A 61,512-nucleotide genomic window follows, 5' to 3' on the forward strand; every position below is an offset into this window, starting at 1 on the left:
GATCTGAGTTTTGTTTGTTATATTCAGCGCTGCACGAGCGGGGGTTTTATGTGAGGTGATCTCTGCTTTAGGTGTGAAAGCAGTATTTGCGCTGGGTTAATTTGTATTAAATCCTGCCAAGTGTTTTCATCACCGTGCCGAACTACGGCGCACTTCGAATAAAAAAGCCGTGCCGCTGACTAGCAGGGATATCCCGCATGCGTTGTTTGTTTTCCCACCTCAATTCAGGAAAGGTACCGCCCCCTCGGTCTGGGATTGGCTAGTAGAATCCTGCACTCTGCGCTGGGATTGGCTATCAGTTCACGTTTCAGAGAAGAACAGCGGGCCAATGTTTGGAGTACGCCTGAGTTCGAGCCACAAGCCAATCAGAGCGAAGGAGGCCGGACTTGTGTGAATACAGGTGGGGAAAAATCACCCAACGCTATTAGCATTGACAGTACAGGCTAAGCTACGGATACGCGAATGCTACAGTAAACGTTACCGCTTTGTGTAGAGACAGAGGCGACCATGTAGTGAAACAATGGGCGTGAAATTGGCCATGAAACCGTATTCGTGACAGATATTTCACTACTTTGTGCCAAAAAAGAGGGAAGAAGCGACTTAAGATGAAGAGCCATCGAGCGGGTGTTATCCTAACGTTATGGGTGCTCGTAGAGGTGAGTCGCCCGTCAACGGCTCAGTCATTTCAGAAGTGTCATGTTTGGGGACTGCGCTGTAGCTAGCGCACAGTTACAGCTCGGACATTGTTTGGCTCGTGTTTGTCACTTTTATGTCCTTTTTTAATTATTCTGAGTGCCGCATATGTCCGTAGCCTACAGTTTTTGTTTTAATGTGCGTTGTTTGTCGCAATTATGAATAAGCCTTTGTCTTTCTGTCCGTCCACTCCACCACCACAAGAAAATGCCACAACTGCTACGACTTACCGACTCACGAGTTCAGTGAAACATGCCTTCATGACATCGTAGGCGGCTCCGTTTTGTTGCTCAGGTTTAGTTGTTCAGGTTTAGTTGTTCAGGTTTAGTTTTACAGCTGTGAACTCAGCCAGGACTAACTTTATTATTGTTTATGGAGAAGACAGACACAATGCGTCTGTGGGTCCACGAGTGTGAACTCAAATATATGACATATAGAAGCACATATGGATTTCCCTTATATTACATTTGTATTAGTCACATATGGACAAATATGTAACCTAAATGGCAAATGATTTAAGAAATAGGCCATTTTAAAGTATGAGACATCTTTAGGGTGTACAAATATTGGACATATTTAAGGTATACACATGTGATAGAAAGCATTAAACATATATGGATTGCATATATTGCTCATATGTTTCCTTCATGTATATTTTTTTAATTTAATCTATGTTGCTGGTGTGTGTGTGTATATATATATATATATATATATATATATATATATATATATATATAGGTCTGATATGTCTGATACATGGGTCACTAATATACTATATATTAATATATACAAATATATAGACATGTATTTATGTATTGATACTTATATACTTTATTTTTGTCTAATGGAACTGATCTAGATATCTAGACAGTGATGAAAGGACTTGGCTTGTTCCTTGGCTTATTGAGGAACAGCCTTCAAGTCGGTTTATTGAAGCTAAAGAAATGTAAGTGCTTATGTGGCAGTTCAATGTAATAGTCTCCAAAGCAAATCACTCTACTCCTGCTACTGTAGTTCATTAGGCACTGCATCTCCTTTGCTGTGTTTGGGTGCGCATGACTAAACGTCCAGTAATAGGCCCAAAAGAAACTCTGCACAACAGTGGAAGGAAATAGAGGTTATTCAGTAAAGCTGGACATTACATTAGTGAAGTAGTTACACAGTCTTCAGTGTGACATTACATAGTTTAAAAAGAGACGGTAAAATTGAAAAATAGACTCTAGAAGAGGAACACCTGCTGAGCTTGGTGCATAGGCTGCTATTTTATAACTGTTGTACAGTGAGGAGTGTGTTATGTAGGGTATTATTACCTTCTCATCTCATATGATGACTAATATGTTGTAAACTGTTTGTCTTGTGTTGCAGGAAAAACATTTAGGAGATAGGGGTGTAAGATCCACAGAATCAGAATTCAGTATGATTCGATATGATGTAGTAGTGTTTCAATTCAGTCCATTTTGCAGTACAGCGTAAAAGGTGCCTTAATGCCAAGTGTTACTGTTTTTATTTTCTGCTTAATAGAGCATTCAATGTTGTAAAAATGCAATATTTTAAACAAAACCTGTGGTTTATAATAGGGATGCACCAGACCTCTGGCCTCCCAAAAATGATCGAAAATAGTTCTTTTAGTTTTTGGCTAGAAAAGAAAAACTTTGATTGAAAACAGATATTAAATAGTGCAAACAACAGTGCCAAAGTGCAATATCCAAGTGAAAATAATGGAATCTTATTGCCTTGGACGACCAACCATTCTCTGTTGACGACATTTCATGGCACATTCTGTAGTCTACGCACTAATCAGTATTAGAAAGTTTATTATACATAAATTGTTTTTATATATCAGTTTTCAGCCCAGTTTGCCCTGAATTATGGTTTTGGTCAAGGGTTTACATTTCGGTACATGATTAGTCCTTATGTAATACTCTGGCCTCAAGCTAGTTTATTAGCCCCTAGCTAACGCTAACCACTAGTTAATATCATTGCTGGTTTCTACAAACAGGAAAAGACAAAAACACCTTTTTCATCATTTTGTCATCAAAAACGACCTTTCAGTGTAAATCAATGTAAAGAGATTTTATTCCAAGTGATTTTGGAGTATTTCTATTGGTCCATTCATTCTGGAGCAAAAATGGAGATACATGGTTTTCTTTGAACAGTGACCATATGCTAGTTACAGTACAATGATACAGTTCGATACCGTATGATGGGCTGTATAATTACATCCCTAGTAGGAGAGATTTTCTTTATGATCAGTTGTATGGTGGCTAAATGAAATTCAGTTTAATTTCCTATAAAGGATCATGGCTATGACTGTTTTGCTTTGGATGTGACTCTTATGACACCCTTAGAAACACATACCTGGCCCATAGAATTCTCTATTATTCCGGCTCCTGGTGAACGGATGTGCTCTTGAAGATATGTGCTTTATTTATCATCCGATCCGCTGACTAAAGCTGGTGGCATCACGGCCCCTATTTGCCTACTGGCCTGCCACTCTTAAAAGCCATTATAGCCATGTGTACTGAATATCTGTATTCCATTTGCTTGGACTCACTTGTGATTTCATGATTTTTTCATAACCTTCTCACGTGCCCTGGAGCAACCAGCAGAACGGCATAATCTGCAAGCACAATGAGTAGGACAAAGAAACGAATATACACAAATTTGTCTTGAGTAAAGAATGATGCTCAATAAGTAGACCTCTTCACCTGCAGAATCCTGCTTAGGCCCAGCTTTGATTTACTTTCCCAAAATTCCCATCAGAGAACCTCCCAGGCTGGTGGAGGCAGGCACAAAAGCAGCATTTGCTTAGTTTTTATAGCTATCCAGGTAAATGTAAAACCCATTTCACACTGGTTTTTGGAGGTGGGAATTACATGTGAATTGATGATGTCCTACTCAATCTATATCAATAAATGTAGGATTAGAAAGTAGGAGCTCAGAATCATCTCCTGGATGAATAGCCTAATTCTAAAAATTGTTCAGAGAAAATACATAAGAGAATTCTTATCTATTTTGAGTGAAATGAAAACATTAGGCTTTAAAATAATACAGAGATAATTTTTATCTGTTGATTTGCTTCCCAACTTGGAAAGCACTGTTTCAGTGCCTGTTCTTATTGTAACAGTCACATGCACAGGCATCCTCTGAAATATTAATATTAAATTAACCCAGGTTTGTTATTGTAAAATGCAGGTGGAAGTTTCCTCACCATATAGACTCAGAATTTTCTTTCTGCTGGATTGAGAAAATACATTTGCCATTGATTGTGAGATCAGACAGGAGCTAACATAAAGCAGCTCTGAGGTTGATTTCTTATTGGGCATGTCTTGTAGCATTGATATGGGGATTTGCTCGGCCTGATCTGTGAATCTATATTTACCAAAGACATAGGCATTAGCCTAATGCCTCAGGTTAATGCTCAGTTAACTCCATTTCTGCCTTCCCAGATTACCTCACTGCTTCTGCAGACCTCTTTGAACAGCAGCCAGCATTTAACAAGGCCTCATTTTAAACAAAGGACAGGGTGCCACAGAATGGCATGCTCTTCAGGATTTATGTTTGGATTAGCATGTTCTGTTGATCATAATTATAATAACAGGTTCAGGAGACCAATTATGACCGCCGCCCACTAAACTAATATTAAAGTTCAGTTGGCCAGTAAATGGCCCTCTCAGGGTAGTGTTTGTGAATATGGTTTGTGGGAGTGCAACGATAATTTTCATTATATAGAGGTCATTATTTTATTAGGAATGGGCCAATATGGGAATTTGGGGCCAACACATTCCCCAGGCTTTCAGCTGTCATCTGCCATTTCTTTATCACCATTTTTTATTTTTATGCTTTTTTTTTAGCTTTTTGGTATGCAGTGGCCATAAGCATTCACTATAACTCGGTTTGGTGGCTTTACAGCAAATGACAGACTGTAAGCGTTTTTGTACACTCATTTGTTTGCAATTTGATGATAGTGTTTTGAAATTGTCACACCTTTAATGTTTTGTTAACAGCTACACACGTTTTTCAAATTTGAAGGTGGTAAAGGTTATACTGGTGTCACACAGCCATTCTTTGGTTCAGTAAACCATTAAATGATAGTCTGTACCTTTTTTGGATGCATCCCTCTGTCCCAGTTGTGCAATAATCATATTCGTATGCAAGATGTATTCCACAATGCATTTTACTTTCTCTCTTTGATGAATAATTGACATTCTCAAATTAAAACCTGCACCTCTGATTGATTTGATAATTAAATTTTGGGCCATCTGCAATAGAAATCATTTCTTTTATCCATAGTAATATGTCCAGTTTAACTTGCAGAAAGAAAGGACTGTCAAAACACACAAAATCCCCACCATATAAACCCATATTAGCTTTTGTCCTTTGGGCAAAACCTACTTACTGAATTTCATTGTGCTGTGAAATATGACTAACCTTCATGTTAAGTGTGACACTTTGACTGGTCCAGCTAGTCTTTGTGGTTTGCTAAATAGGATTTATGTTCTGTCCTCGACCGTTTGTCTTTGAGCTAAAGTGGTCATGGCTTTGAGCATAGCACAGTGATGCTGTGGACAGAGAGCACTAATCTGTGGAGAAATTCTTTTGAGGGATTAGCCACAACTCTTTCAGTCATCTGCTGCTGCTGGGCACGAGGAAATTGTCCTCTTTGGTCTGTTTGTGTTCACTAATGGAATCAACACTGGAACTGCTGGAGAGTGATCGATTTCCTTGTTGCACAGTGATGGGGGTGTTGAAAACAAAAAAATTAAAGGTGCAACATATAAATTCTCTTAATCATATCTACTCATCTGCAGAGATCTCAATGGAGTGCTTGTAAGGGAGCATGTTCACTAAGGCTAGGTAAAGCATAACGTCCTTTAGGTTACCGTCATCAGCTTGCACAACCAGAGAGAAGAAAGAGCATTCGAAGAGGTTTATGAAGACCCAGGGAATTCTGGATTTATAGCTCCATATTTTTCGGCTGCCAGATGACTATCCTAGTTCAGCTTTGCTTACTACACATCAAAGGTTTGAGCCATGACTGGGCATGCTTTATCAGTGTGCCATTATTCTTTACCTATTAAAATACTGCTTGGTGGTTCCTGTATCTGATGAGTCGTGGGTATGTTAGCTTTAAAATAACAACCATACACCATGAGACTTTGCACAGAATATACTTTACCTTGCGCTGATGGTTTGTTCCAAGTAGTCTTGATAGATGCTTAGTAATTTTACCTTGTGCTGTCACTAGACACATGCACAGATAGACCCCAAGAGGGGCCGTGCCCTTTTGCCTTCAGACTGGGCAAGTGCCCTCTTAGTCCATGTGTATGATAATTGTGCTTTATATGGCCATTTTTCAAGATTTATTTCAGTGAAGCGCTGCTGGGTCGGTTTGGTTTCCATGAGATCGATGTACTTGGATGCAGTACAGACTGCCTAGAGAGAGTTTACCTCGGTAACTCTGCCCTGACCACCACAGCGCTGGAAATCCTGCCAATAAAACATTGATAGTTTCTTTTAGAAAGTGTTACATTCCATAATGTGGTTATTTTGAACAACAACCGAACATAATGTTGGCAGTAAAGGCACTAATAACTCACTAAACCACTTTTTTGTTATTGTAAAGAACATGAAAGTATGCAAGGCTTTATGGAGCTCTGAAGTAGAGTTATAACTTGCCAGTGTTGTAACCTTACAGTCTTGTACGCTTGAGATTGGAGTTCAAATCCCTGTTTTAGGAGTAAGGCTAGTATTTTTGTCTGCCTGGGGAGCCCCTGCGCTCCAAAATGTCTGTGCATCTATCCATCATAATTCATTGATTAAAAACATCATCAATTAATTTTTTTCAGTGAGTAGATTTTATGCAGTTTGCAGTGATGTCTATATTAAAATCTATATCTATATCTATATTAAAACACAAAGTAGGATGGACACACCAATTTCTGTGTATGTATTGCTATTTCATGTGCATTTTTTATGAAGACTTCTTTTTCTAGTTCTTTTTCCAATTTTGACACCCTTGAAAGACTGTGCATGGTCTGTTACTGTTCAGTTGACAGCCGAGTCCATTTTTATTGTTTTTTCCTTTTTTTTTTGGTTTGCAACCAAGCTACGTAGATGAAGGCTAGCACATACTTTTTAAAAAACATGTGGAGTGCCACCACATCTTTTCAAACCAGCATTAATGCAGCATCACTGGACACCCGCATTGGCAAGCACTGCACTGAGTGATGGGTGGGAGAGGGAGGGCTATGCACAGAACAAGGCCAATTATTCTGTTTTGGACTCCCAGCCAGGGATAGCTCTTGCATAGCCAGGGGTTCAACTTCTCTCCCAGTGATAGTCAATGCTTAGAGGGTTGCACCACATGGAAGACCCTTTTATTGTTTTAAAAATGATTAATTAGTAAATTGTCAAAATAATCAGCGGATTGCTTAATTACTTGTTAAAATTAGGCCTGTCACTATCAAATATACATCATAACTGCATAAATTTCATCATGAAACAGTAATTAATGGCATTCATCACTGATTTCAAATGAAGAACATCCTAGATGCCTGCATGAGACAGCCACTGTATCACACACTGGGACTGCTCTTTTTGATGAGCTTGTGGGAAGGTTGCCGTACTAAAAGGAGGTTGTTTAAACCAATAACAAACATTCTGCCTTGGTCAGCCTCCCCTGAAATGAGTTTCCATATGAGCTCTGTCAGTACAGCCTCTGCAGATGCAAAGTAGCAGACAAAGTGCATGAAGCATCAAAGACTAGGATACAATTAGAGCATTTGCAATTCCTTGCATGTGTAATGCCTTTCAGAGCTAGCCTATTAGTTTGCTTGGCATCCTTCCACTTTCTGGTTGTGACGTTGGTCTAGTGTTGTTGCTTTTCCAGATACATGGCAACCAAGCAGCTGGGGTTGGCTCAGTTTTGCTGGCCGTGTCTGGTCATCCTCTGCCAGAACCTTTCTGCTGTCGTTGCCTGTTGCTGATCATTCTCTCTGAGCCTAACATGGTGACAAAAAACCATTGTGTGGGGTCCCATTTCTTTCAGCCTGTTTACCCCAGTGATGAACGCCTGTACTCTGGTTGAATTTTGTTAAATCTGACACTATTGTGTTACTAATAGATAAAACTTGTGGGAAAAAACTTGTTGGAGGTACCACAGTAATCTTTTCCAGTGTTACTAGTCACCACAGTAGAAGTGCTGTAGACAAACACATGTACTGATATCCACAATACAACTAAATTGTCTACGTGTATTGGGGTAGGCATTGGTTTAAAACCTTGAAACACATTTCTTGGGGGTAATCATGCAGATCAATTAATAATTTTTTCATCATCAGTTATTACTTATGAGATGCAGCATTGGACGTTTCCAAAAAACTAAAGCTGAAATTGATTCTCTATTGTTGAGCTACAGCCATACAGATAAGCCATTGTTTGATTGTAACAAGTGAGCACAAACTCACTGAAACTAATGATTCAGCCCTCAGTTGCAAGTTTATACATCAGCTTCATCCATAAATTATTTCTAGCAATGAAGCAGAAGGCATGATTCCCTCCTAGTCCTTAATGGCAATAAGAGCTGCTTTTCTACTGTAAGCTTTTTGTTGTGCTGTATAACTGCAGCGGGCGGGGGTATTATCCTAGGCATGCAGAGTAATCTAAACACACTGACTTTCAACTCAAGGACCTAAGCAAACCTTGAAAGTTTCAGGGATAGAAAATGATACCATCTTTGCAGAGTGCTTAGAAAATTGCTAAGCATAATGCAGATTGCTTTTTTTGAAATCTAGAGATTACAGTTAGTTTGCTTGCAGTAGTCCTTTGCCCCTTTGCTCTCCACATCAGTTAACTCAGTAGAAAGTGGGACTTTAAAAAACAGAAAAAGACATCAATTCACCTTCTTATTTAATCACTTAATTCACATTTCACCCGACTTTACTGCAGAGCAAACACTTGTATGTGCAGCAACACTCTGAAAGAACTGCAGTGCACCTTTCAGTATCTGACTTTAATGAGTTTCTGTTTAAACTACTGGTTGATTTTGACAGAAAACTCTCCCACAACTTAGAAGTGCCATATTTCAATAGATTCATCTGTCTTCTCAAACTCCTCAGTTAGAAATAACCAAGGACAATGAGCAAAAATGCTACCATGCTCAACATGTTTGCCCCATGAAACACAAATATGGAAGCAAAAATGCTATGAGCGTAATAAATCAATATAAATAAATTTATATATGTACACCTGAATGTTATTAACACATCACTCTCTCATGTTTATCTGACAGCATAAAGCACACTCATACACAATGGACACAAAAATTACTGCAAAGTCGATGTCTCCTTCTAAGACCACTTGCTACCACCGCAACCATAAATTGCTAATGTTCAGCAACTCAGTTTATCTACCACTGAGAAATGGAAGTTAGACGGCAACTCCTGATTAGACTGTCACTCAGCCTTTGCCTTCTCCTACTATATGGTCAGACTGTGCCAATGTATGCCAGAGCTATTCAATACAGTTACATTAACATTAACTGCTTTTAAATATTAAAAATGTTTGTATGATACTAAATTGGAATGTTATATTAAACAACCAGCAAAGCTTGAATAAAAACATAAGATATAAATGTGATAAAACCCAATCTGAACGTGACAGATTACCCAAGGCTACGATAGTTCAGTTTACATTGAGAGAAGTAAGTAAAATATATCTGTCATTTATTCATCAGAACATTATTTAAAGGTTTTACATAGTACATGTTTACTATTTGTGTGCAAGAACAAAGTTAACCTAATTAGAAAGGAAACAGATTTAGGTTCCCTGGGTCTTCAAAGCTTCAGTAGTTAAGGCTTTATCCACTAAAGCACCTGGCTGGCCCCCTTGCCCAGGTCATATTTATGGTGAGCAGTACAGAATGATGGGTGTGTTTAGGAGTGTCATCAACAATTTTTATCCTCTCCTAGCCAGACGTGTCAGTGACCTGGCCAGGATCTTAAGGGATTGACTTAGTTATCCACACAAACATGTTTTTCCCCTGTTGGTTTCTACTTCTGCATTTGAAACGTTTGCTTTCTGTTAATGTATCTCATGAAATAGCAGATTAACATGGCTTTGCACAGATAAAGCAATTTTTTTTTCAGCATCAGTGAATCCTAAAACCAGGTGATTCTGAAAGTAGCATCTGTTATTCTATGGTACATAGGATAAAGCAGTGGGTGCTGGAATTTAAAGACTGTGATGTGAATATACTCAAAATGTTTCATCTGTCCACTTTATTTTTTTATCATCAGCTCTTGTTACTATTTAAGCTGGGACTTGTAAATGAACTAAAAACGTCTCTTAAAGCAGACTTCACACAACAGCAAAACCAGGCCAAAAAAGCAATAGACCTGCATCTCTGATTAATAATGCACTTCATTTTGCAGGTGCAAAGGATTACTTCTTACCCTCTCTTCCTCACTACTAACATGAGTACAGGGCATAACAGTAGAAACAAATAGATGGCAAATGTGCCATCTAAACACTTGTACACAAAACAGCATGTTCTTTAATGTTTTCTAGCTCTTTATCTCCTCTGCTTTTCAGTCTTTTCAAATAGCTTCAGGTCAGGCATTTTGAGAACAACAACACGCATGCTATTTTGGAACACTTTGCTATATTGGCTTCAAGGGCTTTTTTTATTATTATTTCTCTCAATTTCTTTACACTACCTTTTCTCTTTTTCTGTTCTTATAAACCTTGGGCATATGAGGATAGCATGTGCCCGGTGACAGTAAACTAAGCCTCCTATTATGGTAAAAATGAATTTACTTTTGATTTATTTATCAATTTCATGCAAAGCCTAGGAAGACATTAACATTCCCACACAAGAACATAACTTTAAAACATGAAAGCTAATGTGATACCCTGTGTTAACATCACGTTTTATTTACATACACTCTTAGCAGAAAGGGTCCTATATAGTACCAAAAAATGTGTTCTTTGGCTTGTAACAATAGATAGGTTGTTTTTTTGTTGGTTTGTTTTGTTTTGCCATTATTTTTTTCTTCCCTGTAGTTAACTTGATTTCTGTTCATGAGCTTTCAGTTATTCAAATGTCAGAATGAATGTATACACATCCCTAGTACAAAAGGCAGTCTGTAGTACGGAGTACATAATATGGCACTGTCAGACCATAGCATCAGATTTCACACATCAGACAAAACAGCTTAAGGTCTCAGGAAAAACACTTATGTCTTGTAAAATCAGATCTAAGTGGTTATAGACACCACAGCTTTTGATGGTTCATTTGGTATGACATTTGCAACTCTGTACTTTATTACTAGATTACTTTAACTTTGGTTGTCACAATAATGATGACAGTCTACTACAACCACAGCCTTTTCTGAACTGCACTGTTCTTTTATTTCACAAAGATCAAAAGATTAAGCCTTTACACTATCACTGTGTTTGCACCCACATCCACTTTAGAGTTATAGACGATCTCAGAATTACTCATAAAAGAAGTGTTGCTATTATTATTAGTTGTAGTATCTCTGTGAGTAGATCTGCTGATGCTTTTGGACACAATCAGTGATGTTCCAGGCAGCATCAGTAGATATATACTTAAGCAAATGGTAATAATAATGGCAACCTTATTTCTTTCAGTTAATTTGAGAGTGTCTAACTGTAAAGTATACATGAGAGGAAACACAACAATAGCATGTTAGTTGAAGCTTATTATAATTAAGCAAAGGAAAAAATAAAATGTGGTTATTTTCAACATGGATATTTGAATAAAAGGGTTCTGATCTGCCGGAACTTACGGAACCCTCTGTTACCAGCACATTAGGCTAGAAACAGGGTTATGTGATGGTAGTTTACTGGTCAAAAAGTTGTTCAAAGCACTGTCAATTGTTAAATATCACAAACAGCTTTATATGAAGTTTTATATGAAATTAAAAGCACAGTTTATATATTTTTACATATCTGTTAGTAACATAGGTTGAGAATTGAATGGCTCTCTCTTTCAATCTGGCAGTCAACCACTTTGCCTTTGCTTCTTCTGTGTTTACTTCACCATTGGTTTCCTTGTTTTTTTTCTCTACGTCTGTCTACGTCTGTGTTTCCAAAATAACAAGGTTGAGAAAGAAAATTAGTCCAAACTCTAGCCTACACTTCCAACCCACCATTTCTGTGATTGCAGTGAGCAAATCTGATCGCTCTTTGTGGGAGTTGGTCTTGCTGTCATATTGTCTGCAAAGTGTTTGCTTGTGGCCCATTAAGGGTTTCTTCCCAGCACCCTGAGCTCTGAGGCCAGACTAGATTCTCACGAGTGCTTCCCAGAGTGATGAGCTCTGACAGATGGTTGGACTCCACAGACATGGACATTACTGCTCATCCCCAATTCCTTTGCTGTCAGAGTCTGCTGCATGAGGGGCAAAATCGTCTTTATACATAACGTAGACTAGAACTGACTTTCTTTGTGTGGGTGTTTGTAGCTTGAATGTGTCATACAGTTTAATGGCTTGAATTTTATTTGGTAGTGTATGCAGTGGACAAATTTCTATTTTAATCATAATTAGCATAGTGCCTAAAACAGGACAGTTAAAAAGTAATTAATTGCTGGATCTGAGGCAGTAGCACAATTTTGGAAATAAACAGCTACTATTTTCACAACCCACTCTTAAAAAGCATTGTGCTTTCTTCAATTTTAGCTCATTAAAAGTGCACAGATGAAACTTCTCTCTAAATTGAAACCTGTTTTTTTTTCCATTTACAGTGTATAGAGGCTAAGAAGTACTGCTGGTATTTTCAGGAAGGATACCCCACTTACTTCATGTGAGTACCTCATGTTTTTTTGCACCTTTTGGACCTTTCTTGGATCATATAAAGACATTGCACTTATTCTTTGCCATTGCAGCTTTCAAATGTACATTAGCTTAACTAGCCCCTCCAGAGACTTTTAACCAGCCCTTTAGCTTTAATATAATCTGGAATTGGCAGGAAATGTGACACTAGTATTAATTCAGAGCCAGTCCGCATCCCCTTAGTTTAAGGCTGCCATCTCTCACTGGCTGGTTCCTCAGGTGTCAGAGTTTGTTCATTAACACTGGAGCATATCTGTGAATGAAAAGAGATCTCCCAGATAATGAGATAACACTAGATCTCTGTGGCTACAGGAGGCAGACCTGGCTCTGCTGCGCTGTCTGCCTACACACCACAAAGGAAGATTAGACTGGCCTTATGTGTGAAATAGTCTACCCTCTCAACAAAGAAGCCGTTATGGACAGTCCAATTAGCTGAGTTAAACCAAATGTTCTATGGAAAATAGTTACTCCTATTCATCACCAAACATATTTACACATAATATCTTCAGTAGTGCAAGCTACATATTAAATGAAGGGGGCAACTCAGGTGAAAATCATTATTCACAAATTGTTTGGGAAAGTGTGACTAGTTTGGTTTGGTTTTGTGGGAGGCAGGCATCACAAATGAAATGAAAATCATCTGCAAATATGAGCTTTCAGACCTGTTCTCAGAAATTCTGTCAAAACATAATAAAAAAAGAAGAATAGTGATTGCTGATAGAGCCTACTCATTTCAGTGGCACAAAGCAAATTATCCTGCCTTTCGCCCAATGACAGCTGAGATAGGCTCCAGCACCCCTGCGACCCAGAAGGAGGATCAGCTTAGAAGATGTGTGTGTGTGTGTGTGTGTGTGTGTGTGTGTGTGTGTGTCTCACTGATCTTCAGAAAAATCCTTTATCACTCAAAACAAAGAAGTAGTTTTTTTGTATAAGTAGATTTGATAATACAGATTTGATATAAACATGATTAAAAAATCATTGAATGTTGCTTTATTGTAGTAGACAGAATGGTTGGCCTTTTGCCATAGGACCAGATGCTTATTAACACCTACTCATGTAAATGGCTTGAGTCAACCGTTTTTAAGTGTTACACATCTGATTTAAATTAATTGTAAAACTCTTCTTGTGTTGGGCTGGTAGAGATGGGATTGGGACTTTGACAACATTAACGTAGTCTTAGCTGAATGAAGCTTGTCCCAGGCATATGTTACCTATCTGCTGCATATGTTTTAGACAGATTTGGGAGCAGCTTCTTCAAAACTTAAAGAGCCCATATTATACAAAAATATCAAACCAGCAAGGTTTTCCATAACAGTTTTATGTAGGATGTAAACATTGTTAAAGTTGTAAAATGTAACATTTGCTCCCTGGTACATATATATCTATATATAGCAGTTAGCTACTAATTTACCTAGTACGGGGCAGTATGGCCAAAAATTTATATAACAGTATAATTAAAATTTCTGACTGTTTCAGGACATGTCTTGCTATATATATTTTTAGCCCTATTTTGTAGGTTAACCGTGGCTTATTATTCTGGGATGTCACTTTACTTTTAATAAGAACCATTTGAAACAATCAAAAAACAATCTTTTTGTTCAGAAAAATAGTAAAACCAAAACTGAACAATAAATAGATAAAAATATGTTAATACTGTCAGTGTGAGAAAGGTGCGGCATGTTGCTATACATCTTAATTTCTACAAAGCTAAAGTTTTTTTTTTGGTGTTGTTTTTTATTCTTCCTTAAATGGAGCAGTTACATTCTGGCATCTGTACAGGTGTCGCATGTAACTGCTGCACCATTTAAGGCAGAAGCAGAACAGGAATTTTAAATAAGCAGCTCAGCTAACTTCAGCTTCAAGTTTCTCAAGTTGTATGTCTCATATCTCACACACTCGCACTTCCAACCATCAGACACTGATGGAATTCAGGAAATATTAGTTATTCATGCTTCAGTACCAGCTGGTCTGCGGCTTGTCTAGTGCTCAAGGCCCTGACTGTGGCCTCGTCTGATACAGCTGAACGAGTCAGGTGGCTTCTTGTGTGGTATGAGAAGAAGTGCAACAGTCAATTTGATGTCATTGATAGACTAAGGCAAAACCCAAAAGACTGAACATTCCTTTATGTTCTCAAAAATTAAATAGACTAGCTCAGATGCAACAGACTACCCAGTAGGAGGTGATCGACAGTCTGTTGCTTTTTTATTTTTATATTTTAAATGTGCCTGAAACATCCCTGGCTCAGACACTTCACTAAACATTTCTTGTACTCGTACAGTATTTCGTATTTCAGTACATTGTGAGCATACAAACCATAGACCACCGTGTATGGACAAAGCCTATTCAAATGTGCTGTGTGAGTTGTCACTAAGGAGCAAAATTTCTAAAATTGCACAGTGTATGCAGAAAACATTCAACTACATCTCAACCAGTCAGTCAGCCAAAAAGACTCCAAGAGCACAAAAATTGACCTTTTCTGCTACATTAGCCTCGGACGTGACTCCTGTGCTACAGAGACTGTAGATGAATGAAGCAGATGAGGAGCAGATGATTAAAACCATTAAGCAATACCCACTTTTCACCACTGCAACACTACTTGATCCAAAGTAACTAATGTAACACAGCTGGCTAATGCACAGCTAGATTTGAATGATTTAATGGTTTAAAATATGTTAAGGGACATTGCAGTCATTTACTGTAACAACTACTTAATTCTAAGTAGGTTACTGTTAGGTTACTCTGGGTTTGTCCTTATTTATGACAAAACCCATAACTGAGGAAGAATTTATAGTATACTAGATGAACCAACATACCATCCACTACTACATTTACATATTTTTATAAGTTGGAAAATGGTAATGTCAAAATGACTAATACATTATTTTAGCAATCACATAAATATCATTGCAATCACATAAATATCACAACCAGTTATGATATGTATGCGATATTTAAGTGATTGCTATGAAATTTAGGAGAAAAATAAAATACAAGAAAAATGTAGAATATAGACGCTATAAGAATCAGGCTAATTATAAGAGAAACACCAGAGAAACCTGTCAGTTAGGCTAAGCCTAGAGTATCTGCTTTTTGTATGCATTGTATGTTATTAGGGTTTGGATTTAGCCTCCTCAGAGTGCCCATCAAACATCCATCAGAAGGGCATCTGAATAGAAAGCAAGTCATTTTTTTTCTAGATTTCAAAAGCTAGCATTTGTGCTTGAGTACTGAGTGGATTTTATGTATAATATATACACACATGCCTACAGCTAGTTTTTGTCATGGTTTTTACAAGAAGAATCACAAGTATTGCCTCTGTTTCTGTTGTATTCAGTTACAACACAAGTGTACTTACTGACAGTATTCAGTCTTGCACCCACCAATATGTAGCTAGGTTACTGGCTGTTTCCATGGACGACTAGGAAACATATGGCAGTAGTTTTAATCTGGCAGGCAGCGAGAAAAGCGCACTGAGCAAAGCTCTTTATTTTTGATGATTCAACACTCTGCCCATGTCTCTCTCTCACAGTCCATTTCCAGCCCTCCTTGTCTGAAAGACTAAACATTAGCATTATGAGACCAAAAAACTCTCCTCAAAACCTCTCTGAGATGATTAGAGGTGACCCCAGCCATATCTGGCACTGGACCATACTGTGCATTTCTACATGCCTGTATTTGATTCTGATATAGACACAGCACAGCATTGGTGAGATGAAAGGGATTACTGATTTGACTCTCATGGACAGGTGCGTGTGTAGAATCATTGCCAAAGGGTTTGAGTTACAGCACCAATTTACAGCTCTATTTATCAACCCCCTGAATGTGTCTTTTGAAAAGCTCAGCTCATCAGTTTTTGGTATGCATTAATGGAGTGATGTATGCTGCACAGTGGAAGCCTCCCGGCAAATCACATCATGAAGCAAAGGTGGTCTGGGGAACAGTAAGCAATGTAAGATATTCAGCAGTATATATTAATATAAATGTTTTGACCTTACTCATTTTTAGGTCAGTAGATGTCATGCCACTAAAATATGCACTGCACTATATCATAATCAAGGCCAAGGTTATTTTAGTGTTTAGTTGACAAAGAATAAGTATATGATTATTTATGCATATAGTACTGTGCTGTTTATTTATTTAATTTACAGTCAAAATGGTTATTTCATTGCAAATTATTCATTTTTAGTGTCACAAAAATTCCTACTAAGAGATCTGAAGCTGTCTATAAACAGCTGTGGTCAGACACAGGCTGCATTGAAAATGTAGGTGCAGCTGCCACATTGTGAGAGCAAACGCTGCATTTACAGCATGTTGTATTTGTAAGTGTTTCACAGGGAAACTATCAGAAGACTCAGCAACAAAACATCATACTTTTTTACAACCCCAATTCCAATGAAGTTGGGACGTTGTGTAAAACATAAATAAAAACAGAATACTTTTCAGCCTATATTCAATTGAATACACTATAAAGACAAGATATTTAATATTCAAATGGACAAACTTTGTGTTAGTGCCCATGGCATGGGTAACTTGCACATCTGTGAAGGCACCATTAATGCTGAAAGGATTAATTAAAGGTTGATGTAACACAGTGGTAAACATGCCGCTGTCCCAACTTCTTTGGAACGTGTTGCATCAAATTCAAAATGACTGAATATTTGCAAAAAACAATAAAGTTTATCCGTTTGAACATTAAATATCTTGTAGTGTATTCAGTTGAATATAGGTTGAAAAGGATTTGCAAATCATCGTATTCTGTTTTTATTTATGTTTTACACAACGCCCCAACTTCATTGGAAATGGGGGTGTAGTAGTTAAGTCTGTTCAACCTCTGTTTTCATTATAGCTTCCATTCTCTTTGGGAGACTTGCATTATTTTTTCAAAGAAATCTGCAGGGATATTTTCCCCACTACTTCAGTCTTAGAAGTCGGTTGCATTTTCTTCTGCTCATGATCCAAGTAATCCCAACCACATTTACTGATGAGCTCTGGGGTGGCCAGCCCATTGTTTTGAGAACACCAGCAGCTTCTTTAATTTGCAAATGTTCTTCATTTTTGGCTATTTTCTTTTCTCAGTAACAGCTTCTTGACAGCTACACATCCCCTCAGACTCATAGTGCTGAGTTGTCCTTTCACAGTGGAAGGAATGACAGAAATACTGTACCTGTGGATTTTTTCAGATCTGAGAGAGGAGCTTGATTTTTTTTCTGTCTCTCTCTCAAGGATGAGAGCTTTAAGTACTGTTTAATATTTGAATTCCAATTTTGAAAAACTTTTTTTTCCCGCTTATTTTTTACTTTCTCCTTCTTTATACTATTGTATTTTATATCGGATTTCCTCAGAAATGTCTTCTAAAAAATTAATAACTTATTGGCCACTGTGACTAGAAATTAAATATATCTGATTCTCTAAAGTGTGGTATAACAATATCTGTATCAAATTATATATTGCAGATGAGAAGTGATTATTAATAAAGATAATGAACCCATGCTTCCTGAGTACTGGTGCTGTATGGGAAAAATATCTTACCTCTTGCACAGTGTTGTAAATGTTAATCAGACAGAAATCAGATTTGCAGAAAAGAAACATGCAGTTTATTTAGTGTTTTGCTTTTTAACTGTCTGAAGCACCTCGCAAGTGACATACTGTAGATGATTGACTGGTATAGAAATAAAATCAGCAATCACTACGAGACGGTATGCAAAGAAAGTTATACGCCTCTCTACCTCTGAGGCATATAGACACTATTCAGGGAAACTATCTTGTTCAGTTAAGTCACTTGTGTGGTGTTGTGCAAAACTGCACTACTGACATCACTGAGAGAACACTGACCTTTGCCTTATCTGAGCTGCCAAAGCAGGCAGGCTGTCCTTGAGGTGAAGCAAGCCTGTCCCTGCATGAGTTATTAGAAGCTGAGGAAATGAAGTGCCATTCTAGGCACTTGATCTGCTCCACTGAGTCTGTTCGTGCATTGAAGAGAGGAATACGCTAGTGTGGGAGTCTTTCTCCTACCCCTCCTTCACTATGAGCTCTCACCTTCAGGTCTATGAGATGTGCTCTGTGTTTGGTCAGAAAACATCTATTTCAATAAATTTTTTTTTGTTTTTGTGCAGAAATAAATCAAGCCTTCCTTCAAGATTTACGCTCTACACAGTAGATTGCAGGTTTTTCTCCGCTTTCGATGGATATATGAGGCTGGTATAGAACTGTCATAGAAAGTGATGGAAGAAAGTCAAGTGTTGTGAGACCATAGACCTTTAAAAATAACTACACAGTATGGGTTTGAAGCAAAACTGCCAAAGACATTTATTCATTCCTTTCTTTTTCCATTAAAACTCTGCTGAAAATGTCCTTGAAAAGTCTTTTTTTTTCAAGCCAAACATGAAATACTAAAGAGCTTCAGTGTTATAAGTGCTTATATCTATTATGGATTCTTTCGCTGATCTTTTCAGTGCAGTTCAGAAAGAAGCAAGTAGTGGGTGTTTTCTGGATGAAGTCCCAAGCTCAAGTGTAGGAGTGTGGTTCTTCAGGCAGAGATCCCTCATACCTGACTGAGCCAAGACTTACCGTAAATATCAGATTTTCAAAGCATGTTGTGCTGTTCTTTAAACAAAAAACAGCTATTATTTTCGAAAGTGTAGCAATTGGACTCCTCATTTAGAGACGTTCTCTGGAAAGGTTATTATCAACGGGTAATTATCCACTTCAGTCCCCTCAGTGGAAGCAGAGATCCTCCAGAAAATTGCCTTAGTGGCACATATGCAAAAAGGCATTAAGACTTTTGGCTCCTTACAAGGTTCAACATTTTATAAGATGTAGGTGAATTAGGTACAGAGTACTTCCAGCTTTTTCATTAGCCTTCGTAGCAGTGTTTAACATGTTGCTAACAGCAAGGGTATAATCTTATTTCACTCCGAGTTAAGTGAGATAGTTAGAGGGCTGAAATAACAGAATATCCATCTCGTTCACTGTCACACCACTCCAGGGAGCAAAAGCTGGAGAGAGCAGCATATGCCTCACACTAACACAAGTGACAGCTGTTGCAAACCAAGCAACCAACAGAGAATCTGATGATGATCTCTGCAGTAAAGGCTAAATAGGCATTTCTGGTGATCGTTCTTTCATTTTCTTAGTGGATTGTCTTAGTGGCCTTGCTAGTCCCTAAGATATAATCATTGTTATTGGGAAAAGTGAATAATTTACGTAAATTATCCTTCAGCTGATGGGTTTCATGTGTTGCAGCAAATTTTACTTGTGGGTGTTTTGTGTTTCACCCTGAAGCATATGTTGATTTATTTGCATTTCATAAACACTGGGTTCTGTAAACACATAATAAATAATAAAATGTAAATTAGTATAAGTATAATTAATAAATAAGTATAATTTGTATATGAGGCTGGAGAGTAAAAACACTTGGATTAAAACATTTGGGCCAGGCTGGTGTATCTAAAACATCTGTTGTTCCTGTGATTTTTAATGGGGATTTGGTTAATTGTTCTATAGCTGACTAAAATGAATCAGACCATTAGATTTATATCCTTATGAGAAGATTATAGATGCAAGTCTTACAAGACATTATTTATATAACTTTATATGAGCATGTGTAAAGTTTTTCGAGCCTATAGCTGGTCTGGTGTTTTCATTTGATGGTGGTCCACAGTCAAGCGAAGGTATCCTTCCATCAGTTAGTCTCCACAGGATCGCATTGTCTTGACATCTTGACACTTATTCAAAGTCAGTCATCTCTTTCAGAGAAAGGATGCTGCAGAGCAAGACTTTCTACCAGCTGCTCTGAAAAGTGCCTTTAGTCAAAGTTGTCTTCACTTGACCTTAAGCTGAGTTAAATACAAGTAGCAGAATAGTCTGACTTGCATGTCACACCATCATTGTCCTGGAAAAATATATACCCCTAAAATAATTTAATTATATGATTGTGTAAATGTATGATCTGTGGTCTATGTTGAAAGTTAAAATGAACTCTATATTTAAGGCCCTGGTGGCTTTGGTAAATCTGCCTGAAAAAAGAAGTCTGGCTACTTTATTGTTTTGATACATGCATGTTGTTGCACATAAACTTCTACTTTATAATAAGATTCAAGTCATATCAATGCTTTAATCACTGGTTACTAGTTACCTTAAATATGCTGGAGATAAAAAATATATATTTGTAGATATATTTGTAAAAAAAAAATGTTTTGAAATATATTTCCGTATGCAGCAGATACTGTAATGTTGGGTCAAACTAATGTTCAGACTAACTAATGTTGGAACAAATTAGACTCTCAATAAAATACACTGGGAAGTTTTTTTGAAAAAAGGATTGATACAAACTGCATGATTAATAGACCAGATCAAAATCCAGAGAAAAACACAATACATGGGAGCAGGCAAAATCATAGTCATAAACAACCAAGGGTCAAAACCAACAGATCTAACTAACGTAAACAAAGCCAAGTGGGGATAATCCGAAAGATGAAAAAAAGATACAAAGCAAGGTCAAACACAGGGTAAGCAGTAAACAAGAAAATGGCCCGGCATGCACTGACAGAACAGGAGCAATACTTTGCAAAGTAACAGTGAACCAGACAGGCTTAAATACTGATTGTGATTGGTGGGCAGAGTCACATGACTTACTAAGCGATGTTGAGAGTTGGCGCCTGTAATGAGGTGACAGTCTGACTGAGTACCAAGAGGAGTGACAGATATATGTAAATAAATGGTCTCAAAGTTATTATGTTAACAACACAAATTATTAACACCACAAGATTATTTAATATTTGTGTAGTTTGGCCCTTTAAATCATTCTTAATCCCACCTTGAAAACCAGCTGCTCTGGTTTGACTGAATCTGTGACTATATCTTCTCATTCAAAGGATTTAAGTGTTAAGTTCTATCTCTTCTGGTAAAACTAAAGTTAAATGTCATAAAAGTATAAAAACAAAATGTCCTAAAAATAATTGTATTAAATTATTGAAAGTAATAAATAGATTCGGATACTTATTTCATCTACTTGTATAATTATAGCAAATTACACTGCTTTTACGATGGTAAAATCTTTCTCCAGGCTCAAATTAGAAAAAATAATACAAATGCAATTCATTGCAATTAAGCTTTACTAAGAAGACTGTCTCTGCAGCTATTCTGCTGGGCTGGGATCTATTTGGGATATTTCTGTTGTTCACATGCTGTCCCCTGTTTTTCCACACCACTGGAAATAAGCATTGATTAAAAACATTGCCCAGGTTTCACGCTGTATTGATTGTGTAACTGTGATGATCAGTCCAATGTCTGATCAAGGCAAAGTGCCTGTTGTAGTTCAGCCAAAGCTTTTGTGGGTACTGCACAAATGGTAAATATTTACATTTATTTAAATGTCACTTTTTTTTCTCCCATTGAATGCTTACTACAGAGACATAATCTTTCCAGGATGCACACAATATTATCCAGTTATATGCATAATGGATTTAAATGTCAGGAGTAGCCAGATGTGGGCAGTCTGCACCAGCTAACATTATACAACATTATACAACATATACCTTACAACTTATGCAAATTATGACATGGAGAGGTGACAACGTAAATGACTATATCCAACTATATCTCCTCACCAATCATAGACACTGGTATCTTAGGTCCCCAGCCTCAACTCATTGGGAATAGGATAATTTTGTTCCTATTCCCTGTAATATCTTGCAGAAAAATTGGAAGTGAAACTTTTAACCACAGTGCATATTTTAATCAGAGCTGTGATTTACACATAGTACTGTGCAAAGGTTTTAGGAGGCACTTAACTGGTTTTAAATAATGTACTTTTCTTGATAGTAGGTGCTTGTAAAAACATTTGCTTGTAAAAAAAATCACATATCCTTATATCTTTTTAAACATGCCAATAAACATAAATACAGAGAACTACTTGTTTTTTTTATTTTATTTGATTTCATTCTAATATTAGTGTAGCAAATAAGTGCATACTGCAATTTCTCAGTTACCTAAAAAATTTTTTTCGCCAGTGTTGTGTATATAGTATTATATAATCAGAAGCTGAACAGTGACACCCAACTGTGGCAGCAGGAGTGGCATTGAATATGCCCACAAGAGACAAACTTGAGCCAGCATTAAGATTAAGGGACCCATATTAGTCCTACAATGGGGAGATTTCACCTCTGCAATCTAACCCATCTGTGCAGTGAAACACCACATACACACTAGTTAGTGAGGATGCATACTAGGGGGCAGTGAGCACATGTGCCTGGAGCAGGGGGCAGCCCTATCCACAGCGCCCCGGGAGCACTTGGGGGTAAGTTGCCTTGCTCAAGGGCACCTCAGTCATGTTATATCGGCTCAGGGGATCAAACCAGCAACCTTCCGAGGTCTTGCAAGGCTGGTTCCCCAACCTCCAGCCCACGACTACCCCCAGTTAGTGATTTGTCATAATGTGGACGTACAGTTAAGGGGATTTTAAAACAGCCATATATAGCTAAGTGTTACATTGAGGTTGCCTGGTTATTCAGGGAGTGGGGCAATTCCACTTACTGCCTATTTTGGGTTTTGTTGCTATGACGGAGTTCCACTTGTCTAAAGTGGCCCTCTAGTACTTGCATGCTGTTTGCTCTCCTAATGGCAACAATAATGACCCCCCAAGCTTTCCCTCTTATATGGCCCATTAAGTGTGCTAATATTGTCAAGTATTACTAATGGAACTCATTTTTTCCCTGAGACCTCTCTTTTTCTTTTTCAAATGTGAAACTGTTCTGCAGAGGCTGTGAGACTTTGGTGTTTGAAGATTGAAAAGATATGGTTGTCACCTTCACAAAGTGTGACCATTGCAGTCTGTCTATAGCAGCTTTTTTTGAAAGAGAACAGTTTTCACACTTAAAGACCTGTGTTCTGCACTTGTCTGTGGGAAAATAAATTGTTTTTTCTTATGTTGCTCATATCTGCATTGAAATTAAATTTTCTTTCCTGTGATTTTCTCCCTTCGCGTTCCACTTTGATTACTGTGTCACAGTCTTTAGCAAGCTGCTGTTGAGGTGTAAAGCCCTTTTGCAGAACGGCCTTTGATATTGCTTCCCTTTCGTTTTGTTGAGCTGAAGAGCTAACCCAAGTGGCACTGACTTGCTGTTGCTTAATCCTCGTTTCATCCTTGAGCTTGTGCTTGTCTGCTCAATGCTGTCACTATACTGAATACAGAATTATGAAATGTTCATTAATTAAAAATGAAATCACTACATAGCAAAGAATATGAAGGATCCTTGTTTTTCTGGCCTCATCCCTTCATGGAGTCTCTCTATCCCCCATATAAACAAATGTATGTTTAGCATAGATTTGAGCATGTCCTGCACAGTTTGAGCTTAAGTGGTTTGAGCTTAATCTCTTTGTTTAGTTTATGATTATTTAGAAACAGTTCAGTGCATCTGATATTTCAGCATGATTCAGTTTGCTAATTTTGGCATGATTCAAAATTCTAAAACAAAACACAGCAATCCCTGGAAGATACAATAGTAGGGTATAGACAAAAACAGGCTTTTCAATTTTTACAGTTAAATTGCTAAAATTGCAGTTTTGTTTTGGCAATAAAATTGAGCATATTTTATTGAATATTATTATAATGGAATTGATTCTGATGTTCCAAAATTGATGCAACTGAATCAGCATGATACACTGATGTATTTTCACACCTTTATCACAGCATGTTTAGGCCTCTGCAGGAGACTGCAGTAATGTTTCAGTGCCTGGAGGGGGAGGGGAGGGGAGGAATTTTAGGAAAAGTGATGTGTGTTCTTTAGGGCTGTAATCAGTCAACTGTAGCTGGCTGATCACATTTTAAAGCTTGATTGTTTTGTCATGTGTAGTTGAAGTGAGATGGAGCCCCTGTACTAAGCTTCATTCTAACCAGCTGTACTGACTCTTACTTCTTTTAAGCAGCCATGCTGTGTCACAATCAAGTAGTAGTAGATGTGCACTATAATCTATTGAATGCGACAGGAGCACATTGTACAGCAAGACAAATGCACAAATGCTGTGAGTCTATCTATCTGTCTATCTATCTATCTATCTATCTATCTATCTATCTATCTATCTATCTATCTGCCTATAATTCTTTGTTCGTTTTTGTCTTTTTTTGTCTTTTTTTTTTTTTTTTGCATGCATATAGCAGGCTGCACATAGATCCGACATCTTACAACATGCAAAATTCATAACACACACAGCAGCGAGTTGCCTTGTGAGTGAGAGTCACACTAGTGTACTAGCTGCCAAACAAGGAAAATTTCATTTGAAGCAGGGATGCACTGATATGGAAATGATATGGATATGACTAAGGCTTTCTTGTCCCCATTTATCACAAATTAAAACCTTAGTTCTTATTAAAACTTTATACTTATTTTAGAAGAAATATTGGATCAGTATCTGTATGGATTGACTTTTGGATATTGTTGAAAAAAGAAAATGTGATATTGCATCATATTTAGCGTAAATAAAAATACCTATATGTATTGATAATTTTGTTTTTAAATTTCTTGTTGTCCCAAATAACATTTGTACTATTTGTACTGTTTCTGATAATCACTGCAGGAAATAATGGGCAATAACAGATGTATCATTGGACACTTGAGCTATGATAGATCACCATCACTGGAGCACTTAAGTCCAATATGTATCAGAACGAGAAAGCCGAAGTGTTTTGCAGTCTAAGCCTTTGCAGCCAAAACATAGTGGATTATTTAAAAGCATTATGCAGTCTGTCAGGTTGATCATGCATAGCTGATTCATGAATAGAAAGTCTCTGCACTGCAAGCTGAATGTGGACATGAAGGGTGTCTGTCTATCTGACCTATGGCCACTGCTTGACCCTTATGCCACGGCTGGATGCTCACTGGGCTGGCTGTCACAGACCAGGTGACCTGTCTCCAGCATTTATACCGAGAGGCCTTGACGAGGCCAGTGTGTCGCAGCCACTTTAGAATACCAAAAGAATTACAACAGGCTACTGTGCCTGCAGCTCCATGGCTAATCTGATCAGCTGTCTGGGCAGTTTGTGTTTGTTAACAGATGTTTATATGTTATATTCTAATTTCCTTCAATTAAAAGTTTTGTATTTTGTATACCTTGCACATGTAGTACTGCAGGTGCTCTCTTACTTTACTGTCTGTGCAATATTGCCATAAGTCTGCCAGAAGTCTGTTCTTCAAAGAACCTGCTCATGTACATTTTCATGTATTTATCTTTATCTTTTTTTGGGGTCTTTTTATATCTACTTTCTCTCTCTTGTGGAAATTTGTTAGCAGTATTACAAACAGTACACTGTAAAAAGTGGCTCCTCAAATGTACCTAAAAAAAAAAATCCTTCATGTGGTAACATGTAAATTAACGTTTTCTTCAACCTAAATACTTTGAATAAATTTTCAATCAATGTAGTTTTTAAGTTGAATAAAACTAGTTCAATTGCTTGTTACCACATAAAGTATTTTTTTATGTCGATCTGATGACACTTATTACAATGTACTGTGTACAAGTCAAGGCCAGTATTCATTTCATTTCCATTCAAGAAGTCATTAAGTACAAGACAATTCATTTTTCAGCATCTAAAGAAGACAAGAAAATATATATTTAACAGAAAATTACACAGAACCTTTAACAACTAAATATAGTATTATTTTTTTCCAGTATTTAGTGAGTCCACCCATTTCCTTTACTACCGCTTCCATTCTATTCTAGTCTTGCTTTCAGTTTTTCAGAGAAATCTGCAGGGATATTTTTACAAAGTGCAGCATTAGAAGTAGGTTACATTTTTGCTTCTCATGTTTTAAATAATCCTAAACACATTCAGTGATGCTGAGGTCTGGACTCTGGACTGCACTGTAAAAAGATTACTGCATATAGTAATAAGCGATTGAACTGGTTCTATTCAATTCAGAAAGATCAGGTCTTGCACAGTTGTTTTTCACTTATTTTCCTTTCTTGTGCAAGTGGATTATTTTATCTAATCTTCAGAAAAATCTCCTGAAAAATTTATATTTGATTTTTTAAAAATAATAATTAATAATTATGGCAAACCCATGGCAAACTGGTCCTAGGTGACAGGCCAGACAAAGTGTGATCCATAATCACCCCTATGAAACCAAAAAGGAAGGACTTGTGTACCCTGCCCGGATGAGGGTTACCGGGGCCCCACCCTGGTGCCAGGCCTGGGGGAAGGGCTCGCCAGGGAGCGTCTCGTGGCCGGGCCCAGCCCGAAGGAGCTACATGAGTCCCCCCTCCCGTGACGACGCCGACATGTCACTCCAGCGAAATGAAACTAAATACCGGACGTTTGTGATATTCCGCCCGAACATTTTTTTAAGTCTCAAAAATAATATATGTTAATTAAATTAATTATTTTCGTCTCCGGAGCCACGGGTTGCCGACCCCTGGCCTAGTGATCTCACCATAGGATCTGACACTTCTCTTGATCTGACATGCGCAGGTTTCACTGTAACCAACACCTTAATGGCCTACTAGCCATTAAGCCAGTCAGAAACAGGGTGGGGCGGGACTTGCTTTGACCAAACAAATTGATTCAGTAGGAAACAGAAGATTCAGTAGGAAATCCTGGGAAATACACGTGCAAATTTTTTTCCACTGTCAACGCGAAACGTATAAACTCAGCCATGGAACACAACTATATTATGCCTAGGGAAAATGGAACTGAATAGTAATTTTAGGGCTGTAGTATTATTTATGAGTTTGTTGCACTGTAACTTTTTCAAAATATTTAAAATAAATGGTGCATAGTTTGCTATTATATTTTTAAAAGAAATGAATGTGTCCTTGTTCATGTCATTTAGTCAATGGTTAGGCTACTAATCAATTCCTAGTTTACTTTGGAGTATTGTTATTGCCTAAGGGTGGCACGGTGGCATGGTGGGTAGCACTGTCACCTCACAGCAAGGAGGGCCTGGGTTTGATTCCCCGGCCGGGCAGCCAGGGTCCTCTCTGTGTGGAGTTTGCATGTTCTCCCTGTGTCTGCGTGGGTTTCCTCCCACAGTCCAAAGACTTGCAGTCAGGCCAATTGGATGTGTTACATTGCCCCTAGGTGTGAGTGACTGTCTGTCTGTCTGCCCTGCGATGGACTGGCAACCTGTCCAGGGTGTATCCTGCCTTCTGCCTGAAGACTGCTGGGATAGGCTCCAGCACCCTGACGGGGATGGATTGATGGATTGATGGATGGATGGATGGATGGATGGATGGATGGATGGATGGATGGATGGATGGATGGATATTGTTATTGCCACCTGCTGACCGTTCTTGGTATGGCTGTAGTATCTGTAGTCTCCTATGCTATAGAAGCAATAAGGTATGTGACTAGTTAAAAACAGGTATGGATTCCTGAACAGGCCTGCTAGTCCCAAGAGTTCTGGTAATCTGCACAAGCTTCTGAAATATAGGCTTATATTGGGTTTGTTTATCTCATGTCTGAATGTTGTTCACGTATTTCAACAAAATTCAACACAATCTATCATTGAAGGGACTAATTCAAAAGCAAAAATTCTTTGACAGTAATGAAGATCAGGGTTATACATACACATATATCTGCACCCAGGGGCCAACAAGTTATGTCTTAAGTGTGTCGCATACATAGCACCCCCACCCTGCTCACCTCCCGAGCAGAGAAAAAAAGTTCAGGCTCAGGAATTTTTCCCACTATCACCCCTGCTGTTGTCTGTGCTTATGCATCGAACAGCAGTTCAGAATACCCAGCCTTCATAGAGTCCTTGGGAGGGGTGCTTGAAAGTGCTCCTCCTGGAGACTCGATTGTCCTACTGGGGGACTTCAACGCTCACGTGGGCAACGACAGTAAGACCTGGAGGGGTGTGATTGGGAGGAATGGCCTCTCTGATCTGAACCCGAGTGGTGTTCAGTTTTTGGACTTCTGTGCAAACCACAGTTTGTCCATAACGAACACCATGTTTGAACACAAGGATGTCCATAAGTGCACATGGCACCAGGACACCCTAGGCCGCAGTTCAATGATTGACTTTGTAGTCGTGTCAGCGGACTTGCGGCCATGTTTATTGGACACTCGGGTAAAGAGAGGAGCTGAGCTGTCAACTGATCACCACCTGGTGGTGAGTTGGATCAGGTGGTGGGGGAAGATGCCGGTCAGACCAGGCAAACCCAAACGTATAGTGAGGGTTTGCTGGGAACATCTGGCAGAAGAACCTGTCAGATTGATCTTCAACTCACACCTCCGTCAGAACTTTGACCAGATATCGGGGGAGGTGGGGGACATTGACTCAGAATGGGCCATGTTCCGCTCCTCCATTGTTGAAGCGGCTGACTGTAGCTGTGGTCACAAGGTAGTTGGTGCCTGTTGGGGCGGTAATCCTCGAACCCGGTCGTGGACACCCCAGGTGAGAGATGCCGTCAAGCTGAAGAAGGAGTCCTACCGGACATGGTTGGCCTGTAGGACACCAGAGGCAGCTGGCAGGTATCGACAGGCCAAGCGATCTGCGGCTTCAGTCGTTGCTAAAGCAAAAACCCGGGTGTGGGAAGAGTTCGGTAAGGCCTTGGAAAGTGACTTTAAGTCGGCTCCGAAAAGATTCTGGCAAACCGTCAGGCGACTCAGAAGGGGAAAGCAGTGTGCCACTAGCACTGTTTACATTGGAGATGGTGTGCTGCTGACTTCGACTGAAGACGTCATTGGGCGGTGGAAGGAATACTTTGAGGACCTTCTCAATCCCACCAACACGTCCTCCAGTGAGGAGGCAGAGTCTGGGGACACGGGAATAGGCTTGTCCATTACCGAGGCCGAAGTCGCTAAGGTAGTTAAAAAGCTCCTTGGCGGCAGGGCTCCAGGGGTGGATGAGATCCGTCCCGAATTCCTCAAGGCTCTGGATGTTGTGGGGCTGTCTTGGCTGACACGCCTTTTCAACATTGCGTGGACATCGGGGGTGGTGCCACTGGATTGGCAGACTGGGGTGGTGGTGCCTCTTTTTAAAAAAGCGGACCGGAGGGTGTGTTCCAATTACAGGGGAATCACACTCCTCAGCCTCCCTGGCAAGGTCTATGCAGGGGTACTGGAGAAGAGAGTCCGACTCATAGTCGAACCTCGGATTCAGGAGGAGCAGTGCGGGTTCCGCCCTGGTCGTGGAACACTGGACCAACTCTTTACCCTCTCCAGGATTCTGGAGGGTTCATGGGAGTTTGCCCAACCAGTCCACATGTGCTTTGTGGATTTGGAGAAGGCATTCGACTGTGTTCCCCGGGGTATTCTGTGGGAGGTGCTTCGGGAGTACGGGGTACATGGCTCTTTGCTACGAGCCATTCAGGCCCTGTACAAACAAAGCAGGAGTTTGGTTCGCATGGCCAGCAGTAAGTCAGACTTTTTTCCAGTGAGAGTTGGACTCCGCCAGGGCTGCCCTTTGTCACCGATCCTATTCATAATTTTTATGGATAGAATTTCTAGGCGCAGTCAGGGGATGGAGGGTGTCCGGTTTGGTGACCTCAGGGTCACATCGCTGCTGTTTGCAGATGATGTGGTCCTATTGGGGACATCAGGCCGTGAACTTCAGCTTTCACTGGAGCCGAGTGTGAAACGGCCGGGATGAGGATCAGTACCTCCAAATCCGAGGCCATGGTTCTCACGCGGGAAAGGGTGGAAAGCCCTCTCTGGGTCGGGGATGAGCTCTTGCCTCAAGTGGAGGAGTTCAAGTATCTCGGGGTCTTGTTCACGAGTGATGGTACAAGGGAGCGGGAGATTGACAGACGGATTGGTGCTGGGTCAGCACTGATGCGGGCTCTTTACCGGTCTGTTGTGGTAAAGAAAGAGCTGAGCCATAAGGCAAGGCTCTCGATTTACTGGTCGATCTACGTTCCCACCCTCACCTATGGTCATGAGCTTTGGGTAATGACCGAAAGAACGAGATCGCGAATACAAGCGGCCGAAATGAGTTTCCTCCGCAGGGTGGCTGGACTCTCCCTTAGAGATAGGGCGAGAAGTTCGGTCATCCGGGAGGGACTCAAAGTCAAAGAGCCGCTGTTTCTCCACGTCGAGAGGAGCCAGTTGAGGTGGTTCGGGCATCTGGTTAGGATGCCTCCTGGACGCCTCCCTTGGGAGGTGTCACAGGCAAGTCCACCGGGGAGGAGACCCCGGGGAAGACCCAGGACATGCTGGCGTGACTATATCGCCCAGCTGGCCTGGGAGCGCCTCGGAATCCCTCCCAGGGAGCTAGTGGAAGTGGCTGGGGAAAGGGAGGTCGACCTCCCTTTCCGGGACCCGAACCCCGGAGAAGCGGAAGATGATTGATGGATGGATCGATGGATGGATGGATGGATGGATGGATGGATAATTAATAACTTTACTGGAAATTAAGTAGATGAAGGCTGACAGACTTTGGCCCAACACTGTACTTGACTTGCCTATTTAAGGATGTTATATATGTTTGCACTTACCAAGATCAATTTTTATATGTAGGCTTGGCAAAATAAAACTGATTCTAATTTTTTTCTTTCTTTTCATAACTTGGGTAGCTTATAATGTGATGTAGGCACATGTTAAGGATCTAATAAATAACAAATGTTTTCTTGAAAATAAACAGATTTTAGGGAAGTGATATACTAGATTCCAGTTTCTCTTACAGCAGTTACAGGCAATAATTTCACATTTTATAAACTGTATTTCACAACAGATGTCCTTTGTCTAAGGCTCTAATAGTCTACATGCATTTGAGTCCTATGGGCCTTATTCTGTTGTCTTGGTAACCATCAGCTGCCCTTTCCTCTCTACTGGCCTGGAAAGAATTGTGTCCCTTTCACTTGATCAGGGTCGCTGGTGTGCTGACGAGGCAATGAAGCCTCAATCGCTCGGACAGGCCTCTCCTTTGGAAAGGGGGAGCGAAGTGTCCCCATACACTTTGAATGATCAGAGGAGCCTACTTGTTTCAGTGGCTGGAGCTCATGCTGAGTCAGTGGCGGCCTTGTTATCATTCCTGATCAGATGCACAAACCAGCTGGGCACAGCCCTAAATGAGAAACGCTGAATTATTTATCCTTCATGGCATCTTCAACAGATCCTTTAAACCAGGTAGTACTGGTGTGCAGGTAGCTTTGCTGTCTCTGCTTCAGCTTGCCTGGAGTTGGCTGAAGATGACACACAAGGCCCCCAGAAGCACAGTCCCCACAGAAATTTGAGATGTTGTTGGCACTGGGATTTACACTTTCCTGATGCTGACTCACCCTGACTAGTTGGTAGATCTGTTTTTCTTGCTGATTAATCAAAACTGATAACAATACAAATGATGTAAGAATACGGGCACCTGAATATTTAGCTCTGTATGGAATATTTTTAATCGCAAATGTCGGCAAAACGATTACACTCTACAGGCCTGCTTAGCAAAATATGTTTGATATGGCACAGTGTACAGTGGTTCGATCACACCCTAACCCTATGCATAAAAAACAAAAACATACCACGCCCCCAAAAATATCTGGACACTGCACCCATTTAAACACTGATAAACTTTCATTAATTTTTTAGGTTAATTCATGAAATGTTTAACAACAGATTTCTTTCAGAGAAAATCGCTATTAACACAGCATCCAACTGATGGTAGGCCCTTTGTGGAGGATGGTGGACAATGGGATTATGAACTCTGAAGTGTACACAGAACTTTTGGATGTAAAGGAGATATGTGATAAGGATCTGAAACTCATCTGCCACTTTTTGAAAAAAATGCCATCTGTTAGAACCAGATATCATTTGGTTTGACGTTTTGTTTTCTAACATAATACAAAGCATGGTACAATTGTGCAAATACTTTTTGGGGCCACTGTAAATATGCAGATCCAGTATATTGGACTGCTCAGTAATAGACCATTCAGTGCCTCTTTTAAAGCACAACAGCAGTAACTGTGAAGACCAAAACTGATGATGCCTGTTCAGCTTTGAACAGATGAAACAGTGTAATCCAATGCACTGCATCAACATAAATAAAAAAATAGGAATTAGAGGATATGTAAATACGTTGTGCTTACAGTGTTTGAAGCTTCCCTTACGTGGACAATTTTTACATTTAGTGAGAATTATGCAGGCAAAGAAATAGAAGATTCTCTCATTTGAGGGGTGGAAATAGGCCTGTAGCTGGAAGATTATGCTAGTAATTTGGACCCTGGTCTTCCAAATGAACACCTGAGTACCAGAGAGCTTCTCTTCTTATATTCATAACCCTCTGCCTGGACTGTTCTCAGTTTTAGGGCATTGCCATGGATACCCATGGAAGAGTGCTTTGTCATTCTATGCCTTAGGGGGTAGCAAAGAGCGGTGGCCTCTCATGACAGGTCTTAATTGGATAGCCACAGGGTTCAGGAAGGATAACTGACCTGTGTGCTGTGTCTTCATATTTATGTTCTAATAAGCCAGTATATCATTAGACAAAACTTCAAACATTTCTGGTCCTTTCAGAAAGATTCCTTATTGGGAGTAGTCATTATTATCGTTATGTTGTTTATGACTTCTTCTATTGGTATAACAGTGCTGTTGATGTATTTTCAGTCATATTCAGTAATACAGTATATCATACTGTTCATATTTATGTCTTTCAAGTCGTGTTATCACTGTCATTTTGCTATCCTATATAAAAGTTATTACTTAATTGCACAATTAACTACATAATAGGTTCTGCATTTGTGCTTACATTTGGAACATTCACATTTTATTAAAAACATTTTTCATTTTGTTTTGATGTCTGTCAAAAAATACACAACATGAATAGGATGGTTTATCTTTTTGAAAAAGAAGATTGCATGCTCAACAGCAACTTTTCATCAGATTCAGATCATAATAAAATATCTCCTATTTTATATACAAACAAGTGGGAAACCTTCATTTTGGACAGAATTTCTCTTGTTTCAATAAGCTACGCGTGAGAAATAATTCATATCAAAGTGCGTTCTTTTCTTATCCAGCAACAGGGACTTCTAAGGGTATATATCTCCTGAATGCACTGTTTCATTTCCCCTGCATAGACGATGCTGTAGAGGAACGTGTTGAGAAACAGTTTTGGATGTTAGTGTTGTGCTCATTTTTATTCTATCTCTTTTGTGTGGACAGATGTCGCTCGTATGAGGACTGCTGTGGAACTCGCTGCTGCGTCCGAGCGCTCTCCATCCAGAGGCTCTGGTACTTCTGGTAAGACTTGTGTTCACATTCCATTCTCATGCCTTCCAGGTGTGCCACAATTTAATTAAACTAAACAGCCTAAAGGCTACTTATCACTGAAAACCAATATTTTCTTACTCTTTGGAATGAACAAACAATATTAAAATTTCAAAACATTAATTTCACTTTCCAGTCCATACAGTGCCCTCCACAAATATTGCCACCCCTGTTAAACATGAGCAAACAGGCTGTAAAAACACTCTGTATTGCTTATCCTTTTGATCTTTTATTCAAAATTTTAATACAAATCAAACCTTTATTTGACTGAAAGAAAAAAAATTGAATCATGAAAAAAATTTCTCAAATCTATATGCATCACAATTGATGGTAGCCTTAAAAATTCTTATGGGTAAAATCTAAATTAATGATATAAATGAGAATATTTTAGATTTTAAAGTTAACTTGAACAATTAGGAATACTTAAATGGTCACGTATTACTTATATAAGTAAAATATGAGGTGACACACAGGCATTCCCTTAGTCATCCACCACTGTGAGAAAGACCAGATAATATAGCCATGCCGTGCGACAGAAGGTTGAAATCAAGAAATTCCTACAACAAAATAGCTGAACAGTTGAAAATGCCCATTTCTCCTACCAGGGCAATAATAATAGGAAGGTTAAAGAACCTGTAGATGTTAAGAATCTGCCAGAAAGAGAATGTATGTCTATACTGAGCCAAAGCACAATAAGGAGGATGATTCAAGTAGCAAAAGAATGTCCAAGGATCCCAGCTGGAGAATTACAGACATTAGGTCTTAGGGTCAGAATGTCTCCCAAACTAGGGTTGCCATAAAAAGCTTTTCCTGTCAGGGACTGACAAACCCAAGCACCTACAGTTTGGCAGGCATTACTGGAATTTTCAGAGGGAGTGTATTCTACAGACAAATGAGACTAAAATAGAGCTTTTTGGCAGCAAACACCAGAGGTGGGTTTGGTGTAGATACAAAGATAGGCATGCAGAAAAATACCTCATCCACACTTATGTTGAGGGTATGTTGGCAAATCTGAGATGTTGTGAGGATGTTTTTCTTCCAAAGGCCCTGGACAACTTGTATTAATACATGGTATTATGGACTACATCAAATAGCAGTAAATCTTGAATCAAAATCTGACTGCCTCACATAGGAAGCATAAACTCGTAGTTGGACCTTTCCAATATACAAACTTCAAAATTAACATAAAAATGGTTCTCTGACGACAGAGTCAAGGTTTTGCAACGGCCATCCTACTCCCCTGACCTAAACCCTGTAGAAAACCTGTGAGATGACCTGAAGAGGAGAGTGCATAAGTGTGGACCATCTGAGAGATCTGGAGAGATTCTGAATGGAGGAGGGTCTCAGATTGATTGACACCTGTTCTCCAGTCTCATTAAGCTTTACAGGAGAAAACATATTTTCTCTGCAGAGTGAAGCAATACAAAGTACTAAATGAAAGGGTGCCAACAATTGTGCAACACATAGACTTTAGAAAAATATTTCATGATTTATTTCAAGATTTAGATTTTTTTTTTTATCAAACTTTGTACTTCAAATAAAGGTTAAATTTATGTTAATATTTTAATTGAAAGATCAAAATACAACCAATAAAGAATGTTATAGCCTGTTTTGCTCATGTTTATCAGGTTTGTCAATATTTGCAGAAGGCAATATGTATAGGAAACAGTTCTGTTTCAGGTTAGCATGCAAAGAAGTAAATTTATCTGACGGCAAAATGTTTGTATCATCTTTGTCAACCGTATGCCAAATAAGCATTGAAAGTTTGCTAATTCCTGTAATAAAATCCTGTAATATTACTTTACCCTGTAAGTTGACATGTTTTTTTCTCTTCTGATATTGTCTTTGCCAATGTTATGCTGAATTGGATCTCCCAGCAAAATCTGACTCCCCTTCACGTGCATGCACATCATGCAGGCATATGGACACTACAGATTACATTTGTGATTTTGATTGTTTACACACAGAAACAGAAATCATGTAATCTGTAGCATCCATATGGCTGTGTGATGTATGTGCATGCAAAGCACACTGTTTTAGTACATAAAACCTCATAAAAAATGTAAAATGTGATCATAGGCCTGTGTTCAGCTGCTTAGCCATGGAAACCCACTTCATGATGCTCCTGGCACACAGTTCTTGTGCTGATGTTGCTTCCAGAGGCAAAAGATTTTTACACTATTCAGCACCTGAATGCCCCACTCTGTGAGTTTGTGTGGTCTGCCACTTCATGGATGAGCTGTTGTTGCTCCTAGATGTTGTCATTTCACAATAATAGCACTTACAGTTGAATCAGATCAAGCAGAGCAGAAATTTCATGAACTAACTTGTGGCAACGACAGCATCCTATGATAGTGCCATGTTTAAAGTCACTGCTCTTCAGTAAGACCCATTCTCCTGCCAGTGTTTGTCTATTGAGACTGTAAGGCTGTGTGCTTGATTTTGTATGCTTGTAAGCAATGGGCACAGCTGAAACACCTGAACTCAATAATTAAAATGGTGTCCACTTACTTTTGACCTTGTAGTCTAGAATATGGGCTCTTTAACCTACTTGGCTTTGATTGTCAGATCAGTAGATTAATACAGTGTGTGGAGCATTGCTGTATCATACACAGTGCCCTGCAGATCAGTATTCTTCAATTATGTTTGTGTGGACTGTGTCAGTGGTTCATCTCCTTCCATTTCCTATGAATGCCCCATTCCTGAACGTTAAACACGCACAAAAGGAGGTAATGTCAGTATAGCTGCCATTATTCAGGAGAATGGTGAGAGGAATCAGAAAAGTGGCAAGAATTTGATTCTGCTCGTTCTATATGTTCTATCTGAGACTAGTGATATAACAACGGCCTAGACTTCAGTGCCAAGTCAATGGCAACATTCAGAAACAGTAATTTTACTGCTCTTCTGTAGTAATGAGTTGAATTAGTTTTTTTTTTATTGAAGAAGAAAAATTTAGAACGCCTACTGGTGAGAAATCAGTCAGAGGTGTTTCCAACAATGTGAAAATAGCATCTATGCAAAAAAGTGCTGCAGTGATAGCACCACCAAACACACCACTAATCGAGAAGAAAAGCAGCAGCCCTCTCAAAATGAAAATGCTTCTCTTTCGAAAGCTCTCAAGCTACACATTAACTTGCCATGACTATTACTAGCCTCAACTACATGACCCTTCTAAGGCTGCTACTGCAAGCTGAAATATAGCCCATGCAGCAGCCTAGACTGCACAATGTATGTGTCCAAATGTGTGTAGGCACCTGACAATGTCTTTTTAATCTAGAATGTTAATAGGGTGTTTGCCAACACTTCTCACTGGCGATGGCTCATGTTTGGCTTTATAATGTGGAGATTATAAACCTATACGTGTGCAGATGTCTGTATCAGCAATGTGTGCACCTAAAATGATCTATATTGACTAATTAGAAGGGATGGCTGGATACTTTTGGACATAGACTCACTGGCCATACACTGCTTGTTAACACAAATAGCTAATCAACCAATCACATGGCTGCAACTCAATGCATTTAGGCATGTAGAGGTGGTCAAGACAACTTGCTGAAGTGCAAACTGAGCATCAGAATGGGGAAGAAAGGTGATTTAAGTGACTTTGAACATGATATGGTTGTTGGTGCTAGACGGGCTGGTCTGAGTATTTCAGAAACTGCTGATCTACTGGGATTTTCAGGGTTTACAGAGAATGGTCCAAAAAAGAGAAAATATCCAGTGAGCGGCAGCTGTGTGGACAAAAATGCCTTGTTGATGTGAGAGGTCTGAGGAGAATGGGCAGACTGGTTTGAGATGATAGAAAGGCAACAGTAACTCAAATAACCAACCAGAATCTCTGAGGAATGTTTCCAACACCTTGTTGAAAGTGTGCCACGAAGAATTAAGGCAGTTCTGAAGGCAAAAGTAGGTCCAACCTTTTACTAGCAACTAATAAAGTGGCCGGTGAGTGTACAATGTAACAGTGTGACTAACTAGTGGGCTCCATCTGTATGATTAAGCTGTGTGGTCCTCCTTTAGTACTTCATTTCTTCTTTATGCACTTATGTTTAATTTACAACAGCCATTAAACTCAGATTACTTGAGTGCTGTCACTGGGTGACCTTGAACAAGGCCATGTTCTTTAACAATGGCTTCAAAATGAACTCTGAAAAAGAAGACATGACTAATCTGAGGAGCACTCACATTTTGGATTATTGCAAAAGCTTCAGATTTAATTATACCCCCAGTGAATGGGAACTTTGTCAAGGATAGTAGATAATGCAAAATCATTTTTCCTTCACTTCCTAAAACATTCCTTCCTCTATTCCATAGGTTGCTGCTGATGATGGGCGTGCTCTTTTGCTGTGGAGCTGGCTTTTTCATTCGCCGACGCATGTACCCATCTCCTCTCAGTGAAGAGCCTGCCTTTAACGTGTCTTTCACCAGACAGCCTGTCAGCACACCAGGTGAGATTTTCTTCATGGTTGCATCATGATGTGCAACTAGTAGTGCTTTACATAGCTTATGAGTCTGTCTGACATTTTTTGTTGTGACTGATCAAACACCTGATCATACTTGATCATGTGTTCTACACTGAGTTGACAGTTAATTAGATACTCCTACTTTCTACCCAGACTCTGCCATTTTATCAGATACTTTATCTGACATTTTACTATATTGTATTTATTGCTGGGCTTTGTGCCTAATTGTACATTGTTATGTATTGATTATATTTGCTACACGGTCTTGTTTAATTAGACTGTGTATAGCCTTCTTCACTTGTAGTAGTCACTGGTTTTCATGGATTTAATTCTCATTTTCACTGTGAAATGATTCTGTTTTTTAGTTACTCTAATAGACTAACAGTAGACATGGATAATCATTGGTTAATCTAACTACTTCTGTCTAATGACAGACTTATTTTCTTCCACATTTTATTCCACATTTACTGTTATATATTCATTTTCTCTTCATTGTTTTTATGTATTGCTTGTCTGTTATTGTTTTGACTCCGGTGTCGACCAGAGGGTTTCCCTGTTGAGTCTCCGTTTCTCTCAAGGTTCCTTTTTCTTGCTGTCAGGGAGTCTTTCCTTGCCATTGTTGCCCTTGGCTTGTGTATTTGGGGCTTGGACTTTCTGATTTTCTGTAGTGCTGCTTTGTGACAACACTCGTTGCAAAAAGCACTATATAAATACATTTTGAATTGGATACTAGGTAGTTGTGTGTATATTGCATGGAGACTCTGGAAGTAAGGTATCCATTATATACTTGGTTGAGAGGTCTACTTGATCTTCTTGACCTTGATCTTTCTTTTTTTTTTGACATACCTGACAAATAGTTGCACTTTGTAATTTACAGTTACTAACTGTAGCTCTTCTGTTCTTATGCACAATGGTGGCCCTACTTTTCCGTTGACGGGCAGCCTGGAGCAGGGGTACAAAGACATTTTGTCTTGGAGCTCAAAGTGCAATGTTTATGGTGGGCCAGAAAGACAAAACAACACACAAAAAGACAGATTTAAATGGATAATCAGAGTTTAATAAGTTATAAAAGGAAAAAATAATGTTCTCTAATTGTGTGAGGGAAAAGGCTTAGGGTAACTTTCTGCTGGGCCAAACCAAACATCTTTTTGGGCCAACTTTGAGTCACAGGCCACACTTTGGGCAGCCCTGGGCTAAAGACTGGCTTAACTACTATGCAGCAATGTATTACAGTAAGTAATTGTAAACCTACAAAGTGCACCCCTATGGTAAGCAAACTTGATAAAATGTATCTACAAAGTGCCTAATAAACTGGCAACTCAATGTGTAGTGGCAGCAGACTGTCACAGGACATGCCTGTATATCTCAACACACCCAGTTTTGAGTTCAGATGGCAGAATTCCTGTCATCTAAGCTCCTATTCATCACACTATCTTGTCATTTTCTAACCCCTCATAAGGTAGAGGTGGACAAAGGGTAAACAGCTCAAACACTGCAAGAGGCTTATTATTAGTTCTATACTCTGAGGTCCAGAGAGCTACAGGGATGAGATATTTTCATCTTTTCCTCAGCCACATCCTGCTACTACTATCCTTCCTCTTCCTTTTCTCCATCTCCGTTCATCCATACACACAAAAAAAGACAATCTCAGATAACGCTTGTGTGACTGTAAACAGATACGGCACCAGCATGTGGCTCCACCAACTTCCTGCTGCCCTGAACAGGTGAAGCAAATAGAACAACAGACTTCTGTGATGGCACAGCTACATATGCTGTTTGTTAGCTGTACCTTTTTCAGTTACTATTCTGTGCCTGTTCTTCAAGAGAGATCACAAAGACGGATCTTGGCATAATGACCTTATTTTAGTGGGGCAAACTCACTCTCCAGTGTTCATAACTGTAAAAATATCTCAGAGCCAATGTGCTAAAATTATACTGTGACATTTCCACAGGTTTGCCAAGTGTATCAGAAATGGATCCATACGTTATCACATAGAAGAGAACTAGTAGGTTCTATTGTGCAAATCTCTTAATCAGAATCTGAAAAGATTCAAGGCATCTTGAATTCTCAAATGTCACCAATTTTTAATTTTTACAATTGAAAAAAGCCTTAGAATTTTATTTTGGTTGAATACAGCACACAGCAGTTTATTGAATATTATTATATTATGACCAGTTATCAGTTTAAACATTACAGAATTGCCAGTTACAAATCAATGTATCACATTGTACTAATGCAATTTTATCCCTATGTACTACTTTAATACAGTTGGTACCACATTTATTTTGTTTTAATGGAGTATTATTACATTTTATATCTGTAACAACTCAAGCTCACTGAAAATAACTATTGGATAAATGATTACAATGTCAAATAGGAAGGCAGCTGTACTGTGCAGGAAGTCACATGTTAAGACAGAGGGATCAGAAAAGTCTCTTTTAAAGCATTAGGTCAATGACATACCTTTTTTTTTTTTTTTTAAACCTTTTTCATACGGTTCAGAAGCAAAAGTAGGTCACTGTCTTTCCATGGCTTTTAAAACTTCACTAACAGAACAGAGGAAAATTAAACGGACTTGTCATTATCTCAGTCACTCATGTGGAAAATTGAATTGAGCATTTAAATAATGCAGAGAAATGCCTAATTTTGTTCCTTGAGTTGGATTGTTGAAGCTTTGTTCTGCAGGGAGCATGAAACTTGAAAAGACCACAGTGCTTATTTTTCCACTAATCATAGAGTAGAATTACATTCATTCAGGACAGATCAGCCAATTACCAGACATGGATGTTTTCAGGGCGCATTCAGGATTAGCATTTGGCTTTTCTATTGAGCGAACAGCTGCAGTTTTATGTCCTCCTTCAGTGAATATTCCTGACTGCTTCTTTGTCATTAGAATAATAAGCAGAACAACATAAACACTTGGCATACTGTTCATTTTTAATGACAGTATTAGGAGATTTAGACCACATAATCCTGCTTTTTATTTCTGGTTTTATGTGGTTAGTTTGGCAGTAGAGCATTGAAGTGATTTGCGTGTAGTGACACCCTGTGGTTGTTCCTCAGCACCTTCTCTTTTCTTTTCTCATCAGTCTGAGTGCACTGTTAGCTCTGCGTCAGCAACAGAGAGCTTATAATGCAGATGAAAACTGCCAAATGGAAATATATGACCCACTTGAAATGTAATAAAGTCAGCTGTAAGGCACAAGAGTATCATAAGTCAAAAGAAAGGTTCCCCTTTGGGGAGTATACAAGTGCCTTTCTGTACATTTTGTTCAGTCTTTTATTCAATATTTTTTGCTTTTGTAAACATGGTGAGAAAACTACACATATTCTGTTTTATTAATTATTTTTCTATGATAGCTTTTGATCTCTGGTCACATTTTATGCCATGTTACTGCACCTTTTAACATTTATATGTTATACTGCATTTTCCACTGTAAAACATCTCAATTTTTTTTTATTCCTCTCCAGTCTCTCAGCAGCCTGGTATTCAGGGATATGGTGACCCCGGTGGTGCCATGACGATGCCTCTAGCCCCTGCTTACCCAGGCCAGCCCAGTACAGCCCACATGATGAGCTCCTACCCACCGCCGCCATCCTACTGCAACCACCCCCCTCCCTCTTATGACCAGGTCTTCAAGACCACTGAGAAAAAGTAGGCTTGGGCCACACAACAGCACGGCGCACCATACCAGATCACTGGTTTGAGTTGGGACGATACTACACCGCTCAACAGCTCCAGCGCCCTAGGTGGCCCTCCAGTAGTGGATACTGAGATTTTTCATTTTTTTTCCCCTCCATTTGTATGCTTCTTTTAGGACATGATCAGTTTCTCCCCTGACCCCCCTGTTCATTGTTCAACATTGTAGAGCTGCATCATAGCCATGTATTTAATCAGACCCCTTCACATAAGTGAAGAAACTGAACATTTTTGAAAGGGAGGACATGGCAGAATATGAATGAACAGCATGTGATCCAGAACAGCCCTAATCAAGTTTCACAGGAGGAACGGAGAGGAGCCAAGTGATTGATTGCACCACCCTGAAAAGAAAACAGCATTAAGTCTAACCTCGTCTCAATCATTTGATTTGATGGAAGGAAATGTCCAAGTTGACTTTGAAGCACACTTCCCCTTCCCTAAAATCCACTGACACGGTCCGTCCAGGCGATTTGGTGGCCTGGCAAATGGAGGCTCTGTCCTTGGAACACACTGTGCCACTAATGGACTGAGCATTTTAACTGTGTTTTAACTCTGTCAGTGGTATAAAGAGGACCTCTGCTGGCATCAACAATAACCCTTGTGCTGAAACCAAGCATTTGGTTTTCCTACAGAAGAAAAAGGCAATCGAGCAGCTGTTATAGGAACCAAGCTGTGGCTTTTTAAATGAAATCAAGGACAAAGTACATCTCCTCTCTTAATCTACCCTCCCACCAAAGCCATGTGATTAAACCTCTCTGTTACACGCCAGGGTGTCCGATTTTTGTAAGCACAGTTTTGTAAGCACAGTCGAGGTCTATTCCAAGTTGGTTTCATTGAAGAAGAAAAATGCCCAGAGCACAGGTCCAGGGAGACCCCATGTCATTCAGATCATTGCCACTCAGACAACCTGGAATAAAATTTGAGCCATTAAAAATAAATATTGTTACTTCTGTTTTAATCATTGGTCTCTGCAAGGCAGGTTGAATTAATCCTAGTGCGTTCAGGACTTCTAGCAGGCTGTTTGTTTTTTGAGACTTATTTGGAGCGAAAGATGTCATTCACTCAGTAGCACATTTCTGTTGGATTTAGGCAAGACCTAGAATAAACTGAGTTGTCTGACATACCTGCCTCTAAATGAAGAAGATTCCCCAGAATGTTTTGGAGAAAAATGCAGCAGCCCTACACAGAACCACAGCTAAAAACTGCATTCAATTATTGGGCTCTTTTCACAGTAACACGTCACCTTTCTTTAACAACAGCTACCATGAGGAGACAAGCATGCCAAGAAGATGCTTAGCATTTAATAGCAAGCCATTTGGATGCTGCAAGCTGGTTTAATATTAACATTTCAATTTAATGATGAGCCTGAGGCCAACTGAATGTTTCTAGCCCAGTAAATCCTAAGTAGCACAGTTCAGGAGTTCTTTGAGTGTTTTGGAGGAGAGATTTCAAAAGTGCTAGCATGAGTAAATGTGTTTTAGAAATGTTTAATGATGAGTAGCATCTGTGTTAGGACTGAAATCTGGAAATTAAAGTTTTGATCAGTGCATTGTATGCTAGTTTTGCCCATGTTGATTATGTAAACTTATGTTCATGGCTATTCTATGCAAATGAAAGACAGGGTCAGTTTGCTATGAGTATGATTTGTTTAGGTGTTATAGTTGGTTGGTGCTTTGCTCTAATTATGGTACCAGTGTATCAGATTTGGCTAGAAACACATGTAATAACTGGAAAAGTGACAATGAGTGTTTCTCTTGACTTCAGCAATGACAGTGAGGTCGACTTAGCTTTCCGTCCTTTGTCTAAAATAATGATGGACAGAACACTGTACTTCAAAATATGACAATTCTGATGTTAACTGTCATGTTGTATCCAGTAAACAGTCATTGAAATGTCAGTATCTATGAAATAATGTAACTCGATGTCAGAGGACACCAGTTCATCATGAATACAGTAATAAACCTCCCTCTCATTCTCCCCATAGCGTACATTTTTCTTGGATGATTTTATTTTTTGGTTTTATGTACAAAAATATATTTTTTTAAATGAGCGTATTCTGACCTGACCTGTTAGAATTAAGTAGGCTGTTTTTGCAACTGTACCTTTAAAGGGGAATTCCTCTGAAATGTTTTCAAAATTTCTGCTCAGTTAAATGGTTAAGACGTGAACAAAGTCATTCGGGGTAGTTTGATGTGCGATGCTTTGTTCTCGAGAAACTTACCATGTCCTAATTTTTCACAGTGATGGTGATGGGAACCAAATGTCACAAGAGTCTAAAAACTACCTCACAGAAAGTTGTGATATAAAATGGTTATGAATACACTGCCTGTTGTTTGAAACATTGTTTTACAATAGTTTTAACTATATGAGATTACTAGATTTGCACTTAAAACATATGTTTTAGGCAAAATAGTCCCCAAGATAGTGAATAGTAAATAAAACGGCTATAGTTTTGTTGTAGACATGGTGACCACTGGTTTCTATCACTTCCACCGTTTAAAAAAAATAAATAAAAAAATCTGACAATCTGACCATTGAATGACCCATCTCACATCAAACCACTCTGACTTTGTTTACATTTTAACCACTGAATTATACAGAAACTTTGGTGGATTTGTCCTTTAAGGCCAATATATGTAAATGGGCTCTGTTCTGATTGGCTGCCCTACATTGTGCCTCATTTAAAAACTGGTCTGGGCTGAAACACTTCTCATAAATTCAGTCAGTGGGCAGAGCTAAACTGCTGCATATGCATGTTATGATTTGGTTTTTGCAACGTCACAAAAACAGTTCATTCCAAAAGGGCTATTGTTGCAGTTGAGTTTCTGTATGTGGGCTGTATGGACTGGAGAGTGTGGTCAACTGTGTTTTGTGCTACATCAACGATTTTGATTTAAAAAAGTGATGGGCCCTTTAAGACTACACTACATTAGGCTTGAATAACATCTGTTTTTTCACACGCTGTGGACAGAGAGAAAAGCAGTTTTCTACTTGTACATTTAACAGGTTTTACTTAAGGACTATGGTATAGTCAGTTTTGTGCTTTGTCTCAGTCAATACGTGAGCAGCTGTGGACACAAGACTCTTCACTTTAGCTACCAAAACAAACATTACTGGTTCTGTCACAGATTGACTCACCTTCAGTTCATCATAATTTACCCCACAGTGGTAATGTGGCAATATGGCTAATTAAATGTACTACATGATCATTACGCTAATTGGATCCATCTGCTTTACCCATCTTCTCAATTCTGCAAAGGATGCAGCCAGGTCAACTCTTAATATTCCTGGAAAATTAAATCGGTTCTTGGCTACATTTTACAAATCTCATTAGAAAGTAGAGCACCTTTTCTGAAGTTTCCACACTCACCAAGTCTGAAATGCAGAAAAGCAGAGGAGCATGTGTGAACTGCAAACATGATGCTTCAGTATTAAAATCTGTAATATGTACATGTCCAATAGTAAAGGCAGGGCCTGACTGTAATCAGTCTGGATCCATATCTAAACACTGAGCACCGCATTATTCTTCATGAGAGCTGTTTAGGAATGACCTTAAACAGTCCAGGCTATTTAAAGCATCGTACAAGTTGTAAATGGAAGACAAACGATTGTAATACGGCCATATTAACTGCTATGTTGCCACTAAACAGTCTGTTTTACAGTGCTGTTTTAAGCTCCTGGGGAAAAAATGATCAATATTTGTGTCGCATACTTTAAAGAATATATAGTGTAAACAGAGTCTCTGTTTGTGGAATCATTTCTCAGAATTAACGGTCTTCCCAACTATCACTGGAGACATGTTTTCTGTAGTTAAGCATTACTCCAGGCTTCAATTAAAGATAGCTTGTGCTTTTCCTGAGTTTCTCCCAGGCTAACAATCTTGGATGAGTCATTTAACTGAGCACATAACTCAAAGCCTCTTACTTCCCAGAACTCCCCATATACCTCAAGGCCGTGGCTGTTTTAATGCTTCAGTGATAGGTGGGTGTAATTAGACTTTACATAAGCACCACACCAGCCAGAGGCCAACTGACCTCCATCCCAGTAAATAACACAATGATGCTCTACTAGCTGGAACCGCACACTCAGAAGGTGAGTTACATAAGCTGGTCTATATGATGGCCATTTCTTTAAAGACAATACAGAAGACAAGATACGGTGAGCAGTCAAATAGATTTGAACAGAGAGTCTTCCATTAGGGAATATGCCGTAATATGAAGTAATATGAGTTCAGACTCCAAGCAGCTCTTTCAGGACATCTTTGGAATAAAGGCTTGAATGTTTCTTTTATAAGAGGTTTAGCAAAATCCTATGCAGCTCCCATAAAGGATTAAGTGAACTATCTTTTCTTGGACAGCATTTTGAGAATGTTCTGTGAAAAAACCTTGTTTACTGTATTACACAGAACAGACTTTAGCATTTTTGACTAACTGCCTTCATCTTATAGACATCAGGAACACATCAACGTAAATACGTAAATAGATAGATAGATAGATAGATAGATAGATAGATAGATAGATAGATAGATAGGTGTTTTTCAATAATTTTACCTTTTTATGAGAAATAAAAATCATAAAACTTTAACCGTCTTAAAGACAAGGACTACTGTTCAGAACTGTAATATGACCGGAATAATTCAGGCTGACAAACTGTTTGGTGTTTGCTTGAACTGAAGCCTGGGGAAGCCTTCAGAAAGAAGTTATTCTTAAAGGGGAACTCCACCGAATTTGCTAAATCATCCAAACGTTTAGATGTAAACCAAATCATTCAGAGCAGTTTGGTGTGAAATGTGCCTTTCTAGAGAAATTAACCAAGTCAGACTTGCTCACCATTAACCTACAGTAATAGGAACCAGACGTCCGTATGTCTATTCTACAAATATCACCATTTTATCTGCCATTCAAAATGACCAGTGAACTTACAAGAGTCCTGTAAGATGTTATTGCTCAGGCTGATGTTGGTGAAATCGTGCTAAATTAGAAAAATAATGCGGATTGTCTAATATCTTTCCTTACAATGTCCTGTATGTACCTCCCTGCCCTGCCCGCCTTTGGCGTTGTTAGTGTGGTCGGCGGTTTATGTGAGTAACGCTCTTCATCAGAGGAGCGGCGACGGATCACAGCTGCACGTCGCCGTCCTACCGCAGAAACTGATGAGCAGAGCGGCGATTGCTGCTCACACTGTCGGTGTCCATTCGCCCTGGGTTCTCCTGCTCCGGCGGGTTCGGCGTCTCTCTCTCTCTCTTTCTTTCTCTTTCTCTGTCTCCCCCTTTCTCTTTCTCTCTTCTCACTCTCTCTGTCTCCCTCTTCCTCTCTCCTGTCTCTCTCTCTCTCCTTTGCTCTCTTCTTCAAGCTGCTGCAAGTCACGTGTGTGTTCTGGTTGAAATCACGGCTCTACGACATTTTGGCTACAGACCTTCTTGAAGTCCTCGGCCCACTCTGTCACCTTTCAAAATTAGGTAAGAAAACTGCAAAATAAACGAATTAAACTAAAGCTGCTGCCGGTGTTGTGCCGATTCAGTTCCCCCTCGAATTCACGTCCCTTTGCCAACGCCAAACAGTGGAATTACGGAAAGCGAAAAGGTTCAAAAAGAGACTGAACCCAGATATAGAAAGAGATCATTTAATTAACTTGGGTGAAACATAAATTCCCCCAAGATAACAGCATAACTGAGATTCTGTAATAAGCATTCATTTCAACTCGAGTAAACGGTAAACACTGTCAACTCAAAACTTTATAACAACTATCACAAAACAACATCTCAGGTATCATCATTTAAAACCACTTTGTGTAATAACGGGATGTAGCTTTTAGAGCCGTTAAGTGCTTCGGACGTCTGGCTCCTACTACTATGATGGTGAACAATTCTGACTCTAAATTCCTCTAGAAATGTACATTCCACCTAAACCACTCTGAATGATTTTGTTTATATCTAAACCATTGAGTGCAGCGGGGCAGTCGTGGAACCAGCCCTGTGACTGGAAAGTCGCCTGTTCGATCCCCTTGGCTGACAGTCCGTGACTGAAGTGCCCTTGAGCAAGGCACCTAACCCCCAATTGCTCCCTGGGTACCGTGCATAGGGCTGCCCACCGCTCCGGGCAAGTGTGCTCACTAGTGTGCATGTATGTGGGTGTTTCACTGCAGGGATGGGTTAAATGCAGAGGTCTAGTTCCACAGTGTGCAAACACAGTTGGCAAAAATGGTTCTCTAAACCTGAGTGATTAAGTAACAATAGGAACATGTTGAAAAATAAATAACTGTTGATTCAACTGATTGCATCATAAAGTCTTGCTCAGCGTCCATGTTACCTGACTTCAGAGTACAACAAACAAGCTACGCTGCTCCTATGTAGCCCTCACTGCAGCTTTCCATGATAAAACTGATCAGCCAACTAAAATGAACTCAAAAATAATCATCAGAAATAATTCTCCTTCATAACACCCTTAGCATTCACATGACTGATAAACACTGTAATTGAACAAGAGGGTTACAATCACGGCTTCTACAGCAACACACAGCAAGCAAGCAGCTGACCGTAGCCTGAATATTAACACATTTAACTATAGGAAATATTTTGAACTTATTATTTTAAGGGTCATTTTGGAAGGGGGTATTTGAATCTTGTTCAGAAATGCCAAATGAGTATTCAAAGCCTGTAGAACACCCTAAAGGACTCTCATGCAATCCAGCAAGAATTATTGTATTTTTTTAAAAAATCTATTCAAATGAACCTGAACTGGCCTTTTTTACCTTGTTAGTTCAGGGTCACTTGCCCTAATCTTTCTGAAACGTCTTCCCACTTCCACCCCCATCTTTCAGAGTGAAAACACTCAGCCAGCTCAGAGACCCTCCCGGATACCATGTTTCACCCTGAAATACGTCACAGTACAAGAGGAAAATGCATTGCGATTTCTGATTCATGTTGACTTTAACAGATTTTCAGGAGTTGGATTTTAATTCCAGGCGAATAAGATGCAGCTCCAAGAAGCCCGGTTTATTACCACATTCATAACAACATTGTCTGCCTGAGGGAGCAATATTTACTGGAAAAGGGCAGTTCAGCTTTCTCACAGTCTTCCATAAAGACATGTCCAGACATCAACCGCACCAACACTCTTTCAATATGCACTCACAGCAACACCCACACCACTCTGAGTGCCTAACTGATGTTGTTACACATGGTAATAGTTTAGCTGAAGGCGTACACTGTCATGTTTCAGCCACCCCCATGCAAAGACACAACAAAGACAGAGGCTCCAACACGTGAAAAGCCCTTTCACGCCAACGGCAAGGACAGAGACAAACACAGGGCGATCGAGGCACTGCTATAGTATCGGAACACAAGCATGCAGAGGCAAAGATCCATTTTCATATCATCCTTTTCACAGATAAAAAAGCATGACACATGGGAATCAGTTAACTTTTCTGCACAAAATATACACAAAATAAAAGTATACATCCTTACATACTTACATATAAAAAAAAAAAGCACAGCAAGGGCTAAGACGTCAACGCTACACAGACAGAACTCAAGGCGGCATGTTTTAAGTTATAGGCTGAAGGTTGGGATTTTTTTATTTTTTTGCGTCGGAGTGTTCTGGGACAGTGGGGCTTTCACTGCCTCAGAACTCTTTGAATAAAGGGGAGTAAAAGTCAGTGCTTCCAGAGGTCCAGGTCAAAGTTCAAAGGCAGGAAAGCTGGAAGCCTGAGGCTGAGCCAGGTCTGAGAGAAAGTGTATCGCTCCAGCCATACCTGTAAGAAAGAGAGAGAGAGAGAGGTGCAGAGGTTTCAGCCAGCATGCTTGAAAGAAAACGAAGCACATCATTATGGACTAAGACAGAAGTTCCCAATCCTGGAGCAGCACTGTCTTGCTCATTTCCCTGCTCGAACACACCCAGTTCAACTCAAGAAAGGCTTGGTAATTGACATATCCATGCTCTGCCCACCAATAAGCTCTTTTATAACTACTGTTGCTAGGCTGGACAAGCTTTAAGGCATACCTGTTAAAATCCCATTTGACCTAGTGAGTCACTGTAGAGCATTTTGTTTGGATGGATGGATGGATGGTTTATCCATCCCAAAGGAAATTCAGCAAACATATGCAAATTTAGAGTGTCTATATAATGCTGAGTTTCCAGTTTAAAATTTTACATAGTTGTAACGGAAACTAGACATGCTGGAAATGACAATGAAAAATGTTAGTCAACTTAAGCTCAAGTACACGAACAATACATACAATACTGTGATTGTCTTTTTTATTTGATTAAATAAATGTTTTTTAAATCTTGAGGGAAGGTACTTTGTACAAGCACTTTCTACACTTTTTTCCCTCTGCATACTCCCTCGTTTGTAACTGTTTGTATTTACAAAAATGCGATTATTAAATCATATTAAATGTGATTTCTCACTAGGGTACAGGTGATTTTTATTAACTCTAAGGCTGGTCTAACAGTTGTAAGGCTGGTCCTCATAACAGTAGCTTTGCACCAAAATATTCAGGGCAGGTATATTTAGCACCCTGTTTTAGTACTTCTAACAAAAAATATACCCTCATGAACTCAATCACAGATATGAGTCACTCCTTCATTACATAAATGACCATGTGCATGAAAGAGAAAGCAAGGAGCATTTTTTCAATCAATACGCACTCAGCAAGGTTGGCGTCAGTGACGTAACTGTAACTGGGTAGCCATGCAAACTTGCAATAAGATTTTTTTTTTAAGAAGGTACAAAATGTACCTACAATTGGTGAATTTTGCAAAATTGCTTTGTTTGTCAATAAAATTAGTGTAGTGCCTTTCTTTTTGTTGTTGTGCCATGTAGCCACTTGATCAAGTGAAGACAGCTCTAAAGATGGCATTGAGAATTCCTTTGAGGGCAAACGGTCCAAGTGGACGAGGGCACAGGCAAAACCACACCGGCAAAACCAGGGAGGAGGAATCTGCTTCAGTGTCAACACTGGGGTAAAGACATAATGGTACTATTAAAATTATACACACCTCCACATCATCCAGAGTCACTTTTTATCATCTGAAAAGTGTTCTACTCTCCCAGTTTTCTACTTTCATTTTGGTCACAGAAGGGCTTTAAAAGTGCAAATATAATGAGGGAAAAGCAGTAACTGCAGACAGCATGTTGGATCACTGCTAAAGCCCTATTAAAAATGTTTATCGTCATCATATGGGTTCTGCGAGGACTAGACAAGGGCCACAACACAGGTAAAATACAGCAACGATAAACTATGCTTCTGAGGAAAAAGCCAAATACAGGCAGGAGAAAGAGATTAAAAAGTAACACTCAGAAACGCTGAAAAGCTACATTGCTGTTAACAAACCACCTTCATTCTGGAAAGGCCTCCAAGAGAGTTCGGCCATTCTCTCTTAGTCCCCTGCCCTCTTTTCCCACCCAAACTCTCTAACCTCTAACCCCTGCTGATCTCACCATCAATGAGCAGGATCTTAACATGCTCTTCAGCAGACAGAAGGTGAGAAGTTTTAGTCTCCCTATCTACCCTACAGCACTGTTGTGATCAAGAAGCACAGATTTTCAAAAACATCAATAAACCATCAGAACTTTGCTCTGTTTCTACATGCTTTAAAACTTAAGACACCATTCCAACCCTGAAGAAAACTCAATATTATTGGACTAATTGACTACAGATCAGTAGACCTGACCTCTAGAGACATCAAAGTTTTTGAACACCTGGTCCTAGCCCACCTAAAAACCATTACAAATCCGCAGCTTGATATCCTGCAGTTCTGGCACAAAGTTAATAGGTTTGATGATGATGCAGTTAACTTGGCCTTGCACTTCCTGATGAGGCATCTCAGCAGTCCTGGAACCTACGCCAGAGTTCTATTTGTAGACTTCACCTCAGCATTCAGCACTATAGTGCCATAGCTGCCCCAGTTGTCCCCAATACCATCTCCTGGTAGATCATGGATTTCCTCAAAAACAGAAGACAGCAGGTGCAGCTTGGGAAACACACATCAGACCCCCAGACCCTCAGTACCAGAGTACCACAAGGTTGTGTGCTTTCAAACCTTCTCTTCATTCTCTACATCAACATAAACAACTGTGTCTCCAAAGAACAGGCTTTGAAGATCCTGAAGTTTGAGAAGTCTGCCTACAGAAAGGAAGGAGCTTTTGTCCTGGTGCAGCAGCAATCGCCTGCTGCAGAACATGCAAGACCATAGAGATGGTGGTGGACAATTAGTCACAAATAACCCCCCTCAACATCAGTGGATTTGTGGTTTCAACTGTGGAGTCACTCAAGTTTCTGGGCACAACCCCATCCAGAGACCTGAAGGGGGAGACGAACATGGTCTCCATCACCAAGAGAGCACAGCAGAGAATGTTCTTCCTGGGTCAGCTGATGTAATTCAACCTGCCACAGAGCCTGAAGAGTCCATCCTCACGTCATCCATAACCATCTGGTTTGGTTCCTTCACCTCACAAGAATGAACCAGACTCCAATGCATAAAAAAGACCGTGGAGATGATCATTGGATATAATCTGCCAACACTTCAGAACGTCTACAACAGCAAGGTAATGAAGCGTGTTGGCAAAATTACAGCCAACCCGTCTCATCTTGGACATCACCTCTTCCAGCTATTTCCCTCTGGTAGAAGAATCAGGGCCATCAACCAGACATGCCAACTGCTTCCCCCCCCCAGAGTAGTAGCTCTCATTAACCAGAGTGGACGATTTAATTTTAAACTAAAACTAACATCCCTCCCTTACTGTATTACAGTATAACTCCTCTATGCTTATTTGCACAACTGTACAGATGTTTTTTTTCTTACACAAATATCATCCTGTAATGTTCTGTATATAAAAGTTCCACCTTTTTCAGTTTCAATTTTTCCTACCTTTTATTAAACATTCAAGCTCAGAACACATTTTTAAGAAACATTTAAGTAAGAATCTCTTTTTTACTTGGTGTTTATTTAAAACTATGTCTCTTGGTATTTCTCTTTGGATCTGTGTCATTTTCTTATATGATTTTAAATTTCTCCTAATTTCTTGTATTACTGTTAAGCTTTGTTTCCTGTTTGTGTAAGCTTTGTTTCCTGCTCCTCAGACCAGCATTTGTATTAACATTCACATCTGCACATGTACAAATATTCACACATCGCTTTAAGCCTCTCATTATTGGTTGGGAACCACTGAACTAAACTGTATTCTACAAGTACTGTCCTACAACAGTGCTGATGTAATGCCGTACGAAAAGTCTGAGCAAGTACTGTAAATTACATTTAGCAACCCTAGAGACTGGGTCCTCAAATAGCAGATGTATAGTGTCATACACCATGATGATGACAGTGAATGAGTGCTAAGGGACTGCTCTCCGTGCATGTATGAGGCTGAGACTGAGGCTCAGGTCTACCACTAGCCTGTGTGAATCTGGTGAGATGAATGTATCCACCAATCAGAGGCTATTGTTACTCGGACTCTTGTGCAGGAAAGCATGTTACTATAGCAACAATAAGGTAAGGCAGCAGATGAATGGCTTCGGATGCCAACTCCTTTATCATAGCCGCAAGCACACATGGAGGTGCAACGCTACACTGCAGAAGACTACATAATAATCATTTTATTTATGTAGCACTTTTCATGCTGGTGGCTGCTCAAAGTGCTTTACAGACAGGTGATAAAATGTAGTTATAGAAGACATCATTAGTATTTAATTAGAATCAGAATAAAATGAAAAAGATTACAAGATGAACACTACAAGACATTTAGTTTTATTGCTAGTTTAAAGAGATACGTTTTTAGATGCTTCTTAAAAGTGAGTGCAGAGCTTGACTGTCTAATAAAAGGTGGAATTAAGTTCCACAGTTTAGAAGCATAATAACTGAAAGAGTCTCTCCATGTTTTCTGTATTTTACAGAGGGTGTCTGTAGAAGGCCACTATCTGCAGATCTTAGATTACATAAGAACATAAACAGACAAACACTTTGTGATGTAAACAGGTGCTTTAGGGTTGTTTTGAGCTTTAAAGACTACTAGCAGAACCTTGAAATCTAACCTGAATGATACAGGCAGCCAGTGCAGTTCCTTCAAAATCACTCTGATAGAAAAGGCCGAACTTTAGCAATATTTTTAAAATGATAAAAAGCTACTTTTGTGACCGTGTTTACATGCGGGGTAAAACAGAGCTCAGAGTTTCTCTCTGACTTTCTGTACCAACGATCAGTTTCTTAATGATTTAATTGTAGAAAATTTTGCGACATCACTTTTAACGTCAACCTGAAATAAGAATTAACCTTTTATTAGTTCATGTCCAAGGTCACTGAATTAGGCACAATTCATCATATCATTTAAAAGATCCTTGTTTCCTTGTAACCTTTCATCAAAATATAACTTCTGCTCATCTCTAAAACATGTTCTGGGTTTTTATTATGTGACTGTGCTCTAGTGATGTGGGTAAAAATAGTATTAATGAATAAAATAAAGCTTATCCTTTCCCTCCCACCACCAAAGTGAAAAGCTGAGAGAGTTAAGACATACAATGTTTCACTTGTAGAAGGAAAATGAAAGGAAAAATGATTTCCAATTTACATTGACTTTAATGCTGTAGTCACTCATTCAGGAATTGACATGATGGCTAACCATCATGCCCTTAACATGGAAGAAAGTGTAAATTGACATTTCTAGGATTTACTTTCAGGAAAAAAATTCCAATCTTCAGCATGTATAATGACCAAAATGTCATATATGAAATATTTTTTATTATATTCATATTTTTATTTTCCTCCACATATTTACTGAGTCATATCACGTGTGACACAGAAAAGATGTCATGGTTCTTTAAATACAAAAACATTGGCAAAATGTCCATTGACTACCTTTTTATAACTAGCCTATGTTGAACCCATCAAAGCATTAAGCCGTCTTGTTTTGCAGAGCCTCAGTAATTTTGACAATTATAACAGTAATGATCCTTTTTTAGCAAGGAAAGAAAAGGTCAGACAATAATTTGAGAATGATTTATGTGAGAAACAGACACGAACACAAGCTTTACCTTCAAAGAGGGAGTATGGTCGATCTGGAATACGGCAGCCGTGTGTTCCATAGTCTAGACACCACTCAGCAAACTACAACACAAACACAAGAAGTGTGTTCAGAACAATAAATAGATGAAAGACATAGTATAACTGTAGTATACTACTATATATACTATATAAAAAACACAGGACACTACCGTTTACATCCGTTACTTACACAGAACACTACTGTTTACGTCTGTTACTTACACAGAACACTGCTGTTTACGTCTGTTACTTACACAGAGCACTACTGTTTACGTCTGTTACTTACACAGAACACTGCTGTTTACGTCTGTTACTTACACAGAACACTGCTGTTTACGTCTGTTACTTACACAGACCACTACTGTTTACGTCTGTTCCTGCACAGAACACTACTGTTTACGTCTGTTACTTACACAGAACACTACTGTTTACGTCTGTTCCTGCACAGAACACTACTGTTTACATCTGTTCCTGCACAGAACACTACTGTTTACATCTGTTCCTGCACAGAACACTACTGTTTACATCTGTTACTTACACAGAACACTACTGTTTACGTCTGTTACTTACACAGAACACTGCTGTTTACGTCTGTTACTTACACAGAACACTGCTGTTTACGTCTGTTACTTACACAGAACACTGCTGTTTATGTCTGTTACTTACACAGAACACTGCTGTTTACGTCTGTTACTTACACAGAACACTACTGTTTACGTCTGTTACTTACACAGAACACTACTGTTTACGTCTGTTACTTACACAGAACACTACTGTTTACGTCTGTTCCTGCACAGAACACTGCTGTTTACGTCTGTTACTGCACAGAACACTGCTGTTTACGTCTGTTACTTACACAGAACACTGCTGTTTACGTCTGTTACTTACACAGAACACTGCTGTTTACGTCTGTTACTTACACAGAACACTGCTGTTTACGTCTGTTACTTACACAGAACACTGCTGTTTACGTCTGTTACTGCACAGAACACTGCTGTTTACGTCTGTTACTTACACAGAACACTACTGTTTACGTCTGTTCCTGCACAGAACACTACTGTTTACGTCTGTTACTGCACAGAACACTACTGTTTACGTCTGTTACTGCACAGAACACTACTGTTTACGTCTGTTACTGCACAGAACACTACTGTTTACGTCTGTTACTGCACAGAACACTACTGTTTACGTCTGTTCCTGCACAGAACACTACTGTTTACGTCTGTTCCTGCACAGAACACTACTGTTTACGTCTGTTCCTGCACAGAACACTACTGTTTACGTCTGTTACTGCACAGAACACTACTGTTTACGTCTGTTACTGCACAGAACACTACTGTTTACGTCTGTTACTGCACAGAACACTACTGTTTACATCTGTTACTGCACAGAACACTACTGTTTACGTCTGTTACTGCACAGAACACTACTGTTTACGTCTGTTACTGCACAGAACACTACTGTTTACGTCTGTTACTGCACAGAACACTGCTGTTTACGTCTGTTACTGCACAGAACACTACTGTTTACGTCTGTTACTGCACAGAACACTACTGTTTACGTCTGTTCCTGCACAGAACACTACTGTTTACGTCTGTTCCTGCACAGAACACTACTGTTTACGTCTGTTCCTGCACAGAACACTACTGTTTACGTCTGTTCCTGCACAGAACACTACTGTTTACGTCTGTTCCTGCACAGAACACTACTGTTTACATCTGTTACTGCACAGAACACTGCTGTTTACATCTGTTACTTGCAACATGCACTTTATGAACAGCTGCTCTACATACTTACACATATGCGCATAAAACTGCACTTTTTTAAATTTCTACTATTGTTTTTAGTGTTGTCATGTTTTTTTATTTTTTTCTAAGATTTTATTTGGTGAATGGAGGAACAGAAAACTTATAAAACTCTAGAATAGGATCTGTTTTTATATATTCCTTTATATACAATTGGGGGGTCAGAATGGGTCACTACAAGCCATGAAATCTATACACATGATACGGCCAAAAGTAGGTGTACACCTGACTATCACACATGTATGTATTGCTGGACATCCCATTCCAAAACCATCCCATTCATCTCAGCCTTTGCTGCTAATAACTGATGTTGGATAAAATGGCCTGGCTCGCAATTAACATTCCGAAACATCCCAAAGGTGTTCAATGAGGTTGAGGTCAGGGCTCTGTTCAGACTACTGTTTTAGAGTTCCTCTAAAACTCACCAAACCATGTTTTTACAGACCTTGCTTTCTGCACAGGGACATACTCGTGCTGGAACAGGAAAGGGCCCTACCAAAACCTCTGCCACACAACTGTCTAAAATGTCTTTGTATGCTGCAGCATTAACATTACCCTTTACTGGAACTAAGGGGCCTAGTTCAAACACTAAAAAATAGCCCTCCTCCACCAAACTTTACAGATTCATCAATCAGACTTCCATACAGTGAGGCTTGATTCATCACTCCAGAGTCCAGTGCTCACACCCCTCTAGCTACCTTTGTGGTAAGACATGTTCGTTTGATCTTTCATTGAACCACCATTAATATCAGGCTACATATTTATTTTATGATAAGACTAGAATGTACCATAGGTCTCAGCCTCTAGGCAAGGGGTCTAGAAGTACGATCCTAGAGAACTGGACTCCAGCGCAGTTTGGCAATTTACCTGCTCAAGCACATCTACTAAATCTGCTTATTAACTGAAGAGTTGAACCAGGTGTTCAGGCAATTCACGGAACTGCGCTGGCCTCCATACCTCCCGGACCAGATGTCAACACCCCTGCTCTAGGGACCCTAACATGGTTACATTCACAGCTAGCTTCCAAACTGTGTAAAATCCCTTACTTTACCTGTTTTTCTTTACTGTGAAATAAATCATACAAATTACTTCATACAGATCAGCATAAACTTTATGTTTAAACAGTAAAATAGTCAATTTCACTCAGTTCATTACACAAAGCCAACAGACAGTCAAAGCAAGTAAAATATTCAATTTAGATGATGGCAGGTTGTATTCTGCTATAAGAGAACAGAGCAAAATCATTGATATTGCCTTTTCTATATAGTGTAAGATCTGGGAGTAAAATGTAAAATGGGAGTAAAATCAGCATATACATTTCTGAGTAGGTTAAGGCATGTTTGTGGCTTGTTGGGGGTAAAGTGCATTAAGCTATGTGCATTTTTGAGCAGGAGTGATGTCAACTGGCCAAAGTTTATGGGGCAAAACAATGTAAAACTAGATTTCCTTTTTCCAAGCCTTACACAGTCATGTCTTTCAAATTGTAAAGTAAAAAAAAACTCAGTGTCCAAAAGAATTCAGAGATCCCTTCTAATTAGTGAATTCTGCTATTTTAAGGTGCACCCATTGCTGACACTGGTGCTTAACTCCACACTGAGTATATAACAGAGCAACTGTGCATGAGCCTAAGGTCACAGTCCCCAATGACATACATCAGCTAAAGCCCAGCACTGGGCTGGGAAGCAGTGGAATTTGAGTAACGTAGCATCTTCTAATACCTTTGGGATGAGTTGGAGTGGCTTTTAGGATCCAGACCTAATTAAGTACCTGGCCACCCTAAAGCTCTTGTAGCTGAATGCAATCAAATCCTCAAAACAAATGTTCCAATATCCAGTGTAAAGACTTCCCTGAAGAGTACAGGCTGTTACTGCAGCAAAGCTGGGCAAACTTTATATCAATACCCTTGATTTCAGAAGAAAGGTTGGATTATTAGGCATCTACAGGACATAAATTGTGCTTTAAATGGGCAAAAATGTGATTAGACACTTATGCACTACCATCTTGCGTTACTCATGATTTCATATCTATCTACATGGTCTCTCAGCCACTATGAAAAATAAATGCATCAATGAGTGCAATCGAATTGTTTTGACAAAGTAAAAAAACATTTTCACTTGAGCTCTTCATCTAAAGTTGGAGTTACTGAGGCAGCAGAGTGTCTTCTGTAGTCTGTTGTGGCTCAGACGGGAGCTATGTCTGGCATAACATTTGCAGTGCAAAATAACTCCAGCTGTAAAAGGTTACTGCAATGATGCAGGAACAGCAGAGCCCATTATGCTTTCATTGCTTGGCAGTTTGGCCAGGCTGCAGTAATTATTAGAGATCTAATAGGAAAGAGCCCTACACCAGTGGTGAATACAGAGAATCACTCTACTTGTCTCAAATGAAAACACTGCGTGTGTAGTTGTCCCTCGGCAGAGACAGAGGGTCAGTCTGGAGGCTGGCCCTGGCCCTGACTGTATAACGATTTTATGTGGGTTGATGTGAAAAAGAAAAGGGACTGTAAGAAGGTGATGTTAGAAGGTGTAATTGATCCAGCTATACAGACCGTAAGAAAATCTGAAACATTATTAGGAGGAATTCCACTTTTTAATTCTGCATAATTTTGAATAACATTTTATGTGAAATTCTCCATTCTAGAAAAAATGACCATGTCAGAAGTATTTACAGTAGTGGTGGTAGTCAGGCCTCTGAAGAGTTACTGCCTATACAAATTATTATGAGAACATGGTTATGAATACACTGTCTGAGACACTGTTTTTCAATAATTTTGAGAAGCCTAAAATGTATTCTTTTAATCCATTCAGAGCAGAGAGGCATATGCATGGTGTTCCAAGGCGAGTGGTTTTCAAAGAAAACCGTTCTTTTAGGATTTATCACTATTTTACCATAATCAACAATACATACAAAGCTCAGAAGACACATTGTTCACTGGTGGTTTTGGATAGGAAATAAAATGGTCAAATTCGCATTGTAGACATTGTGGTCCCTGGGTTCTATTACCACGACTGTAAAGAAACTAAGTTTCTCTACAATTAACCTTTTGATGTTATGAATGATTTTGTTCAACTGGAGTTATGCAGAAAGGTAAAGGTAGGTAAAAACACTAGTAGGTAAAATAAAACTGCACACTAGCAACATGATAAATATTGTCCTACGCTAAAAATAAATACTAAAAATCTTTCTCCAAAAAAAGTTAGCATTTCATGACACCGAGGTCATGACTGTGTATACAGTGCCTTCACTGAAGATCAAACAAACACTCTACACTTATAAACTGATAAAAGCTAAAATTAATGAACCTATTCTGCAGTAATATGCTGCAGTTATGGTAAAGCAGTACGGTAGTAGAAGCAAAAATCAGTGGAAAATTCTTGCTGCCAGCACTTAGTAATGGCATTAGCTGAAAGCACTAAAAGGAAAGCAGCGCAGTGTGAAGCTGTGTGACATTGCTGGAGCCTGGGGAGGGCGTGACTGATCCTACAGCAGCTTTTCCTGCCAGCATGCTGAGTGGCTGAAGAGCCAAGTGCAGGTCAATATGGAACCACAGTACTAAGTGCTCTGCTGCAAGATCCTGCAGGGGAGGGGCTACAGAGACATGCCCCATGCCAGCAGTGGGTGGAACAAAAAGATGCATTGTAAAGGTCCAGACAATACAGGCACACAAGAAGCATGAAATATTTGGTTATATTAATTTCTGCTTTTTATACACAGCATAATAGCATGTGTACAAAATATATAGCTCATACTATTAAGATTTAAATGACAAACTGGACAGCAAAATGTACTTTTAGCAGAAGATGTTTTTGGGAACAAGTACTTATTAAGCGATAAATGTACAGAAACATGTATTTGCAATTATATTTGTTATATCTCCCTTGAGATTGGATCTCGACTTTCAAAATATGATGAATCCTGGATATTGTTTTTATCTTAAGTAACTGTTTAGCATCAAAAATTATTCTCATTCTAGATTTTACAGCTTGAAATGACTTTGACTTTAATGAAACCTGTGAAACTGCACAGGTCTAGCATATTACAATCATTTTCTTGCATATTACAATCATTTTATTGCATATTACAATCATTTTAGATTGAAAACACTGATTTCAAACAATCCCCCGTTTCACACAACACACAGACAGCACTCTGAGTGTGTATTGGTGCAGCTGCGTACCTTACAGGCTCTGTACAGGTATTTCTGCTCCTGGGTGAGTTTGTAGAGGGACAGGAAGGCGTAGCCATTGCCAGATGTGCCATGACAGATTCCATAACCCTTCCTCAGTAACCCTCTCTGCCAAATCACCTCCCCACACTCCACTGCGTCCTTCAGGTACTTCTCATCCTTAAACACCTGACAACACACAAACATCAGCCACCAACAGAGAAAAAATATTTAACTCACTACTCTTTGATTTACAAGTTTAATACTTAATTATATTTCACACCCACACAGACATTCGCTCTTTTAATGGCCTTTATAAACAGGCTATCACTTAAAACTCTTGAGACCATGTGGATATGCTACATCTTGTGACATGCATTGTTTACTTGGGCTGTGCACACTGAAGAAGACTAGATTCAAAAGCATGTTTTTTGTTTTTAAAGAAATAATTGTTTATTTCCCCACGCCTAAAAGCTTAACTGTACATTTTACACTCATTATAAATTAGGAACTCTGCTAAGGATATACACTGACAATGGAATTGTGAGCCAACGGCAACGATTTTCACATACACATATGGAGATGCCGATATGAATG

General features: G+C 39.3%; 2 protein-coding genes across 3 annotated transcripts in view; one reads left to right on the forward strand and one right to left on the reverse strand.

Annotated features, from left to right (window-relative positions):
• Positions 1-405: 405 nt before the first annotated feature.
• On the forward strand, positions 406-43,889 carry vopp1 (VOPP1 WW domain binding protein). The gene is made up of 5 exons (XM_017704201.2): positions 406-656; positions 12,464-12,522; positions 33,640-33,717; positions 38,059-38,192; positions 41,680-43,889. Exons 1-5 carry the CDS (start codon positions 606-608, stop codon positions 41,865-41,867), a joined length of 510 nt encoding a protein of 169 aa, XP_017559690.1. The 5' UTR covers positions 406-605; the 3' UTR covers positions 41,868-43,889.
• Positions 43,890-48,844: 4,955 nt separating this feature from the next.
• lancl2 (LanC lantibiotic synthetase component C-like 2 (bacterial)) overlaps positions 48,845-61,512 on the reverse strand; it is a 47,120-nt gene continuing 34,452 nt past the window's right edge. For both annotated transcript variants that reach the window (XM_017704184.2, XM_017704190.2), the window contains exons 7-9: positions 60,928-61,104; positions 54,936-55,008; positions 48,845-49,660 (exon numbers count right to left, since the gene is read on the reverse strand). In XM_017704184.2, coding sequence (XP_017559673.1) covers positions 49,584-49,660; positions 54,936-55,008; positions 60,928-61,104 — 327 coding nt within the window. In that variant the 3' untranslated portion in view covers positions 48,845-49,583. The remainder of the gene's footprint in view (positions 49,661-54,935; positions 55,009-60,927; positions 61,105-61,512) is intronic.

The sequence above is a fragment of the Pygocentrus nattereri genome, chromosome 3, assembly GCF_015220715.1.
Source record: "Pygocentrus nattereri isolate fPygNat1 chromosome 3, fPygNat1.pri, whole genome shotgun sequence".
Taxonomy (NCBI): Eukaryota; Metazoa; Chordata; class Actinopteri; order Characiformes; family Serrasalmidae; genus Pygocentrus; species Pygocentrus nattereri.

Bases quoted from the DNA above. Each gene is read 5' to 3' on its own strand.
- vopp1 (XM_017704201.2), top strand. From the start codon at position 606: ATGAAGAGCCATCGAGCGGGTGTTATCCTAACGTTATGGGTGCTCGTA. The intron at 33,718-38,058 runs GTAAGACTTGTG...TCTATTCCATAG, and splicing joins CAGAGGCTCTGGTACTTCTG to GTTGCTGCTGATGATGGGCG. The intron at 38,193-41,679 runs GTGAGATTTTCT...ATTCCTCTCCAG, and splicing joins ACAGCCTGTCAGCACACCAG to TCTCTCAGCAGCCTGGTATT.